At 39.3% G+C, this 72089-nt stretch overlaps 1 protein-coding gene and 1 non-coding gene across 2 annotated transcripts; both read left to right on the top strand.

The window, feature by feature from the left end:
- Nucleotides 1-12129: 12129 nt before the first annotated feature.
- LOC120307795 lies at nt 12130-12245 on the top strand. Its single transcript, XR_005556649.1, has one exon. It is a non-coding gene; the product is annotated as a U5 spliceosomal RNA (small nuclear RNA).
- Nucleotides 12246-43235: 30990 nt separating this feature from the next.
- On the top strand, nt 43236-65916 carry FADS6 (fatty acid desaturase 6). Its single transcript, XM_039342887.1, has 6 exons — nt 43236-44112; nt 48624-48790; nt 55622-55802; nt 57062-57249; nt 59010-59189; nt 62083-65916. Exons 1-6 carry the CDS (start codon nt 43572-43574, stop codon nt 62230-62232), a joined length of 1407 nt encoding a protein of 468 aa, XP_039198821.1. The 5' UTR covers nt 43236-43571; the 3' UTR covers nt 62233-65916.
- Nucleotides 65917-72089: the final 6173 nt, after the last annotated feature.

Genomic DNA, 72089 nt, shown 5'->3' with positions numbered 1-72089 from the left:
ATGCAACAAGGGTGGAGAAATAATTTGTCTTCACCACCCTTATTGCCCCAGAGTAGGTTTGAATTTGATCCTGTACTCATATCCAATCATACTTCCTTCTTGTCTTTTGCCACTGTCATTCCTGGTGTTTCTTCACCCACTGTGTTTCCTGGAACCTCTCATAGAACCACCCAGGATTAATGGGTGCAGAGAAGATATTGCATATTCTAGGTGATAATTAGGAGTACAGAATTGCCCTCTAGCTCACTGAGAAAATTATCAAGTCCTACCTGCAAAACACTGGATTTATCATATGCCTGCTGCAGGCCGTTTAAATTGGTCTATCTGCCCTTTGAAGGTTACTGGTGGTCCTGCTCAATGTGATGACCAGATTAGAAGAAACTGATTTGTCTATGAAATGGAATTGATGGAAATGCTCCCTATCGGAGTACTTTGTACTTGCTCCATGGGCAATGTTTGGCCAGCTCTGTAGACTGGAGTCATAGTGCTGGTGGCCACAAATTGTTGAGCCACTTCCAACCCTGAAGGGATGGTTAAAATCATCAAAGACTAACAACTTGAGTGAACACCCCTGCAATGAGATCAACTAGCTTGGAAGAGATATGCAATACAGCTGGGAGGAAAGTACAAGAGTAGTCACCCATAACCATGGGCCTCACCCTCACAAATACAAACTCATACCCAGCTACCTACAAAACTGCTCTCCTGGTAGCTTCCAGGATCTCTGGGGCTGTGACTGATGCACAATCCAAAAACTACATGGAAAGATCTCGTGAAAAATTATCTCTCCTTCTTGTCCAATCAGGTTTCGGTGATCCATGAGGTCTGCCTTCCCACCCTCTATTTCATGGAGGATGAGGTTGAATTTATAATAGACAAAATAGACAGAGCTGGCATTGAAAAGAGCTTACAAAGGTGTGGGAGTAGAGGACTGACACAGGATTTCCCATCTCGTTTTCCCTAGAAGCAGCCAATCCCACATCTCCAACATACTCCCCTTTCCCATCATGCATTTACCCCACCACCACCATCCTCATTTTTCCTCCTACAAGCCAATCGCAGATTTCAGCAATATCCCTGCATTTGAGAGTCATATTTATTTAATACCCAAATCCGAATCCAATCCAATCCAATCCTTCTCTCTCCCAACCTTCCTGCACCTGCATCCAATTTTCTCTCCCTCCTGCTCCCCAATGTACTATCACCTGGTCTAGGGACTGTGAGCATGGCAGAGAGAGTGCCACATTGAGACTGCCCAGTTGTTCTTTCAATTCAAGGAGGGAGCCCTCCTCTCCAGTTTTCTGTCTCTCATTCAGGGTAAAAGTTAATTACATCTTTATTTTCTTTGGCTGTTTACCCACTCTTTCAATGTTGTTCGTGGCTTCATAAATTTTACTCTGGACAATCTTGGATCAAGCTGGCATTCTTCATCCATTCACATTTGCAAAATACCTTCCATAAACTAGATGGCCAGCTAGTCCATCAGGGATACAGGGCCAGTTACTGCTCACCATCTTCCACTTTTGTTCATTCTAAGACATTACTATATTTTCTGTATTTTTCTTCCTCTTTTCGCACTGTTGGGGCCAGACCTGGTAATAGCTACTCTAGCTTTTGACATTCTTCTATGTTTTCTCCATAGTATTAGGTGTGCAAGGGGCAATGGCTTCTGAAGCTCTTACTCTTTCCCTTAAGTGTATTTCAACAACATCAGTCTTTGAGCCCACATTAGACTATGGGTCATGGTCCATACCTTTTTTTTTTTAAAGTAGGATCTTAGGGCACTGATTAAACAAACGTCACAATGTAAAACCTGACCCCTTTCGCTTCCTTTTTCTTCCAATGCTCTGAACAAGTTATTTTTCAAGCCCAACTTAACCTACTAACTTCTTTTCTTTTTCCTATCTTTCTCCTCTTTCTTCCAAATATTTTGTTGTTGTCGTTAGTTGCGAAGTCGTGTCTGACCCATCGCAACCCCATGGACAACGTTTCTCCAGGTCTTCCTGTCCTCTACCATCTTCTGGAGTCCATTTAAGCTTACTCCTACTGCTTCCATGATTCCATCCAGCCACCTCATTCTCTGTCGTCCCCTTCTTCTGTTGCCCTCAAGCTTTCCCAGCATTAGGCCCTTTTCCTTTGCTATAATTCCTATTATTCTACTAATTATTCATTCCCAGTTTCTCAGACCTCATCCTTCATTATTGTCTCTTGCAGTTAGGAAAACAACCAGGTGGAATGAAAAGAAGAAAAGCCAGAGCGACTCTTAACCATAGAAAGGTTACTCACTTTTACAGTAAAGCAAAAGAAAGCAAATTCAAACTTGATGTGCAATGAGTATATAGCAACTTCCCTCAGTCTGATCCCTTCTAGATGTGTTGGGTCTGGAATTCTAGAAGCTGTAGTCCAATATATATGGAACTGAGTAATTTTATGAAAATTGTCCATCCTCTTGGGCAATTATAGAATCAAACGAACCCCTTCTCAATATATAAATGAATTTTTCAATGGATTCTTTTTAGTTAAGGTAGCTTTGATGACAGCATTGTATGATTCTTTTTCTGTTTCATGTATAACTCACAATATTTTTGTAGAGATCTTGTATTTCAGGGAGATGTGGCAAGCCATGAAAAAGAAGGGAATTTTCTGTGCTATCCATCCTATCAAATTCCTGAAATCTCCATTACACCTACATGCACTTTCCAATTATCTGCATATTTCTCCCTTACAAAATATGGTCTAGTTGTATTATGGCAGAGATCAATTTATCCTAAAAGAAACACGAATATGTTTAATTTATTCCACTAGACCTTCTTTCCTTCCTTTCTTCTTTCCTTGTAAACAAACAAGACCATTTTAAGCCTCTTGAAAGAAGGAGTTGTCCAAAGCATTAGGACACAATAAGGCTAGACTATATATTAAATGCCTCTGATGCAACTTTATGGGCTTTAACCCACATAGTCAGAATGATGCTAAGAGAGAAGATCTGGGTCAAAACCTGTCCTTGCTATGCAGTTCTATGAGATCTAGAAGGATTTGTACATATCACTGGGTCAGGTCAAGCCCTAACCTATTTTAATTCAAGTCAGCCAGTATACAAAAGCAAACTTTGCTCTTTGAAATAGATTTATCAAATAAACTTGCCTTGAGCTAGAAAAGTTCAGGAGTGGATATATGTAGAGCAGTTAGATATGAGAAATACAGTGCAATTTAATACTAAACATCTAAAGATCTGTGCTGCAATTCATCAGTCCTGATCCCTTGGATATCCTTGTGTTATTTAATGAACATAAACAACAGAGTCTGTTGGCATTATGCATTTCTATCCAAATCCTACTGCATAAAAACTCAGTTGTTGCCATTAGGTGCAGACTTCAAAAGGCAATTTGGCTATTTTAGAGATGCAAATCTAAATCCAGAGGCAATCTGGATTTCTTTGATTGAGCAGACCAAATACTTGTTTGTGAAGGACAGGGTGATTCCAATCACTGACTTGTGTCTCTTCCTTGCTGGAGCATTTGCAATGCAAACTTGTCTTGGAAATATCTGTTTTCTCCAAATTCCAGTGTTTGAAGTAAAAGGAGTGCCAGCAAAGACATCAAACAATTCTGTGATCATACTTCTCTACTGTTGTTGCCATGCCTCAAATAGTCTAGGGCAGCATAGCTGGCTCAGGAATTCTGGGAGTTGAAGTCCACCAGTCATAAAAGAGCCAAGGTTGCCTACCCCTGGTTTAGGGGATGGTTTGGATTGTGGCAGGAGCCTTTTTTTTGTTGTTGTTAAAATACTGAAGCTTTGTCCTGATTAAGCTACTTATTCAATACCTAATTTGCAGTGCACCACATGTTGTACATAACAAACTACATAAATACACCGTGATCAAAATATTGAAAAGACTTCTCTATGGTATCTTTGGAGCTTGATAAAGTTGGCCTGGACACGAATAGTGGTGCCAAAACACCTGCTTAGTTTGATAAAGCAATCTTCAGAGTTTTACTGCACCAGGCTATAATTGTTTCCCTGTTCCAACAGGAGCAGTTAAACTCCATGCAGGCAGGTACATGTTGTAGTGGCGATTGTTAAATATTGTGAATATAAAAGCATAATCTAACCTTTCTAGTACATTACCATGCATTATGCATTTTTTTTCCTTACGGAAAAAAAATCAGTGGGTCATGTTGACATTTAATGTTCAAATGATCCTAAAAACTATCATAGCTATGAAAGCATAATACAACTATTATTAACAAAGCATTTTTAATCGCACATTTCACTTTTTTCTTTACCACTTCCTGAATTCAGTTTACATTTAAAGTTCAGATAAAAAAGTTCTTGCAAACCTACATATCACATTTTGCTGGAGCTGGTTTGCGTTCATGGCAGATTTTACAAAGAACCTGCTATCACACAATATATTTAACAGTCCTTTTCTCCCACTTGGAGTACAAGTAGTCAACAACTTACAACAATTCATTTAGTGACTGTTCGAAGTTACAACAGCGCTGAAAAAAGTATCTTCCAACCGTTTTTCAATGGTCCAGTGATCAAAATTCAGACACTTGGCAATTGACTCATATTTATGATGGTTGCCATGTCCCAGGGTCATGTGATCACTTTTTGTGAACTTCTGACAAGCAAACACAATGGGGAAGCCAGATTCATTTAACAACTGTGGCAAGAAAGCTCACCAAACTGGGCAAAATTCACCTAACAACTGTCTCACTTAGCAACGGAAATTTTGGGGTTGTAAGTCGAGGACTAACTATGTGGAAAGTGAAGGTTATGTTTGAACCTAAAATACACAACCATATTTTGGACATTTTCATCAACTTCTCTTCCAGGATCTCAGAGCCTCTCCATATACCCCTTGCTGGTCCTGGATCAGCACTGGATCTGCTTCTTCATATGATGACAGCTTGTTCTGATGAGTGAGTCAGTTTGACTCTGGCTTTGTACAGGTTTTTCTGAAACTAGAGCAAAGCTGGATCTTCTTTTTGCAATACTGGTGCTTTGGGGCATTTGGCTTTTGTGTTGGGTTTGCTCTTGCTCCACCATCCCTCCTGGGCCCTGGATGCCAGCAAACTCTTGCATGGTGATGTTTGCTGTGATTTAACTATGCAAGGGAAGAAAAGCAAGTGATTGCAGCAGCAAACTTCATTTTAATCACTGTGCTCAAATTTGAACCAGTTGCCACTCTGTGAAAAATGCCTGGCTGGATATTTTTATTTCTTCTTTTCTGCATCTGTAGTGAAACTGCACCAGCCTCTTAGTTTCTGCTTGTGAAATTCCAGAATTGAATTTGTGAGCCGTGATTCTGTCTCCACTCCTAGTCTCCTTATGCATTCAGAGGCATAGACTGTACTCTGCAACATGAAGCCAGCTACAGAATTTGAACTGTTTGCAAAAGTGTAGCCATGCTTTACTTGTGGATAGAAACAAAGTAAAAACAGTCATCTGGAAGCGTCTCCCTTCTTTTTTTTTTAAAAAAAGAAAAAAGTCATGAACAGAATATTATCAAACATTTGAATCAACCAAAAATCTCGTTTTGCTTAATCTATGATCTCATTCCTTAATTTGAGTGGTTAAAAACAGTCTACACCCCTGAGAAATTAGCAGCTTTGTGGGTCTTTGGGGAAGGTTGTGTTTTAGCCAGCTCATAGTTTGTGGAACAGCAATTAAGATTGTCCTTGGAGTCTTCAGACTTGATGTATGCTGTGTGTAACATAGTTGTAGCAGCCTTGTTGTTGTTCTATAAGAATTCAGGAAGTAAGACTAAAGGACCCATACTTTGCAGGATTTATGAGATATTTTAAAATAGTTTAAAAAATAGAACATAGGTGCAGATTGGGTGTGGTATTCACCAAACCTCATAAAGCCCCATGCTTTTTTTTTTCTTTCCCCCTTTTGGAATAAGGAAATTCTGGCCCATATGCTGGTACATCAAAGGAAGGACTCTGTAATGCAACAAGATTAAACAAGATAATAATTTATTAAATGCTCTTCCAGGGAATCCAGGCTTAGCTTTTCAAGATCAAGACTGGACAGCTTATCCCTTTATTTCTACATTGTTACCACAAGTTTTATTCATCTCATTAAGATACGATCTTAGAATAAACTTTTGGCTGTGGTTAGACTGAAGTGGAAAAAGACATCAAAGTGAAATGGTTTTCTGAAAATTGATTAACACCTTGCAGAAGCAAATGAAACAATGATGGAAGCAGAATTAATCACAATATCTGAACAGTTCATCATGGTCTGTGCTCTAGTGTAATGATTTCTTCAAGACTTTGAATGGACTCCAGTAACTGGTCATCAACTACATGTGGTCATGGTTTATTTCACAGAATAATAGGATACATCCAGGTTTTCTTTGTTCTACCAGTTAATGTTTCTGTTTCACCTGCTACTCCAGAACTAAACTTAGAGCAAATGTATTGAAATCAGTGCAGATCTGTTAACCTTTATTGATTTCAGTCTCTTTATCCTAAAAATGACTAACTCTGGATGCAAGCCATTATACAGTTAAACGGCTTGTGTTTTACATTATGATCTGATATTTTGTGTTTTATTATATGGTGGGTTATTTTAAGAGAGTAATTAATAAATGATTCAATCTATTTGTTTCGTCTATCATCTTTGTGTGTCATAAGATTCTTCCCATAGTCATTGCAAAAGTGGAACTTTAAGAAAAATTGACATTCCAATATATATAATTGATACAATGCAGATCAAGCATTTGCTACAGTTATGTCACAAGCCTGATATAAAAAACGGTGATGGAAAGAGTACCTTGAAGTAACATCTTGAAATGGTTGGTTCAGATGTTTTAAATTCTGTTTAAAAACAACGAGCAGGAAAGATAGAGAAATATGAAGTTGTAAAGGTTCAGATGAGCAAAGAAGGGAGAGACAGTGATAGCGATTGGAGAATAATATAACAATGCCTAGGAACTGACACTTTTGACTAGTTGCTAATAGATGTATGCAGCCATAAATACAATTTCTTTCAGTAACCTCTGCAACTATAAGAGGTATATACTTTCCATCCTTGAGTTGGAAAAATTCTGAGTAATATAAATCTAACTTTAGAGAACACAGCATACAATGCATACAATGTGTGCAAAATTCAGTTAACACAAGGGTTCCTAAGGCAAAATTCTTTTATAATCTGTTTATTTCATTTGTTTATGAAATTAATTAAATGCATGTGTGTGTGTGTGTGTGTGTGTGTGTGTGTGTGTGTGTGTGTAACAGGCATCCCTGTTATAGAATGAACCATCCTTTGCTCTTCAGTACAAAGATGGTGCATATCATTTAATAACTAGTCTACTAAATGAATAAGTTTTAATTTTTAAAAAAATATCTTTATGCATCTAATTTTTTTTGCCTCATCAAAAGTTTCCATGAACTCTTGAAACCAATCTGTAAGACTTCATTTGACCTAATGAATGTTTTCATTCAATATGGATTTCTTTTTCTTCCTATTTGGCTTTTTATGTGATTTAGGAATTATTTACTGTTTGAGGAGCAGCCATTGTGCAGAAATATGTTCTATTATTGATTTAATTAAAAAAAAACATTTCAATTAATCAAATGCAGCAAGATTGATCCTGGTTCTTATTAAAATTGTACAATTTTAGAAGCTATCCAGAAGGCATAGACAAGATTGCCATCAGCATGCTGAGAATTCAGTTGGATATTAGTTATGTGAAACAATATTTATATCTAGATATTTTTGTAGAATCAAATACATTAGTGGATTCTGGCACTGGCAGTTCTCATGAACCCGCCTCTCTCTCTCTCTCTCTCTCTCTCTCTCTCTCTCTCTCTCTCTCTCTCTCTCTCTCTCTCTCTCTCTCTCTCTCTCTGTGTGTGTGTGTGTGTGTGTGTGTGTGTGAAAACTTAGATAATATATTTGTGGATGTCTCCCTCTAATGGTGAGTCTCTTTTCAATAGATATACTGCCATGTTGACAGTTTTAAGTATGACAAAGTGTTTTTCTTACTACTACAGTAGCATATAACTTTCAGAAGAATTCTTCAGCTACTAAGTGCCTGAAGGCAGGACAAGAAGCAATCGATGGAAACTAATCAAAGAGAGAAGCAACCTAGAACTAAGGGGAAACTTCCTGATAGTTAGAACAATTAACCAGTGGAACAACCTGCCTCCAGAAGCGGTGAATGCTCCAACACTGGAAGTTTTTTAGAAGAGACTGGACAGCCATTTGTCTGAAATGATATAAGGTTTCCTGCCTGAGCAGGGGGTTGGACTAGATGACCTCCAAGGTCCCTTCCAACTTTGTTATTATTATTATGTATATGGGATATCCATGCATTAGAAGCAGTAATTTATTAAAAAAACAAATTACGTATAATACATACCCTAGAGCAAGTTCATAAGATGTGACTTGCAGTGAGTAGTTGCCTGTTAAATTGGATGTCTCATTAAATTTAAGTTAGTACATCACGTGAATTGGCAGGATGCGTGGCTATTGTAACATCACCAGGATTTTCCAAGATCACTGGGAAGTGGCTCATGCAGTTCTACGTCTAGTGGCAGAGTGGCTGAAAGACAGAGCAATATATCTGGAATTCCTCCATTCATCTCTTAACTTGTCTGTGAACTCTCACTAGAACAGTGGTTCTCAACCTGTGGGTCGGGACCCCATTTGGGGTCGAACGACCATTTCACGGGGGTCGCCAAACAATGCAGTCCGCCATTTTTTTCCCCCTTTTCCTTAGCTGTTCTACTCCCTTTTATTCTATTGGCTTTTGAAAGCCAATAGAATAGACTCTCTTGAATAGAGTCTAATTCTATTGGCTTTCAAAAGCCAATAGGAATTGTCCAGGCTGTCTCTGCCCTGCTGAGCCTGCCAAAAGTCCCATTCTGCAAACAGTGCTGCACCAGTTGAGTAGTCCTCGACTTACGACCGGTTGGGGGGTTGCGGCATTAAAAAGGTTGAGAACCACTGTACTAGAAGGTCTTTGACAAGAACAACAGCTGTCCTCATGGAGACTTTGTTAGATTGTTGCTGCCAGTCGACTTTGCTGGATCAATGGCAATTCAAAAAAGTTGCCCACCTTCCTTGAATCCATCCCATCTTCCCTTAGTCAAAGAAATATTTTGAAATGAAAAATCCTAGAAAACTGAAAAGACCATCTTATAACTTGGAAGGGGATTTTGGAGCTTCAGAATAGGATGATTTGATACAGATCAGCCCAGAGATCACATGTTCTAGTTTTACACACAAATCAGGAACAAAATGTAAAATCCAAATCAACCAAACACTAAACTTTATTTTTTGGCACCCTAGCATGGGGGGAATGCACATAGCTATAAATTTTCTTTTTTTAGCAGGATGGGATGACATTTGCAAGCAAGCCTGGCATTTTATAAGCTAAATGGGAGGAAGGATTTTCTGAATATGCTCCTTTTAAATGTAATGTTGTGGTTCCTGAAACCTGGATGTTTGAGAACAGACTACAATGGAATTTGCAGAGATAGTTCACTTTGTGATGGTTTCAAGAAAAATAATGGTTCATTAAAATGTCATAATTCTCTGAGTATGAGAATGTTGTTTGTCACAGGATGGGCAGAAATATAACAGATTAATTGATTGATCAAGTATCTTTTCCTGGTGCTAGAACCAGTGGTGGGATTCAGCCGTTTCGCACCACTTCGGCAGAACTGGTAGCTAATTTTTTGTTGCCCAGGCCCAGAATGGACTTCCAGAAGCAGCATCCACACAAGAACCGGTTGTTCACGTATTTGAATCCCACCACTGACTAGAACCAGATATATTTGCATGAGGAACTCATTGGACTTGATGCTTCCTTCCTTCCTTCCTTCCTTCCTTCCTTCCTTCCTTCCTTCCTTCCTTCCTTCCTTCCTTCCTTCCTTCCTTCCTTCCTTCCCTCCCTCCCTCCCTCCCTCCCTCCCTCTCTCTCTCTTTTCTGTCTTAACCTATTAATTTTTTCATCCTCATCTGAATGTTTCAAAGTTCATCTATTTTCAGGTATTCACGAATTATACACTCTTTTGACTATTCTATGAATCTGCCACTCAGCAACAAAATTATTTTTAACAAAGAGGTTGGATCCCATTTTGGGGAGATGACCTTTATGTAGCCTAAGCTTCTTCCATCTTCCAGTTTTGCAATCTGTTAGACCTAATTGGACTTTGGCATCCCATAGAGCAGGGCTTTTCAACCAGTGGTATGGGTAGCACCTGTGGTACATTGGCACCTGGCAGGTGGTACCCGACCATCCTAGAAAAGTAGTGGTGGGGGAGGGGAATGAGCTGAACCGGTGGCAGCACCGCACAAGCCTGAGTGACAGATGGCTGGAGCTGCAGGGCTATCAGGGCTCAGTGGAAGCGCCAGGATTCGTGCCATGCTCCAGCTGGAGCTCGGCACTGATCCTGGTACTTCTGCTGAGCCCTGAAGAAGCACCAATCAGCTGGAATGTTGCAGCATCTCCAGGGTCTTGTGATTTATGTTCAGATGCTTAGCAACTGATTCATATTTATGACGGTCACAGTGTCATGTGAAGTGACCAAAATCTGCTGCAACCACCCAGCAGATGGGGGGAATAAAAACCAAACACCCCACCCCACCCCTGCTGCCAATCCTCAACAGAAATGCTCACAACAATGAAAACCTCGGACAGGAGAAAGAGCGCCACTGAGTGGGCAGGCAGGTATCTTGCTCGGCTGTGGCTTGGGGGGCACTTTTTTCAGTGCCATTGTAACTTTGAACAGTCAGTAAACGAACTGTTGTAAGTTGAGGACTATTTGTACTTTATCACTTTTTTCCTTTTTGGGGGGGGGGTCCTCAAGTTTTTGACACCTTGCTAGGCAACTGGTGGTACTCAGATATTGCCATATCCTAAAAGTGGTACAATGGGTGAAAAGATTGAAAAGCCCTACCATAGAGCCCAATAAAATAATTTTAAAGCTTGAAATAAATGTTTACATGCTTTCTAGTAGAACAATCAGGCCAATAGAAGAGAGATCCTGTAATAGATTACATGTTTATCCAGACATAATTGTTTCCAGTTATTACAAAGAAATGACTGAATACTAGATAATCACATAATAATATCTCTATTACTACGAGCTCATTGTAGTAATATGAACTCATTTTGTTCTTCCTTTTCTTTTTTTCATTTTGAAGTAAATATACATATGACTTATTCGCATATGCCTCTTTATACCACCACAATAAGCATGAAGAAAACGAATAATACTTAATCACGTGCATTGTTAATTAGCTTTAGCAACTATTGGTGTTAATAACCTTTGTCCTAATTCTCTGGAACAAAATGTTTTGAGTGTGCAATCCAGCTGAATAAAAGCCAGAGGTAATTAAAAGCAGGAGAGTATGTACTCCCCATGTTTTGAACACGAAATGCATTCCACCAAACACATTAGGTTGGAATCAATTCTGTGACATGTAGCGGAGGACATTGTGAGCATAGTGAGCATCCTAATTCTACAGTGGGCAGTATATAAGCGTATATACCCTTAGTTCTTCATTCTTTCTTCTAGGCAGATTGGAAAAACCCAGCAAGAGATTGCTGTGAGATGTCCAGAGCAGCCCTTCTTACCTATCCTGTCATGACATTTAACTTGAGAACTGGGGAATGAAAACAACAAGAAATTTCTTATAATTTTTAATATGCTGTCTAATTGCTATCTTAGAAGGCAATGCATTTTGCAATTTAAACATTGCAAAACAATTTTTTTTTTGCAATTTATATTTTCATGTGGTTCCCTTTTCTTTATTCCACTAAAAAGATCTCATGCGTGATGGAATTCTTTGCCCAAGGGTAGGTGCTCCTACCCATATCATTTTGTCTTGTAAATCTTCCAAACCTCCATAAATGGCTTTTTTTCCCCCTTCAGAATTGAAAAAGCTTCTTGGATGAGAAGCAAAACTTTTTCAAGGGGAAAAAAACCCAAGAACATCCAGTTGCCTTTTGAAAAACATCTTTGGGACAATCATGACTTGGATGATTAAAAATCTCCATAGACTTTTTTTTTTTTACTCTTCTTAACTTGAAAAGTCATTTTAAATTGTAATGGAATCACAATATAATGTCAGAAATACAGGTTCAAAAGATTTCACCCCCCTATACTTTGGTTTCTCTTCAGATTGTATAAATCTTTCGCCTTTTACTAAAGATTTCCGTGGAGAGGAACATTTATGAGTTTTGTAAGCTTTTTGGATTAAGATTTGGTGGAACATTCAAAAGATTTTTAAAAGAAAGATAAAGTTCACACCACAACTATTTTTGTTGGGTGTTATTGTAGATTGTGATGCTAAAGAAACTATTTTGATGTTGAATTTTATAACAGCTGCAAGGTTATTAGTAGGGTAATATTGGAAGAAAGATTATTTGCCTACTATAGAAGATTGGACGCTTAAAGTGTCAAATTTAGAGAAATGGCAAAAATTTCTGCTTTCTTGAAGGATCACTCACAAGAAAGATATATTTCGGTTTGGAGAAGATGGATAGATTATATTCAGAATAAATATGGGATTAAAAAGTTTCATTTAGCCTATGAGTAAACTTTAGAGCAGCGGTTCTCAACCTATGGGTCGCGACCCCATTTGGGGTCGATCGACCATTTTACGGGGGTCGCCAAAGAAGGCGCTCCGCCATTTTCCCCCCTCAGGGGGTGCCGCGCATGGGGGCGACGCCGTGCATGGGTGCCGCGCATGGGGGCCGTTTGCGCAGTACGTTGAGCAAACAGGTGCTGTGCATGGGGGCCGCGCATGCGCAGTACATTTGTGTGACGGGGGGCGCCGTCACACAAACGTTGAGAACCACTGCTTTAGAGTATTATTAATAGTTTCTTTTTTAATTTTTATTAGTTTTAATATGGTTTAACAATATTGATTTGTTTATATTATTATGTTCATTTTTAAGTTCTTTATATTTATGTTATGAGGGAGTTAAACTGCTTTGTGGACTTGGTTACTTGTATAGTTGGGTAATTTTTTTTTAGAGTTTGATTGTTTATTTGTAACCCTGTAATCAGCTCTGGGAAGTGGGGTAGGGGGAGGGGTGGATGGGTCTTGTATATTGTATAAAACTTTTCAATAATAAAAAAAAAGATTTCACCCTGGCCCTTTGCAAGGATGACTGACACTCCTTTCTTCTTTTTGTTCTCCTCCTTTTGTTTCTTTGCCATTGTTGTTACGTTTTGTGCTGTTTTGTGTGTGTGTGTGGTTTTGTGGTATTGATTTTTGTTCTTAAATCTTTTTAAACTCGTAAACTCTCTAGAGTCACTGGGAGTCAGGCTGCATTAATATAATATGGTTGGTTGCACACTCATCCAGATGTTTTGACTGGATTCGGCATTTTTATCCATCTATTGAGTCCATCCTAAGGACCTGGCATAAGCAGATGTTGTTATTCATTGGTATTAAAGGTATCATTGCAGATTGTAAGCTGTTGCAAGTAAAGCTGCTTTTGCAATTGACTAAGGGTGCTTTTGTCAATGCCAATGATGTTCAAGTGGTGCTCCAGATGTTTTGGGAATATTATTATTATTTGGCAATCAACTGTTTTTAAGGGGATTTTGATGTAGGAAATGTTTATGGCATGGATTTGATGTCATTCCTACATCAGCAGTTACCCTTGTGCTCAGTGGTCCTCTTCAGACAGTAGAACTCATTTTTTTCCAGCTCTGCTGCAGCTCAGCAAAAAAAGAAAAGAAAAGGCAAAATTTCTGGCTTCTGATTTGAGACACTGAATGTCTGTAAAACTAAGAATTAAGTGTTTGTCAATACAATATTTATTCCATCAATGGCTAGCAAAATTTTTAAAAAGAGAACAAACAAAAATGGGATGAAGTAAATAAATACGATAAAATACTAACAACTAGCAAAATAAATAACAGAATATAATATCTACTCTTCTATTACCTTACTGTTATTTACCCAGGTGATAAATCTGATACATCAATAGGGATAAAATAAAAATTATACATCCCCTACAGTTAATAGTTAAGATGCAACAAACCATGTAGTATGTCTAGTCAGTTTCGCAACAGGCCCCAATATGTGCGAGTTGGAATAAATACCTCTAATACCATTTTCTTGAGCACAGGTTCTCCTCAGAGCTGTGTCTTAAGTTCGCTGCTGTTCACCCGGTTGACCCATGACTATTGTGCTAGGTTTGCCACCAACCATATTGTGAAGTTTGCAGATGATACAACAGTAGTGAGCCTTATTTAGGATGACAAGGTGGAAGCTTACCACAAGGAGGTTGAAGGGTTGGTGAACTGGGGAAAGAAAACAGCCTAGTTTTAAATACCGGAAAAACCAAAAAGATCATTGTTGATTTCAGAAAAGGCAGGCACAGCCACACTTCTCTGTGCATAAATGATTCACCTGTGGAGATGGTTACCAGCATCAAATTCCTGGGTGTGCAGCTAACAAATAGGCTAACTTGGTTGCTCAACAGTGAGAAACTGGTGAAGCGGGCACAGCAGCGCCTGCATTTTCTGCGCTGCATGAGAAAAGCACATCTTCCTTCCCCTGTCCTGACCATTTTCTACAGGGGGACAATTGAGAGCATCCTGTCATACAGCATCATAGTCTGGTTTGGAGGCATCACTGCTTCAGACAGGAAGGTGGTGCAGAGAGTGGTGAGAATGGCCGAAAAGATCATTCCCTCCCTCCCATCCAGGACATAGCATACAAGCACTGCTTGAGCAGGGTCCGTAAGATTATCTGGGACACTACACATCCTCTTCACGACCTGTTTTCCTTGTTACCTTCTGGGAGGAGGCTTCATGGTATCCGAAGCAGAACATCCAGATTCAGCCAGAGTTTCATTCCATACAGCATTAACCTTGTGAACTCTCAAGCTTCCTCCTTCTATTATATATTCAAGATGGACAATATTTAATACTTATTTGCTACGTATATGTAGGGATGTGGGTCTATACATATGTTGTTCATAGTATGTTTAGGTGTATGTCATGTATGTGTTTCACTTTGAGAGCGGGCAACTAAATTTCATTTTTGATGTGTGCCATTGTGCCCACAGTATAAAAATGACAATAAAGATTATCTTATCTTATCTTACCTTATCTTATCTTATCTTATCTTATCTTAATCTTATCATCTTATCTTATCTTATGGTCAGATGTCTCCCAGGTGCTACTGCCAGTAGGGACAAGAAGTGTATTTCTAAAATAATTAAGAATACCAGCAAGGACTGTGATGTAGAGGCTATTGTACATCTTGGCACTAACGATCTGTCCCAAAAAGATGTACTGTCTGTGCAGAATGATTTCCAGAGCTTGGGGCAGGAACATAGCAAAATAGGCTGTAGGCTAACTTTTTCAGAGGTTTTACCAGTGTATAAAGAGCAAAATGGAAAAGGCCAGCGTATAGCACAATTCAATATGTGGCTAAAGAAGTGGTGTAGAGGGGAAAGTTTTGGATATATTAGTCACGATGTCAGTAGTTGGTCCCATGAAAAAATGTACAAAAGAGATGTTTTGCACCCATCAAAGAAAGGGACTGAATTACTCGGCTATAAATTCACAGATTTTCTGGAGGAATATTTAAACTAAACAGCAGAGACAGTGAGTTAATCAATACAGAGCATCCCTGTCCCCGGCAATCTAAAAACAATAGGGCTATCAGTGCATGTAACATAGATATGTGTGTAGACAAAAATACCAACCTTGCTGTCAAGCAAAATCAAGCTTTTAATAATGAGTGCCACACAAAGTGCACTAACCAAATAGGTGGTAAGACAATAGGGGAACTCAGGCACCACACAGGTTATATAGAAAGTAAACACAGGGTTGGTCATAAAGGACTCAAATGTCTATACACCAATGCACAGAGTATGAACAGCAAACAGGGTGAACTATAAACTCAGATCAATGAGGGCAGATATGATATTGTTGCCATTAGAGAAACATGGTGGGATGAAACCCACAAATGAAACCCACAGCTAGAGAGATTTAAATTATTTAAAAGAAACAGACCAAATAAAAGAGGAGGTGGAGTTGCTCTCTATATAAAAAATAACTACATCTCCACAGAAATAGAGCACAACAATGATGAAAATTGTCTTGAATGCATTTGGGTCAATATAAATGGGAGAAAAAATGACATTGCCATAGGTGTATACTATAGGCCACCCAACCAAACAGAGGAAATAGATGAACTTTTTGCTAGTCAACTAACTAAGGTATGTAGGAAGCACATCACCATAGTAATGGGGGACTTTAATTACCCTGACATCAACTGGGAGACAAACTCTGCACCAAGTGGAAGATCAAACAGATTCCTGACAATTTTGTTTCCCAAAAAGTAGAGAAGGGAACTAGGGGATTAGCCATTTTGGATCTAATTATCATGAGCAGAAATGAAATGATAGAAGGTGTTGAAGACACAGGAACCTTGGGAGGTAGTGATCATGCAATATTGGAATTCAACATTATGGAAGCACAAGCAATTGAACATAGTCAAACTAGAGTCTTGGACTTCAAGAGAGCTAATTTCAATAAACTTAGAGAGGGCTTGGGAAGGATTCCATGAATGAGAATCCTCCATGGGAAAACAACGTAAGAAGTTTGGGAAATTTTGAAAAGCAAGATAATAGAAGCCCAGTCTAGCTCAATACCAACAAAGGGAAAAATAACAGCTCTCAAAAGAAACCAGCATGGCTGCATAAAGAACTCTCTGACAAATTGAAAGATAAAAAAGACAAGTATAGAAAGTGGAAAGAGGGGCACATAACTAAATCAGAATATCAACAAATAGCCCGAGCCTGCAAAGATGAAGTGAGGAAAGCCAAGGCTCAAAATGAACTAAGGCTTGCAACCAAAGTCAAAAATAACAACAAAAAAAGCTTCTTTCAACATGTAAAAAACAAGAAAAAAGTGAAGGAAATGATTGGTCCATTAGTGGGTGAAAGTGGTAAGAAGGTGACTAGCAATAGGGAGAAAGCAGAACTATTTAACTCATTTTTGCATCTGTCTTTACACAAAACATAAGTTAAGATAGGCAAGAAAATAATAAGTGAGCACCTGTCCAGCCTAGACGAGTTCAAATCACCAGGACCAGATGGATTACACCCCAAGGTTCTCAAGGAACTGGCAGATGTGATCTCAGAACCACTGAACTATATTTTTCAAAGCTCTTGGAACACTGGGGAACTACCAGAGGACTGGAAAAGAGCTGATGTAGTTCCCATCTTCAAAAAAGGAAAAAAAATGGATCTAGGAAATTACAGACCTATCAGCCTGACCTCAATACCTGGGAAGATCCTGGAAAAGATAATCAAACAACGAATCAGCAAACACCTAGAGGCAAACAAAGTCATTACTAAAAGCCAATATGGGTTTGTCAAAAACAGATCATGCCAGACAAACCTTATTGCATTTTTTGACCAAGTGAGAAAATTAGTGGATCAGAGGAATGCTGTGGATATAATTTACTTGGACTTCAGTAAGGCATTTGATAAAGTAGATCACAACCTACTACTATAAGATAGAAAAATGTGGGTTAGACAGCATCACTACCAGATGGATTCGTAGCTGGCTGACTGGCCGTACTCAGCGTGTGGTCCTCAATGGAACTGCATCTATATGGAGGGAAATGTGTAGTGGGGTGCCCCAGGGCTCTGTTCTAGGCCCAGTACTCTTCAACATCTTCATCAATGATTTGGATGAGGGGATAGATGGGGAACTCATCAAATTTGCAGATGACACCAAGCTGGCAGGAATAGCCAACACTCCAGAAGACAGGCTTAAGATACAAGAGGACCTGGATAGACTTGAACACTGGGCGCTATCTAACAAAATGAAATTCAGTGGTGAAAAAAGTAAGGTTCCACATTTAGGCAAGAAAAACCTAAAGGTACTACAGGTATAATATAGGGGGTACCTCTCTCAATAGTAGTAACTGTGAGAGGGATCTCGGAGTCCTATTGGACAATCACTTAAATATGAGCCAGCAGTGTGCTGCAGCTGCCAAAAAAGCCAACACAGTGCTGGGTTGCACTGAATCAAGATCTCATGAAGTATTAATACCACTTTACAATGCCTTGGTAAGACCACACTTGGAATACTGCATCCAGTTTTGGCCACCACGATGTAAAAACGATGCTGAGACTCTAGAAAGAGTACAGAGACGAGCAACAAAGATGATTAGGGGACTGGAGGCTAAAACATATAAGGAACGGTTGCTGGAATTGGGTATGTCTAGTTTAACGAAGAGAAGGATGAGGGGGGACATGATAGCAGTGTTCCAATATCTCAGGGGCTGCCACAAAGAAGAGGGAGTCAAGCTATTCTCCAAGTCGCCTGAAGGCAGGACAAGAAGCAACAGATGGAAACTGATCAAGGAGAGAAGCAACTTAGAACTAAGGAGAAACTTCCTGACAGTTAGAACAATTAACCAATGGAACAACCTGTCTCCAGAAGCGGTGAATGCTCCAACACTGGAAGTTTTTAAGAAGAGACAGCCATTTGTCTGAAATGGTGTAGGGTTCCTGCCTGAGCAGGGGGTTGGACTCGATGACCTCCAAGGTCCCTTCCAACTTTATTATTATTATCATTATTATTATTATTATATTATTATTTATTATCATCATCATCATCATCATCATCATCATCATCATCATTATGGATCATCGCACAGTCAGCCAGATGTTCAGACTGGATTTGGCATTTTGTCTACCTATCGAGTCCTTACCCAGGACCTGGGATAGGCAGATGTGGATGTTTGATGGTATTACAGATATCGTCGCAGGATGGAAGCAGTTCCTAGTAAGGCCGCCTTTTGCAATTGACTAATAGCGAATTTGTCAATGCCAATGGTGTTCAAGTGGTGCTCCAGTTGTTTTGGGATTGCACCCAAGGAGCCTATTACTATTGGTACTACCCTTGCTTGCTTTTGCCACAGTCTTTCTATTTCTATTTGTAGGTCTTTGTATTTTGTTATCTTCTCCAGTTCTTTCTCGTCTATTCTGCTGTCTCCAGGCACTGCCACGTCCACTATCCAGACTTTTTTGTCTTTCTTATCGACAATTGTTAAGTCTGGGGTGTTATGTTGCAGGTGCTTGTCTGTTTGAATTCTGAAGTCCCAGAGCAGTTTAATTTTATCATTTTCTATGACTTTCTCTATTTTATGATCCCACCAGTTTTTGCTTACAGGCAAATGATATTTTTTGTAGATCTTCCAATGCACCATTGTTGCTACTTTGTCATGCCGCTGCTTGTAGTCAGTCTGTGCAATCTTCTTGCAACAGCTTACCAGGTGGTCCACTGTTTCTTCAGCTTCTTTGCATAGGTGGCACTTACTGTCTGTTGCTGTCTTCTCAATTTTGACTTTATATGCATTTGTCCTTAAGGCTTGGTCTTGTGCAGCCAGACTTAGTCCCTCGGTCTCTTTCTTCAATTTTCCTGCTCTTAGCCATTGCCAGGTCTTGTTATTATCTGCTTTCCCAGCTATTTTTTTAATGTATTGGCCATGTAGTGCTTTGTCTTCCCATGCCTCTATTCTGTTCTTCATTTGGTCTTTCTTGTAGGCCAGTTTGGTCTCTCCAGTAGTCAGTAAGCCTTCCTGATATACTAATTTCAGTGCATCTTCATCATTGTTCTTCAGATATTCTTCCAAAGCCATTTTTTCTTCTTCAACCATCTGATGTACTTGTAGCATTCCATGCCCACCTATTTGCCTTGGTAGATAAAGTCTGTCAATGTCACTGCGTGGATGAAGGGCATGATTCATTGTCATTATTTTTCTGGTCTTCCTATCCATTGCTTTTAGTTCTGCTTGAGTCCAGTCCACTATTCCAGCTGTGTACCTAATGACTGGAATTGCCCAGGTGTTGATTGCCTTTATGGTATTTCCTCCATTGAGTTTGGACTTTAAGATCTTCTTACTCTCTTGATGTATTCACCTCTAATCTTTTTCTTGACTTCAGTGTGCTTGATGTTGTCAGCTTGAAGGATACCCAAGTATTTGTAGTACTCTTCCTCATCCAGACTCTTAATGTTATTTTCGTGGGGCATCTTGATTCCTTCAGTTTTCACTACTTTTCCTTGTTTGATAGTAAGTGTGGCACATTTGTCCAAGCCAAACTCCATAACAATATCTTGGCTATATATACGGACAGTGTCGAGCAGCGATTCTATTTCAGATGATGTTTTTCCATACAGCTTCAGATCATCCATGTAAAGGAGGTGGGATAGTCTGGCAGATGTTTTTTTTTATTAAAAGTTTTTTTTATTTTTTCCATGTAAACATTATAAAAAAAATACAATACAATTTTGAAATAAGATAAATTCATAACCATTGGTACGACCTGCCCACTCCCCCCAGGCTGCGTCCACCCTCTCTTAAAACATTCTCTACTTCCCTCCTCTTTCTCACCTCCCATCCTACTCTCTTCCCCTCCCCCTCTCCTCTCACTGCCCTACTTCCTCTCTACACTTTCTCACCTCTCATCCCTATCAAACCCATGAACGCAGCATAAGGGGAGTGCCCAGGCTGCACCCCTATAAGCAACCATTATCTATATTACACTTACCCCCCACATTTCCTCCCTCCCACCCCCAACCCCCCTCCCTTCACTTCCCAGAGCAGAATACAGGGTTAATAATAAGAAAATTTATAATAATAAGAAAAAAGAAAAGAAAAAGAAAAAAAGAAAAAAAGAAAATATCATACTTAACCTTTAACTCCAATAACCTATAAAACAATTCTCTATAATATTTACTATAATATTCATTCATAAAATAAATGAAACTTTTTAGTTCCATACTTTTTCTGAATATAATCTATCCATCTTCTCCATACAGTAATATATCTATCTTGTGTATGATCCTTTAAATAAGCAGAAATTTTTGCCATTTCTGCAAGACGATCTTGCCTTTAAGATAGAGTGATAAAAATCTCTTGCCTTCGAAACTGTAGTTAATCTGTGACGTATCCCCTCATATTCATTATTATTCCTCTTGGAATCTCCCATCTAAACTGAATTTGACAATGTTTTAACTCATCAGACAGAAAAGCAAAATCTTTTCTGCCTCTTAAAATTTTGGGAGGTATTTCTTTTAAAATTATCACATCTTGATCTGCAATTTGAAACTTTTGTTTATAAAAAGCCTGCATAATTTCATTACGAATAAATCTTCTGGAAAAATAGATGACCACGTCTCTTGGTAAGTTTCTCTGTCTAGCAACCCGTGAGTTGACTCTAAATTTTTTTCCTTTTCATTCCCAATTATTTCAGGCTTCCAGCTCAGATTAAGAGCAATATCTTTCACAATAAGCATCTTTAAGTCCTCCTGAAGATTTTCTCTCAACCCCCTGATATGCAATGCATATTCCATCTCTCTATATTGTGAAATAATTTGTTCATCTTGTGTAATTTCTATCTTATTCTCTACCTCCTCCATCCTAGATTCCATTCTTGTTGCATTTTCAGTAATCTCCTCGATTCTGTCGTCAATTCTCTCTATATGCAGAGCAAGGCCCTGGAAAGCAAAAAGTATGTGCTCCCTTACTTTCTTATTTTTTTTCTCCAATAGTTCTTCTGTGACAGCCCTCTCTGCAATTATAAGATCTTTTACTTCCTCCTTAATGTCCAAAGCATGCTTTTTTAAAGCTTCTTGTAAATCTTTAAGAGAAATTGCAGGAGGAGGAGAGGGTGGAGGTGATTTTGGTTTCTGAGAAACAGGCTGGGTCATTGGGGAAGAGATAGTGGCTTTAGGAGGAGGAGGCAAGCGTTTTGAAGCCATTTTCTTAAGTTCCAAGAAGAAAGATTCTTGTTTGAAAAAAAAAATCACAGTTCTTTTTCTTTAAAAAAAAATTACAGAGAAAAAAGAAAGGAAAAAGAATAAAAAGCCAAATTCTTGCTTCTATATTTAAAGCATTAATCTGTATCCAGATTTTAGCTTTATAATGCAAATCAAGCAAGAAAGACAATCGCCATTTTGCCTTTCACTTTCCCTTTCTTCAAAAGGGAAAGTGAACAGTAAAAAAGAAAGAAGAGGATACTTGCTGGAGTTAAAGACACCATCAAACTTAAGCACAATTTCTCCTGGTCTGCTCTGTCTGCTTTTAAGTACTCACAAGCGGCTAAAAGAAGCAGATGTGGAAACGGCAGCTTGCTTCATCCCAGAACTTCGGGACGAAGGCTCCCTGGAACGCGGAGATTGCTCAGGCTCCGAGGGAGCTCTACCCTCCGATCCCCAAAATTATAGGGATCCAGGGGAGCTCTTACCTCTTACCTCTACCTGAGAGCTCTCCTCCTCCCTTTTGCCCAGGGAGGAGATTCAAGCCGCGGGACAGCTGATTGTCAAAGTCCCACGGCTTTTACACGGACCAGAAACGGGCGGCTTTATAAAAAGCTGCCATCATCGTCGCTGAAACCACCGGACGTCAGTCTGGCAGATGTTTTTGATGTTTGATAGCAATGTCCTGAGTTATTCAGTATTGTCGATAGAGGAAACAGTGCAATAACAAATAGTAATGGTGACAATGAATCTCCTTGAAATATTCCTCTCTTGATATTAACCTCTCCCAGTCTCTCACCATTGATCTGCAACTGTGTCTTCCATTGTGCCATCGATCTTTGCACAAATTTTCTGATGTTTCTACTGACTCCTGTTATTTCTAGGCACTTGATTATCCAGTCATGTGGCAGAGAGTCAAATGCCTTTTTGTAGTCAATCCATGCCATATTCAGGTTGGTCTTCCTTCTCTTGCAGTTTTCCAAGATCATTTTGTCTATTAGGAGTTGATCTTTTGTTCCTCTGCTATTGGGGCAGTTTCCTTTCTGCTCAGGTGGAAAGAGATTGTTTTCAACTAGATGCTGTTGTACTGCATCAGCTACCACACCAGTTAGTAATTTGAAAGTTGTTGGTAAGCAGGTAATTGGCCTGTAGTTGCCTGGTGTTGCCCCTTTTGCTGGATTTTTCATTATTAGGTAGGTTTTCCCAGTTGTTAGCCACTTTTCAATTTCTTCTCCTTGTAGTATATTGTTGAACTGCTTGGCAATGAGTGGGTGTATAACAGTTAGATGTTTCAACCAAAACCCATGCAGTTCATCTTCACCTGGTGCTGACCAATTTTTGATTTTCTTTGCTCTTTTTTCTACCATTTTTGTTGTTATTACTAGTTCTTTCATTTCAACTTCTGTTTTATTTGCATCCACCTCTTTTAACCAAGCTGCATCCTTGTTGTATTTCTTTGGGTTATCCCATATCTGCTTCCAGTACTGACTGATTCATTGCAGTTTCTCCATTGATGGATTGGTAGAAACATTTCGGATTGGATTGAAATTGGAGGTTCTGCCTATAGTTTGCAATTCGAGCTTCATATCTACTGATTTTCCTGGCTATAGCTGTTATTTGTTGCTTTATTATTTCCAGTGCTTCCTTGATCTTCCTTGTTTCTAAGTGGTATTTCTTGATTAGGTATTCTTTGGTCTTCTTGTTCTTCAGCTTTTTTTCTTTCATCTGTTCTAGCTTGCTTGCATGTGATCTTAACTTGCTGATCTTATTTTCTAGTCTAACCTTCCATTTTTGTGGTGCACTGTTTGTTTGTTTTTCTTCTTTGTTGATTTTGCATCCCAGGTATTCAGTTATAACTGCAGCTGTGCTGTACATTAGTTGGTTTGTTTCTTGCAGTGAATTGGTGCTTATACTTGATATTGCAGTATTTGCATCTTTTAATGCTTGTGCTAGCTGTTTCTTTGGAAGAAGCTTCAATGCAGGCAGCCTTATTCTGTTGTTTTTGTGCTGTTCTAGATGCTCAGTTATTCTTTGTTTCAGTTCTTTTATTTCTTTAGTTAGGGGGTTTTGTTCTTCCTGAGGAAGAGGCGCCTGGTTTCCAAATGTGAACAGTTATATATCTCTGCTGGATTCTTTCACTGCCAACTCCCCCTGGTTTGCCTCTACATTCTGAATTACTTCTGGTAAGGCTTTGATTTCTTTGCCCTGGGTAAACCTTTGCAGTTCGTCCAATTCTGTTTCTGTGAATACTTTATTTCGTATTATAAATCGGCATTGATCTGCTAGTCTCTGTTCTGTTATTTCTGATTCTGGATGTTGTTCTTTCCAGAACTGGTACATTCATTTTAGATATCCTCTTCTTGTTGGACTTGATCTGTAGTAACAGATCATTATTTCTTTGTTTTCAATCACTGTGTATCTGTTGTTTATTATTATTACTATTACTATTATTATTATTATTATTATCTTATAAAACCTTGATTTCCCTATTTAGATAAGTAGCATGCATTGAACTTTGCCTCCTTCTTACTCCTGTTGTCTGGTCTCAAACAAGTGATCATTCTCTTTATTTTTCACATACGCATATAAAGGCTCTATTCAGAGACGGACATCTATGGCTATAACTACTGGGGATAAAACGAATACAAAACTATGGTGTGATGTCATCTTTACAACTTTCCACAGGATTTACATGCTGAAAATATTTGCAACCATCATTTTTCTCCTTGTACAAATAACTAAGATATTTTGGAAAACAGACTAATATGCTCAATTTGTACTGAAAATTGGGAAGTTGTGTGTGTGTGTTGTACTTTTTTCCCCCCTTTTTTTCTGTGCTATATGAGATAAAGGAATTGTTGGTTTTCCTAGAACAGTGATGGCGAACCTTTTAAAGACCGAGTGCCCAAACTGCAACCCAAAACCCACTTATGCATCGTTGAGTGCCGGGTGGGTGTGGCCCATTGGCTGGGTATGGCTAATTGGGTGGGCATGGCCAATTGGGTGGGCATCGCTGTAGTGGTAATGGCAGACTGGGTGGGACTAAAAAGTTCAATCAATCAATTCCAACTTTGCAAGAATCCCCCCCCCAGAAGTTGAAATTGACTGATTGAACCTTTTTTTTTTTTTTTGCGGCGGAGGCCTAAAGAGAAAAGGTTTTATAAAACCCAGCTGAAGGCCTAGGACTGGGGTGACGATGCATGTGCCCACAGAGAGGGTTCTGAGTGCCGCCTCTGGCACCCGTGCCATAGGTTCGCCACCACTGTCCTAGAAGCTGCCATTGCTCAAGGAAGAGCTGTGTGGGAGAGAAGATTTACATTCCCTTTTTGATTGCCTCACGGCGTTCCCTGTTTGTTCTCATTGTTCTGGGATTAGTGGGAATGAGGACAATTGCTGGGATGACTTCCAAACTGGAGAGCAGAAAGTTTACAATGTATGAATATCCCCAGTTTTTTTTTATAATCAAACTACTGATTATAACTATTCTTGAGGGAGATGGGTGGTCTAGAAACATGGAACATAAATAATATATTTATAATATATAAATATATATTATAATATATAAAATATATTTATAATATATAAAATAAAAAATGTTTTTATAGGGTGAAAAAAGGCTTACTGCTTAGTCTAAAATATGCTGCAGGATTTATTCTTTGACTGCCCTGCTCTATCTCCTTTGGAGATTTGACAAGCACTAGTAGCTTCTATGGGTCAGGCTGGGCCTTAATTTTATTATATACTAAAACAGGCAATCATAAGTTATTGTGTCTCCTCTTCATAGATGTCAGAAGGCACATGTTAATTTCTGTTTTAACACACCCCTGTAAATTCGTAATAGGTTTCATATTTAACAGAAAATGATTTACCATTTAATATTTTACAATCAACAATTAAACTGTGCAATTGTTTGGACCGATAAGGAAAATGTTGAAAACTTCTGTCTAACATGATGTGAATTGGCTAATAATAAACAAACCTATTTCAAAAAGTCAGTTTGACTTATGCAATAGTGATTACAATCATCTAGCAAATTGAAATGATTAAAATGTTTTTGAAAACCATACTGTCAAAATCATGACATAATCTATTTTATTATCTTTATATTGCTGGGTGAGGGGACGCTATCAATGCTAGAGCACCAAGCAAGATTAATGAAACATTAATAGATTCTAGAGCAGGGGTGACAAACTTGCAATGTCACGTGATGTGTTGTGATGTATTGCAACTTTTTTTACCATTGCCAACAGTGGGGTGGGCACGGTTTTGCTATGATGCATCTGGCCCGTGGGCCGGCAGTTTAACATCCCTATTCTAGAGGGACAATGGGCAACAATCTTCATCTTGCCCAAACCAATGATTTATGCAATGAGTTGATGTTTTGCTCCAAACTAAAACTCATCAAATTATATTTTCTCATTAAAATATTTATCTTGCCTACAGACAACATGGAGCAGATAAAGTAACAAGTAATCTAGTGGCAGCTGAAAAGGTTGTTGATTAAAACACATGGCACCACAGATCTAGATAAAAAAAACCTACATTAGCTCTGAGATGTATTAGATGATACAGTAGGTATGACTGATTGCTTTGCCTTTTGGAATTCAATGAGATGCAGACATCATGAACAATGTGACTTCCTCTGGTTTTCTGATTCAAGCGAACATACAAGGGACAAGCAAAGCATTCAGCTGGCTTGTTTGTTGTGCACCTCCATTATCAATGAGGAAGCATTTCCTTTTATAGATAATACTGAAAGAAGATCCTTCCCTGGAGATCCAGATAGAAGTTAAGTTTTCTTTGAGCTGAGCTCAACTCCTGAACTTCATGAATGCATTCATGTAATCTTCTTGGCAACAGTAGGAAAATGGTTTGCCACACCTACTTTCTAGAAGAATTGTGGTTGGTGGTACAGTCAACCAAATGTTTAGACTGATTTGGCATTTTAACCACCTTCCCAAGGATGTGGGATAGGCACATGTAGTTTGTTGGTGTTAGACCTACAGTCTAACCTACAACCCTGAGAATTTTTTGAATGCTTTTTCATTCAAGAACTACGGTAATCAGATCAAATTCTATTTAGCTTTTCAAGATGGGTGCAGGGCCAATGTGTAATAGAAATGGACACAAAATCAGTTCTGTTGTTTCCACATATTTTCCTGAGAATAATGGTCTTGAGGAGGATGGATTTTATCTTCCTTCTCCAAACAAAAATTTCTCAGCCTAGCCAACTTAACTAGAATAAACAATGCTGGTGGTTGGTGTTACTTTTATTTATTTTATTAGATTTATATGCAACACATCTCACTAATGAAACAACTCTGGACACTTACAAGATAAAAACAACAACCTATTGTTGGAAATTAGCAGCTTAGTAATGGCTGGCTTACACCAGAAACTGTATGTGAGGAAACATGCATGAACTCAACTATGGGAATAATTGCACATTGGAGTTTAAGCACAGAGTGATTTATTTTGAGGACACTGGAACATTAGTGAATGCTTTTACACTAGGCACAGATGTTTTGTCTGCTTTTGTTTATATATTTTGTTCATTTGAGAGTTTAAATCTTCAAGAAAGATTTGCATTGCAGGCTTACTGGAAGCAGTGGACCAAATTTAAAATGCAGAATGAAACATAATTTATGTAGAAGAATTAAGTAAATTTCACTGCAACAGTTGATGACTGGTGAAGCTATTGTTCCAGTACAAAATGTACTAGGAAACTAAGGATTACCGTAGTTTTCCATAAAATTAAGACTAATAACAATTACCTTGTGGAGTGATGAGTAAGTGAAGAGGATTTGTGTATATTTTACTTGTCCAGGCATTTTAAAATCTATTTTAGAGTTATTTCAGATCTGCTTGTTGCTTGTATTGCTGCAGGTAGCAATGGCTACAATTTAATGGGATGTCCATGCAGCCCTTGGCTCAGGTTTCAGAATTTAGTGGTGTATATCAACAATTCCATGAGTGTTTTAAGGCATCTAATATACTAATGCTGCACACTGTCTACTCATTGCCCATTCGTGGTTTTGTGGTGGCATAACACATCCGGTCAGGTTGTGGATCTTCAAGTGGAGAAGTAATGATGCACAACCATCTCACCACATTTTGACATGAGACATTCATTTACCGTGTACACAACCTCAATGTGGTGAATCGATCCCGAGTTTTAAATCTTATTTTAATCAATTAATTTTGTTGTCTGTATAAAGCTTTTCCCACCAAGGCAATCAAGGCAAAACAGAACTCCATATTATGTCATCTGCTGTGGCACAAATAAAAAGCAAATCTGGAAGGAAAAGAAATATAAGTAAATTTGGATACTGATTCTTACCTATATGTTAGAATGATCAGTTTTTACCGTAATTGAGAGAAACAATTCTGAAAGAAGAAAAAACAAATGTCTTTTTCAGATTTATTGTGGAATAACAAGCTGCAAAAGTACAGCTCCCTCTGAACAATAAAAGTAAAATGTTACCTTTAAAAGTATTAATTAATTATTAATACATTAATTATTATACTTTTCACAATATAGTTTATAATATAAATTATTTCATTATTAATTAAAAATATTATTATTTAGCAAGGGGTTCTTCGCTGACCCGGGGGTGGCTGCAATGTCACCACAGGGGGTCCACAAAGGCTTGAAGAAATATTATGATTTAAATCTTGAGTTAAGTCTTGGGGGTCTGTGGCCATGGTCTGTGGCCACAAAAGGTTTTAAAGGGAATCCATGGTGAAGAAAAAGTTGAGAACCACTGAATCAGCTCCTCATTAGAATTGTGTGAGCCAACATAGCTGACAATGACAATAAAAATAAAAGGTTATGTTTAACATAAAATTAATAATCAAACATATTATTCAAATATTAATTAAACCTTAATTATAATTAATTATTTTGTTGTTAGTTGCGAAGTCCTGTCCAACCCATCGCGACCCCATGGACAACGTTCCTCCAGGCCTTCCTGTCCTCTACCATCTTCTGGAGTCCATTTAAGCTCATGCCTACTGCTTCAGTGACTCCATCCAGCCACCTCATTTTCTGTTGTCCCCTTCTTCTATTGCTCTCAATCTTTCCCAGCATTAGGCCAGTGGTTCTCAACCTTTTTAATGCCGTGACCCCCAACTGGTTGTAAGTCTACTCAACCGGTCGTAAGTCGAGGACTACTCAACTGGTGCAGCACCGTTTGCAGAATGGGACTTTTGGCGGGCTCAGCAGCAGGCTCAGCAGGGCAGAGACAGCCTGGACAATTCCTATTGGCTTTTGAAAGCCAATAGAATTAGACTCAAGAGAGTCTATTCTATTGGCTTTCAAAAGCCAATAGAATAAAAGGGAGTAGCACAGCTAAGGAAAAGGGGAAAAAAATGGTGGACTGCATTGTTTGGCGACCCCCGTGAAATGGTCGTTCGACCCCAAATGGGGTCCCGACCCACAGGTTGAGAACCACTGCAGTAGGCTCTTCTTATAGCATTAGTTAATTAGAATATCAATTATAATAATTATTAATTGTCAAAACCAGAATGGCACCTGGAGTTACTCAAGAGTATTTCCCTTTTTTTTTTTCACCTATAGACAGAAACTTGCCAGACTTAAGCAACTGTTTGCATAACTACAGATATATTCTAGGAAAAACTGGGGAGGAGCTGTTTTGATCCTCTTTCTCCTGACCAAACTTTCCAAACTCAGTTGCTTCTTTGCCCGTGGAAAGCAGCCCTTCCCTCCTGGGAATCCAGACTGTATTCCACCAAATCAATTCAATCAATCAATTAAATTATTAATTAATTCAATCAATTAAATTAATTAATTAATTAACATTCTCCCTTTCTTGCTGAGCTGCATAAAAATAAAATATTTTCTTTAATATAGTATCCATAAAATGATTTAGCTAATGATTAATTTTGAAAATAAACGCCATTCATATGAAATATTTAAATACCGTAATTCTTTCAACAGAATTCCAGAGGCGAATTATAAACTTGTTTTCTAAAGAGAGAGAAAGATGGACCAAAAAGGTCTCAGAAGTTTTCTACTATGTGCCTAGAAAATTAGTTGTTGTTCCTAATAGCATGTCATTGAATTTTTCTTGATTAAATTTGAATTATGAGATTTTAAAGATTTATTTATACTTATAAGACATGGGGAAAAGAGGTCATTTTTTTTTTAGCGAAATTGACAAGATACTAAGTAAAGGAAAAATAGGAAATTGATGTACTTGCTTAAAGTTAATATATATAGTTATTTTTGGTACCTCTTAATGGACTTTTGCTGATTAATAATAAAAGATGAGGTTTATTAGATAAATATAAAAGATAAGATATGGGATGAAGACATTTTGGGCTGAAATATTAGAGGAGGTATTAAATTGCTGTAAATGTTTGTACTTAGTGAAGGGGAAAGTCATTTCTTTCTATATTCACCCTCCCTTTTATATACATTCCCCCCTTTTTATCACCTTCTTTTACCATTTTTTCTTTTTCCACTTTCTATTTTTTAATATTTTTCTTAGTTTGTATTAGTTTTTTATCTTTGTATTTTTAAACGTTAATAAAAAATATTATTAAAAAAAAAGAAAGAAAAATAGCTCCTGGAACTTGCAGGATCTTTACTTATGGTTTAATGATAAAAATGCCTGGAATTGTTAGCCCTGCATTTAAAAAAAATGGGAAAGAAACTAGTGAGCAAAACCTGAGTGAATATTGTAACTATTGACCCTGGAAACAGGCTGGCAGGGAGCTCTGTTTTTTCTAAGCTGTTGCTGAATTCAAGGAGCATTTTCAGCTCTTTGTTCCATCTCTCCATCTTCTTTGGAATCCTTTTAAAAAAAAGTCCCAGAAATTAACCAGAGGATTTTCTAGTGATTAGATAAGGTGGGAGGTGGACAAGCTTTGCTCTCCTGCCAAGAGAACTGGAGGAAAGCATGACAAATAGTTCATTGTCAGCTTCTTGTGAATTTCTGATAATTTTCTTTAAGCTCCTGCTCAGAAAAATTGGATGTGCCCCTTTTCTCTCCCCCCGCCCCTCCTTCTCTTGTGTATTTTGTGACTTTTTGTTTCGTGAAATAAAGTGCCTGGCACTTTAAAACCAGCTGAAAATTTTTGGGCCTTGCTCTCTTCCTCCTTTGCGGCCTTTAAAAATGTATCTCCTTCCATTAAGGTAACTGAGATACGGGTGGTCCTCAACTTACAACCATTGTTGAGTGCAAAATTTGTGTTGTTAAGTGAGACATTTGTTAAATGAGTTTTGCCCCTTCCTTGCCACAGTTGTTAAGTGAATCATTACAGTTGTTAAGTTAGAAACACAGTTATTAAGTGAATCTGGCTTCCCCTTTAGCTTTGCTTGTCAGAATATCCCATAAGGTGGATTACATGATTCCAGGACACGGCAACCATGATAAATATGAACCAGTTGCCAGGCATCCAAGCTTTGATCACGTGACCATGGAGGTGCTACAACGGTTGTAAGTGTGAAAAACGGTCATGAATCACTTTTTTCCAGTGCCATTGTAACTTTGAATGGTCACTAAATGAATGGTTGTAAGTCAAGGACTATCTGTATATCAGCATTGTTTGCAGCAGCAGATGGCTGGTTCTAACAACATTTCATCACCAATGGACTCACCCTATATTAACAGTGGAATTGCACTCTTTATCTGCAACATCCCTATTAATACCACTTTACAATGCCTTGGTAAGTCCACACTTGGAATACTTGCATCCAGTTTTGGTCACCAACTCACCATGATGTAAAAAAGATGTTGAGACTCTAGTAAGAGTACAAAGATGATTAGGGGACTGGAGGCTAAAACATATAAGGAACGGTTGCTGAAATTGGATGTATCTAGTTTAATGAAGAGAAGGACTAGGGGTGACATGATGGCAGTGTTCCAATATCTCAGGGGTTGCCCCAAAGAAGAGGGAGTCAAGCTATTCTCCAAAGCATCTGAAGGCAGGACAAGAAGCAATGAATGAAAACTAATCAAGGAGAGAAGCAACCTAGAACTAAGGAGAAACTTCCTGACAGTTAGAACAATTAATCAGTGGAACAACTTGCCTCCAGAATTGGTGAATGCTCCAACATTGGAGGTTTTTAAGAAGAGACTGGACAGCCATTTGTCTGAAATGGTATAGGGTTTCCTATCTGAGCAGGGGGCAGGATTAGAAGACCTCCAAAGTCCCTTCCAACTCTGTTAAATCCAGAGAAGAAATACATCCAGAAGTAGTATTAGCTTTGCTTTATCTTCTTGTGCATCCATGGAAATGCAGTGAAGTATACTTTGGAAGAATCTTCTCCCTGGATCAAACTCATAGAACTCTTACTTTCTACCTGCAGCCAAAAGGACTGTTCACAGTAATGATCAGGGGCCCTGATGACAAGGTGCTCCAACTATTCCTTGGACTGTTTATTATTATTATGGATCATCGCACAGTCAGCCAGATGTTCAGACTGGATTTGGCATTTTGTCTACCTATCGAGTCCTTACTCAGGACCTGGGATAGGCAGATGTGGATGTTTGATGGTATTACAGATATCGTCGCAAGATGGAAGCAGTTCCTAGTAAGACCGCCTTTTGCAATTGACTAATGGCAAATTTGTCGATGCAAATGGTGTTCAAGTTGTGCTCCAGTTTTTTGGGGATTGCACCCAAGGAGCCTATGACTATTGCTTGCTTTTGCCACAGTCTTTGCTTGCTTGCTTTTGCCACAGTCTTTCTATTGCTATTTGTAGGTCTTTGTATTTTGTTATCTTCTCCAGTTCTTTCTCGTCTATTCTGCTGTCTCCAGGCACTGCCACGTCCACTATCCAGACTTTGTTGTCTTTCTTATCAACAATTGTTAAGTCTGGGGTGTTATGTTGCAGGTGCTTGTCTGTTTGAATTCTGAAGTCCCAGAGCAGTTTAATTTTATCATTTTCTATGACTTTCTCTATTTTATGATCCACCAGTTTTTGCTTACAGGCAAATGATATTTTTTGCAGATCTTCCAATGCACCATTGTGCTACTTTGTCATGCCGCTGCTTGTAGTCAGTCTGTGCAATCTTCTTGCAACAGCTTACCAGGTGGTCCACTGTTTCTTCAGCTTCTTTGCATAGGCGGCACTTACTGTCTGTTGCTGTCTTCTCAATTTTGACTTTATATGCATTTGTCCTTAAGGCTTGGTCTTGTGCAGCCAGAATTAATCCCTCGGTCATTATTATTATTATTATTATTATTATTATTATTATTATTATTATTATTTCCTCCGTTCCTTTTTAAGGAAGAATTATTAGATTTAGGTCAGAACTGTTTGATCTAGGAGTCCAATTGGCAGGGCAAAAATGAAAACAGTTTGGGTTCAGTGTTCTACCTCTTCATCCTACGAGGGAGATGGGCAGTTAAAATGTTTGATATATAAATAAATAAAAAGCAGCGAGAAGGAACCCAGTTCCACCTGAGGGTGGAGGATGAGGGAGGGACCGGCAGAGAATGAGGAGGAGTCCTGAATACTTGATCCTGGCTGCTTTCTGCATCCTCTCATCATGCCAGCCAATGTGGGATCTGTAGGACTGAGATTTTCTGGATTTAGAAGGTATTGGGAGACAGGAGGGAGGATCTGTTGCTGTACAAGTAGTCCCTGATTTACAACCACAACTGAGCCCCACATTTCTGTTATTAAGTGAGACATTTGTTAAGTGAACTTTGCCTCATTTTACCACCTTTCTTGCCATGGTTGTTAAGTGAATCACTGCAGCTGTTTAGTTAATAATGCGGTTGTTAAGTGAAAATGGCACCCCATTGACTTGGCTTGTCAGAAGGTCACAAAAGTGGATCACATGACCCCGGGACACTGCAACCGTCATAAATATAAGTCAGCTGCCAAACACCTGAATTTTGATCACGTGACCATGGGGATGCTGCAGCGGTCGTAAGTGTGAAAAACGCTTATAAGTCACTTTTTTCAGCGCCATTGTAACTTCGGACGATCACTAAATGAACTCTTGCAAGTCGAGGACTTCATGTATTTTCTTCTATGAAATTAAGGGATATATTCAATGCATTAAGGGGGGAGCGGGGGATTATTGAAGACAATGAGAAAATCAGCCCCGGGGAATCAGAGAAACAGCAAAATGCAAGTGATTCTTTTTTTTTCTTTTGCATGGATTCCAATAGAATCACTATATCAGTGGTTCTCAACCTGGGGTCGGGAACCCATTTGGGGTCGAACGACCATTTCACGGGGGTCGCCAAACAACGCAGTCCGCCATTTTTTTCCCCTTTTCCTTAGCTGTGCTACTCCCTTTTATTCTATTGGCTTTTGAAAGCCAATAGAATAGACTCTCTTGAATAGAGTCTAATTCTATTGGCTTTCAAAAGCCAATAGGAATTGTCCAGGCTGTCTCTGCCCTGCTGAGCCCGCCAAAAGTCCCATTCTGCAAACGGTGCTGCACCAGTTGAGTAGTCCTTGACTTACGACTGGTTGAGTAGTCCTCGACTTACGACCGGTTGGGGGTCGCGGCATTAAAAAGGTTGAGAACCAGTGCACTATATAAATGAGTAGAAACTCATAAAACGATGGTGATTAACCGGAGCTTTCAAAGAGCCTACAAAGGAAGTTCTCACATTCAGGTGAGGTACATAAAATACCTGAAACTGTAAATCATGGCACCGTTTAATAATGTTATTAAGAAAGTGTTGGAGAAGGAATTTAAGTTCTGGATATATTATTTTATTATTATTATTATTTTTAAAAAAATACTTGTACCCACATCAGAAGAGAAAAATCTGTTTTCTATTTATTTTCATGCCCAGTCTTTCTTGCTCTCTCCAGGGAATTGTCTTCAAAGAAGTACTTAGTGATCTAAAGAGCAATGTTAGGGAACATCAGTGTTCAGTAATGATTCTGACATCTTGAATGTCCTTAACTTATCTGACACTCAAACACCTCATCTACTCTTTTCCTTCATAACATACCTTTGCCATGCTATGTTTGGTGATAACACTTTTTTATTTGGATGAAAGATGCTTGCAAAGATGCAAGGATTCTTTGTTTGTGATTATTCTATTGTTAATGACTCTAAGGTTTTTGATAAAATGGAAAGCATATATAAAAATTAATAAATATACTGTCCCAGGACTATTACCTACCAAAGCCTCAGTATTCTTTCTATAGAGAGTTATATCATAAAGAAACTCCATTTTAAGTTCTATTTTATAAAATAAACTGTATCCTAAGAAACAGAGGTATCACATGTATTGTAGACAAATCATAAACGGTTTATGGAAGAATCCTCTATTGTCTGCATAGTGTTAAGGTAATAATAGTCCCTATGTAATTAGTTGAACCACTGGAGACTTGGGTGAAATGTTACCCATTTACCAGCAGATGGTGATCTTCACTTGGAGACGATGGATACAGGCTGTGCTTCCTTAAAAAAACCCAAACACCATACACTGGGCATTTAACATTCTCTATAATTTGAAATAAAATAATTGTATAATATCTTATATATTTATAACACTATAAGAACTGGCATGTTGTCTGCATTGATACCCAGATATTGGTTACAACAAATAATGTGCAAAAAATGAAGAAGCATGTATCTCACAGGGATGAGAAAAACTCACACATGTGGAGAATCTTGCAATTCCACTAATTTTGAATCTTCGCTTGATAATCCAGGTCTCTGTGTCACCTGCTCTGATTTCATTTGATCACCTTGAGTGGTGCTCACTCTTTTTTTTAACCTGGATGAAAGATGCTTGCAAAGATGCAAGGATTCTTTGAAAACCAATGTTCGTGGTTATTCTTTTCTACATGACCCTGAGGTTTTTGATAAAATGGGAAGCATTATATAAAAATTAATAAACATAGTGTTCCAAGTAAATGAATTTTAGAAAAAGAGACATGTTAGTCCAGGATTAATCTAATTTTATAATTATTTTAAGGCCTAAGCTTTCATGAATCTCACAAAAGCTTAGGCCTTAAAATAATAACAGCCTTAAAATAATAACATTTTTTTTAAAAAAAACCACACAGGCTTAAAAGATGCTACCAGACTCTGATTTATAAATGCAATCAGTGTGATATAATTTTGGGACATTTGTATTCTTTAGATCTTGTCAACTTTTTATGGTAAGTGTATTCTTCCATCATAACTGTCCTTGTACATGATGTTTCTACGCATCTCTTTGTACCTTAGATTGAAGAAAGCAACGCATCTTTATGCAATTCATTTTTACCTTTTAAAATAATTCAGTTGTACTTCTTTTTTGACCAATTTCTGAATTCAATTTAATTCACCTGGTAATGCAAGGATACTTGGTATAGGATTAATGTTTGTTGGCTTCTTTATAGTCCTTTATTATTTCTTGTAATTTACACTGGTTAATCTTACGGGTGCAAATGAGAACAACCGCCCTCTCTTCAATCCAACCTGATCTCTCAAGGTTTAGCAAAGCATCTGGTTGGGATGCTTGTTCCACATCTGCTGGTGGTTGCTATTGCTACTTCTGAACAAGGGCATCAACCCCCACAGTTATGAACAATTAGTACAATTAGAACAATAGGTAGTAGCTATCATTGTCATCTCTCCTTCGTGGGAAAAATCTCTGCAGTTAATTCCTTTCTCACTGGGAATTGTTTTGAGTCAAAAGTATGTTAGAGGAAAACACCATGAGTGAAAGAGAAAACAATCCAGTGTGACTGCTTTTTTTTTTTTTTTTTTTTTTGACAATTAGTTTAATTGCCTCAGGTAAGCTGAAGCAAAGCTCCAAGGAAGAGTTATTGAGGAGATACCTGTATTTGGACTGTTTGCAAGCATACCAACGTCTGAGAAGAAAGCGCTGATTGGGACTGCCGCCCAAAAAAAAGCAATTGTAAAAAAGGCTTTTGCAACTGATTTGCTGCAAAGATGTTGTTTGCTATGTGTGTCATCTATGAACCAATTACTGCTTTCTGGAGTTTTGTTACTACAAATGCCTTAAAAGCCTGTTCCTAGACTCTGTGCCTGTGACTCAGAGCTAAGTTATAAGCTTAATTTTGTTCGGGGATAATGATATTTAATCTTGTCTCTTCTATTTCTGGAACATATTAAAAGTATTTGTTTGAATAAACAGGAAGAACTTGCTGGGCGAACTAGTAACATATTATTCTTGACTTAGTAATTATTTATGTAAGTTTGATCCCGAATTGCAGTTCCCAGCTCCAGAGTTGCTCTGTTGAAAACAGAATTAAGAATTTGACAACTGACTTGATTTACATTCTGCAGGTGTTTCGGGCAGGCCCAAAGAGAAACTACCTAAAACAAAGCAGTAAATATAGTTCTCTACCCAGTCAAGCCAAGATATAAAAGAAAAAAAATAGGCTTTTCCCCCTATATAAAATCATAATAATAAAGAAAATGTCTAACATTTTTTTGCCCTTTCATGAAATCTCTAAAGTCTTCCTGGCAGAGGATACCTCATTTTCTGCTTAAAGCTGAGGCCAAACCCAGCATATGGGATGCCTGCTTCCTTGTGTTTAGGGAGTAACTTCTGGAACATAGATGTTTGTGAAAGAAAGGGACAATTTACTAGGGGCACATTTTTATTCTTTAACCCTGGGTCTCTTCCTTAGTGAAAGGGCTGTTGTTGGCTACTTAATCAAAGTAGATAATAATGAAATGTGTATGGTGTTTGAAACTTCATCTAGATAGTGAAACAGTCTCATAAGATGGCCAGGTGGAAAACAGAGGAGAAGCTGGTTTGTTCCCACTGAATCACAACAAATTTTAGGCTTTTCTCAGAGGTGTGTTAAGATGACACAAGATAGAGAACTAAGAAGACTTAGATTTATATTATTACTATGATTGGTTATGCAGTCAGCCTGATGTTTAGATTGGATTTAGCATTTTTATCCACCTATTAAGTCCTTCCCACAGACCTGGAATAGCAGATGCTGTTCTTTAATGGTGTTAAAGGTAGCATTGCAAAATGTAAGCTGTTCCAGGTAAAGCCGCCTTTTGCAATTGACTGATGGTGAATTATTATTACAGTACAGGTAACCCTTGACCAGTCTTCAGACCATTGTCAAAATCCCACCACTGGTCTATGTTGTGTTTCCTGATGTCTTAACTACTACACCAAAGTGTATTGTGTGAGTAGGATACATAAGCCCATATAAACGACACACGGTCTTGTCTGCAAGTATAGAACTGGACCTGTGGATAATTGCTTAGAAACATTTCCAGTCTTCCCCAACCAGCTACTTCGAGAATTCCTAGCCAACTAATAGATAGTAAAAAGAATGCAGCTAGCAGATGGAACTGTTAGGAATAGGTAGTCTAATTTACTTCTAACAAATTGGGGGGATGGTGTGCATGCACACGCAGTCCTTGTGCAAGCAGCGGGCCGGTGCACATGTGTGCAGCTTAACTTGCATGAGCGATGGACTAGCGTACATGCACACAAGTGCCCACCAGCCCACTGTTCACGCAAGTTGAGTTACATGCACTCATGCTTTGGCCAGCCACTCACGTGACCCAATTCCAAATAGGTCACAGCCTGGGTGGTGGGTCACAACCTGGGGGTTGGGGACTTCTGTTATAGTTTTATCAACAGACCAGCTCTACCCTTTCTTTGATCTGTGTGCTATGGATGGATTGGGCGTGGGTGTGCTAGGAACAATTTGTGAATATTGCTGTTAGAAGGCATAGGAACTGCACAAACAGTTCTTTTCTTTCATTTTTTTTTAAAATGACCCTGTATATCAATAATCTCCTCTGCCTAACTGCATGATCCCGTGAAAGAATCTTATTTTAATTATGACTCTGTTGTTTGGTTTTAAAAAAATAAATAAATAGAAAACATGTTTAGTTCTAATTACAGGGCAAAAATACAAATGTGGTGAGATACCACATACACACTGCTACATTTTTGTTAACTATTTCTTCTTCTTCTTCTTCTTCTTCTTCTTCTTCTTCTTCTTCTTCTTCTTCTTCTTCTTCTTCTTCTTCTTCTTCTTCTTCTTCTTCTTCTTCTTCTTCTTCTTCTTCTTCTTCACATTTTTGTATGATTAAAAATACTTTTTTTTTTTTGGTCTGTTCATGGAGACTGCCTGGACAGACCCCTGCAGTTTCTTGGCAAGGTTTTTCAGAAGTGGTTTCCATTGCCTCCTTCCTAGAGCTCAGAGAAAGTGACTGGCTCCAAGGTCACCCAGCTAGCTTTAAGCCAAAGGGAGAACTAGATCTCACGGTGGTCCCAGATCCTAACCTGGTGCCTTAACCACTACACCAAGCCAGTTCTCATTTTAAATTAAATATGTATGTGCCTTTTAATTCTGTATCGAATCAAGGGTAGGCAATGCCAATCTTCCCAGTGTATCAAGACACAGAGTATAACCAGCTGAATTCCTTAAAAACTGCTAGGTTTCTTTTACTGCCCAGTGTTAACCTTGATTTGTTACATGCTAATAAACAGCCTGTGGTATACAGGAAAGTCCATGGATTACAACCATAATTGAGCCCAAAATTTATATTGCTAAGGGAAACATTTGTTCAAGTGAGTTTTGTCCCATTTTACGACCTTGGGAAAGAAACTAGTGAGCAAAACCTGAGTGAATATTGTAACTATTGACCCTGGAAACAGGCTGGCAGGGAGCTCTGTTTTTTCCAAGCTGTTGCTGAATTCAAGGAGCATTTTCAGCTCTTTGTTCCATCTCTCCATCTTCTTTGGAATCCTTTAAAAAAAAGTCCCAGAAATTAATCAGAGGATTTTCTAGTGATTAGATAAGGTAGGAAGTGGACAAGCTTTGCTCTTGTGCCAAGAGAACTGGAGGAAAGCATGACAAATAGTTCATTGTCAGCTTCTTGTGAATTTCTGATAATTTTCTTTAAGCTCCTGCTCAGAAAAATTGGATGTGCCCCTTTTCTCTTCCCCCCCCCCTTCTCTTGTGTATTTTGTGACTGATTGTTTCATGAAATAAAGTGCCTGGCACTTTAAAACCAACTGAAATTTTTGGGGCCTTGCTCTCTTCCTCCTTTGCTGCCTTTAAAAACGTTTCTCCTTCCATTGAGATAACTGAGATACGGGTGGTCCTCAACTTACGACCACTGTTGAGTGCAAAATTTGTGTTGCTAAGTGAGACATTTGTTAAGTGAATTTTGCCCCTTTCCTGCCACAGTTGTTAAGTGAACCATAGCAGCTGTTAAGTTAGAAACACAGTTGCTAAGTGAATCTGGCTTCTCCATTGGCTTTGCTTATCAGAAGTTTGCAAAAGCTGATCACCTGAGCCCGGGACAGGGCAACCGACAGAAATATGAACCAGTTATATGTTGTTAGCAGATCAAGCTGCAACTAACTTGTTGTTTATGAAACAAAATACATTTTGTAATGTCAATAAGCCAGGGAGATGGTTGGCTTATTAATTAAGAAAGAAACAGAGACAGAGAATAATAGAGAAAATAAATTATAAGGGTAAATTAGTTTCTCAGAAGGAATGGATTAAGAAATCTTTTTTGGATTATTATCAAAAGTTATATAAATCTACTAATGTGCAAATTTTAGATATAAATAGATATCTAAGTGAGGTTAATTTCCCTAGATTGACAGAGGACCAGAAATATGAAATTAATGGGATAATTACTAAGGAGGAAATTGCGTCTGCAATTCAACAACTGAAATCAGGGAAAGCACCGGGCACGGATGGGTTAACAGCTGTTTATTATAAAGCTTTAATGGAGGAGATGATTCAACCATTAGGTGATCTTTTTAATGGTATTCTACAGGGTTCAGAGATCCCTCCTTCATGGCGTAGTGCCTTTATATCACTGATTCCAAGGGAGGATCAAGATCTTACTTTACCAAAGAATTACAGGCCTATATCTCTTTTAAATGTGGATTATAAGATATTTGTTAAAATTTTGGTAAACAGATTGATGAGGGTTGTGCCTTACCTTGTGCATAAAGATCAATCTGGGTTTATAACTGGAAGGTATATGAAAAATAATGTTAGACAAATTATTAATGTATTAGAATATTTAGATAAGAACAACCAAGTCTCTGCAGGGCTGATATTTTTAGATGCCGAAAAAGCATTTGATCAATTGAATTGGCATTTTATGTTAAGAGTAATGGAAGAGATGAATTTTGGTGAAAAGATATTACAAGCTCTTACGGTAATCTATCAAAAACAAACGGCGCAACTTATTGTTAATGGAGGTTTGTCAGAGGTTTTTACAATAGAGAAAGGTACTAGGCAGGGATGTCCATTATCACCATTGTTGTTTGTTTTAACATTGGAAATATTGTTGATTAAAATTCGAGAGTCGCAGGAAATTAAAGGAATAGAAGTTAATAAAAAAGAATATAAGTTAAGAGCCTTTGCGGATGACTTGGTTGTTACTTTGTCGCAACCTGTTCATTCTGCAGTAAAGTTATTACAGTTGATTCATTATTATGGTCTGGTCTCGGGTTTTAAGATTAATGTTAATAAGACTAAAATTTTATCTAAAAATATGACTAGTCAGGAGAAGCAGACTTTGGCTAACTCGACGGGTTTTGAAATTGTTAATAAGGTAAAATATTTGGGGGTGATGTTATCTGTTTCTAATGCAAAACTATTTAAAAATAACTATGAAAGGTTGTGGGCTAGGGTACAGAATGACTTGAAGAATTGGGAGAAGTTGCAATTATCCCTTATGGGAAGAATTGCAGTGATAAAAATGAATATTCTACCCAAGTTTCTCTTTTTGTTTCAAATGTTACCGATTTTGAAGAATGAGATTAATTTAAGTGAATGGCAGAAAGGCCTTAATAAATTTATTTGGGCAGGGAAAAAGCCAAGGGTTAAGTTTAAAATTATGCAAGACTTCCGCGAGAGGGGTGGGCTCAAGGTACCGAATTTGAAACTATATTATGATGCGGTGGTTTTAACACTAATCAGTGACTGGGTAAATTTGACAAATCCTGAGATACTTTACCTCGAGGGATGGGATTTACTTTTTGGGTGGCATGCCTATTTAATATTTAACAAAAAGATGGATTGGGTTTTTAAATCTCATATTTTAAGAATTTCTTTACTTAGGACTTGGAGAAAATATTATAAAAGTGATTTTAAAGTACCATTATGGGCCATAACTTGGCATGCGATAGAAGGAATAAAAAGAGGTGCTAAAATGGACATGGTGTCTTATAGACATTTACTTAGGTGGGATGGACAAAACTGGCAGTCAAAATCACGTGAAGAGTTAGCACAAGAAAATATTATTTACTCTTGGTTTCAATATAGGCAATTAGCAGATAGATGGAAGGTGGATTGCAAGGTGGGCCTTCTTAGAGAAGATGAAAATTTCATTAAGCAAGTGAAGGATCAAAGACAAGCCCACACTAAGAGAATTTATGGGGTTTTAGTTGAATTGGACTCAGAAACGGAACTAATTAAAGATTGTATGATTAGATGGGCGCAGAATTTTGGTGAGCCAGTTCCATTGGACACCTGGGAAACTATTTGGGTGAGAAATGTCAAATTTACACAAGCACAGAATTTAAGGGAGAATTTCTATAAAATGTTTTATAGATGGCACCTTGATCCACAAAAAATGTCTTTTATGTACCCTGATCTACAACCTAAATGTTGGAGATGTGGGTGTATGGATGCTACTTATTATCATATTTGGTGGTCGTGTAGAGAGATAAAAGCATTTTGGATTAAGATATGGTGGAATATCCAGAGAATTTTTAAAAGGAGGGTAAAATTTACTCCGCAATTATTTCTGTTGGGTATAGTTACTGATTGTGATACAAAGGAGGTTATATTGATGTTAAATTTGATTACAGCCGCGAGGCTGTTAGTTGGACAATATTGGAAGAAGGAATCTTTGCCTACATTGCAGGAATGGTTTCTTAAAGTGTCTTATTTGGCGGAAATGGCAAAGATTTCGGCTTTCTTAAAGCAACAAACGCAAGAGAAATTTCTTGCTGTTTGGGATAAATGGATAAAATTTATACAGTTTAAAATGGATATTAAAAATATTATATAGCTTTTTCTTAATTTTTATTTTTATATATATACATATATATTTTAAAGTATAATTTTTTTGATTGTTTTTTAATTAAGCCTATATTCTGCTCTGGGAAGCTCGGGGGGGGAGAAGGGGGGGTGTTTGCGGGAGGTTGGGGAAGGGAGGGTTTGTTGTGTAATGTTTAGGTTTTTTTTTGTATATGTTTTTTGTCTTTGTATTGTTTTGTTTTTTTTCTTTTTCTTTTGTAAAATTTATAAAACTTTTAATAATAATAAAAAAAAAGAAATATGAACCAGTTGCCAGGCACCCAAATTGTGATCATGTGACCATGGCGATGCTGCAACGGTGGTAAGTGTGAAAAACGGTCAAAAGTCACTTTTCGTAAGTTTGAATGGTCACTAAACGAACCGTTGTAAGTCGAGGACTACTTGTATAAGAAGGTAATTCAGAATGTCTTCAAAATAGGGGGCCAGGAACAGTTAGGGAGCCAGAGAGCCCCGGGGGGGGGAGGCTTTAAGGCTGCGGACCTTCTGGACCTCCGTTTAGGCTGGCATTGAAGGCAAGCGGAGGCAGCAGGCGGAGCAGGCAGGGCTCATTCCGAACGTCTAGCCTGGGACCCGGGGCAGCTCCTTCGGACTAACAGACTGCCTGCTAGCTAAGCACTCGGAGCTGGCAGCCTGGCGAGCGAGTCTGACTGCTGCCAAAAAGGCCACCCCCATTTCTCCTCTGCCGCTTGCCCTTCCCGGGACGGTCCCGCGCGCTCTCTCGCTCGCCTCCTGCGGACGAGGCAGTGGCTTCCCGACTGAGGGAGATGGAGGAGCCCCGCTGGGCGGAGGCGCTGCCGAAGAAGCGGAACCCGGGCGACGGGGAGCGAGGGAAAGGCAAGCGGGCCGGGGAGGGAGCAGGTGCCGCGGGCATCGCGCCTCTAGCAGAAGGCGGCTCTGCTGCAAGCCGCCCGGCGGCGGAGAGAATGCGGGAGGAAGGTGAGGGCCAAGGGCGAGGAGGGGATTCCTCGAACGACGCCGTCCGGCCACAACGGCCCAACGGCTGCAGCATAGCAGCTGGACAGGAGGAGGAGGAAGGCTCCGCAGGACAAGGCGGGCGGCCCACCCGAGCTGGCTCGGCCCCAGGTGACAATGTCTGTCTCTCTGCTCCGGGGCAAGAGGTGGTCATGTTGAAAAGAAGCGGGGCGGAAGATCTGCAGCCCTCTGGAGAGCCGAGCGGCTCCGCCGAAGCCCTGATGGGGGAACTCTCCGAGATGGTACACAGGGCGGTGAAGAGCAGCAGCTGGTGGGAGAGGCACGGCGTGGATGACACCATTATCGCTCTAAACCTGCTTAGCCTACCGCTGGGTAAGGACAGGGTCCTCACCAGACGCCAATGGCCCGTGCTGGGTGGGCGGGAGAAAGCCCTACCATTCGCTCCACCTTGTTTCTACTCTGGCCCTCGGGAAATCCACTCTTGTCCTTAAGCTGCCTACAAACGCGGTGGGTCCTACTCCCGGTACGGAGCGGGGGGGGGGGCTGTCACCTTGCCAGAGAAGGCAAGGATCGAAGCGTCTCTGGTTGTCAGAGAGGCACGTTTAAGGCAGGCTTGCCTTGCAACAGCCCCTTAAGGTAAGGGTTGTAGTAGGCAAAAGACCGACTTGCTGAGTCGGTGCCTGTGTAGAATATGATGTAAGGGGGGGGGGAGCCACCGAGGAAAAATAACAAAGCACGTGGCGGCACCGTAAAGGGTAACACGTTCATTAATGTACTGCAGAACTTGGCACACAAAGGGACTGATTCATGTGTGTGTATGCAGGGGAAAAAAAGTGTTAGTCTTAAGATCTGACAGCATCCTTTGTTGCTTTTGTAGGAAAATAATGATAGCACAGCTACTCTTTTGGAAACTAGGAAAGTAATTAAAGCATGTAATTCTGATGACTGATTAGCATCTAGAAGTGAAATCTTGTCCTACTTAAAAGTTGTTTTGGGAATTTTCATGTAGCAACATGACTTACTAGTACCTGCTGTGCAATAGAAAAAAGGCTGTTTCTATACACCTATAAAAAAGGAGCCAGTATGAGCCCTGCTCCAGTGTTGCTATAATTGATAATGGAACAAAATAGATCCTTCAACCTTGTAAAACAGACTGGGTTGAGAATGATTAGCTGGGTAGAGAGTGCCCCACTTGCTGAGTGGAATTTGAACTTGCCTTAAACCTAGTGGTTTAAGAATTGTTCTGCATGACAACACTAAGGTGCTGTTTACTAGTATAAGACAGCAGGAAAGAATGCCAGTTTAAGGAAATTCTCACTGCATTTCCAACTCGTACTGTTGTCTTGGCAATGGAACAGACTAGGTGTTTTGATCACACCAGAAGTAGGGAGGAGTAGGGAACACCAGTAACTGGTTGTAGGGGAGTCTGCTGGGATCATTCCCTGGAATTGGAGAACTGGAAAAAAGGAAGCTTTTCTTCATTATTCTTTCCTTCTTCTCTTGCTGCCTGGTGGGGGAAAAGGGAAAAAGCAAATATTTTTAGTTTCCTCCTGCAGGGAAGAAAGTAGGAGGAAAGTGCCATGATAAAGTTACCCAAGGGTTCTGGCAGAAGAGCTCCAGGGACTGCTTTAATTTGGAAAACTTCACTCACCCACAGGTGTTCTGTGGGCTCCCTGCTGAAGCTGCCTTTGATTTTTTTTTCTATGAAGAAGTTATGACCACAATTCTATGTGAGTCATTTCACTGTGGTTTCATAATGAAGCAGCCCATGTTTTCCTTGAAGATCTGCTAGAAACAGTGTTTCTCAACCTTGACAATTTTAAGGCATGTGGACTTCAACTCCCAGAATTCCACAGCCAGCAATGCTGGCTGTGGAATTCTGGGAGTTGAAGTCCACATGCCTTAAAATTGTCAAGGTTGAGAAACACTGTGCTAGAAGATCTGACAGTTATGTGAGAAGGACTATTAGAACTGGCAGATCTGTGGAGAAGTCAGCACAGAACTTTTTTAGCCCTGTGGGGAAGCAGTGTTTTGTACATCTGTCAACACTCTGCGGGTGGACCCCTGGACATTTTTCAGCTTAATGTGAATCTGTGGTGTAAGGAGACCAGAGACAACAAGCATGGCCCTCATGTCTTCAGTGTGGATGTATCAAAGCTGTGGGGTTGGGACTAGATATCCCCCAGGTGCAAGAGCTGTTCTTGAAACATGTCATTGGTCTTTTGTTGACACATGCCGTATGTCCAAAAGTCTGCTGGCTCACTACTCGACTGATGTACTAAGAACTCCTGCTTTAGTGCCGGCTATACTGAGGTGGCAGGCAGTTGTACTGCTGGGAGAGCACCCAGCAGGAAACTTCTATGGAGGGAGGAGAATCAGATCTTTTTAATGCGAAGGATAGCTGGCCTCTCAAAGTCTCCTCTTTCTTTCCTGCACCCCATCAGTTAGGAAGAGAAGTGGGAGATATGGGTATTTGTCTCCCTGTCAGAAAGTAAATGACTCTGAAAACCAGAGGTCAGGGTGTGGGAGGGAGAATGGCCAATTCGAACAGAGTAGGTGCCTTTCTCTGAACTTTGTTTAGAATTATTGGCTAACCACTTGGCTCTGCTTGTGCCAGCAAAGTATGAAAATACTGGTTTTTTTTTACAGAGGAGCCTGTTGTTCGTCCATCGATTTTGATGAAGACCTTGACATCTTGTGGGTTATGGGCCATCAACGATGTGGCCTGGAGGAGGGAGGTTGGAGGACAATGCAATGCATTCCAGTTGAGAAATTGCACGTGGGCCATCCTCACACCAGAGCAAGCAGGGCGGATAAGCCCTAAGTATCAGTGTGCTGTGGGAGTAGTACAGTTGATCTAAGATGATAAGACAGGGATGATTAATCACTGAATATTTCAGAGTATTTTGCTGTGTAGTCCTAAACAGTGAAACTCTAAAATGTTTCTCTTTATGTCAGAAAGGTCTGCAACAGGAATGCAGGGAAGAAAAGCATGAAGGTATAACTTCCCCAGTGAGCTTTCCTAAGGGCAGTTTTGAAATGCTTTTCTTTTCTGAAGCACTCATGAAAACAGAATACCTAAAATGCATTTGACAGGAGCAAGCTGTCTCAGTGAGTCACCCAGTAACAATCCATCTGAATATTATGTACAGTATATGACAGCCTTCTCCAATCCGGTTTCAGGCAGATATATTGGTTTGTAGCATCTTTTGGCCATAGCCAACATAACTGATAGGAATGCTGATAGGAACGATATGTACCATGGCCCAATTCGTATGAGAAGATATGAGGGTTAGGGAAGGTGAAATACAGAACCCCAGACAATTATGTCTATGAAATTAGAACTATTCTTTTCAGACAGCCTCTGGAAACAAACTATTTTTCTTTATTTTCTGTGTCAAATTACTCAGATTTAGTAGGAGGGCCCCAGTTCTGATTCATGCTACCCTTTCATGTATCTCCATTGGAAACCTTGGGTTATCACAATCTTTTGGCCTTGCTTATTTATGTGGCATGTTCATTTTGAAGACAAAAGTAGGATAATGCAATAAGTTCCTTGAAGAAAGAGTAGGGCAGATATATGATATACATGCCAGATTCTCCTGTCTCTTGAAAAAAAAAGTGGCTATCATTTTCTCTGAAGGTATCTTATATGATTCATTTGATTTATGATGAAGAGATTGACAGCTAGGGAGAAGGGTGGCTGTTTAATAAAATGTTTTGCAGCTATAAATATAGCAACATTATGCTGTGCTATAAGATGAACCCTGGTCCTTCAATTATTCCTAGTCTGGACAAATATCCATTGAGACTATTAGTGGAACAAAGTGCCTGTGAATGGATCATTCCACTAACATTGGGCTAATCATATTGGATGCAAGTCATGCCCTGCAGATATACACTATTTTTGTATTGAAGGTATCAGGCTAATACTTTCAAAATATTAGATTAGAACCAGATGTGATAGCAGATCTGTAAGAGGCTGAAATATGAAATTATTTCTGTCATGTCATATTATCTGCTTTCATCCTAGAATGTGACAATGCCACCTTATCTCAGTGAATGGTTTTGCACAGACAGAGATAGTCATAGTGGATGTTCTCTAAATTGATAGATCAACCAGAATAAATACATCATAGTCCCTAAAGCAGGGGTCTTCAAACGTGGCCCTTTTATGACTTGTGGACTTCAACTCCCAGAATTCCTCAGCCAGCGTAATATTGTGAGTGCAATAGCACTTAGACTTATATACCGCTCCATAGTGCTTTTCAGCCCTCTCTAGGCAGTTTACAGAGTCAACCTATTGCTCTCAATAATCTGGGTCATCATTTTACCAACCTTGGAAGGATGGAAGGCTGAGTCAACCTTGAGTTGATCAGGATCAAACTACTGGCAGTTGGCAGGGTTAGTCTGCTACACTGCATTCTAACCACTGTGCCACCATGGCTCTTTGGTGCACACAAATACACAATCAAACCTTGGAATTCACTACTGGAAGATGTGGTGCTGGCTACCAGTTTGACTGGCTTCAAAAAAAGGTTGGACCAATTCATGGAAGTCATGGAGATCACCCATGATGGCAGTGTGGCTGTCTCTAAAGGCTTATAGTGGGCTTCTTTGCTTGGGCTTCCTTGCTTGGTTGGCCATTCTGAGAACAGACTGCTGGATGAGATGGGCAGAGGTCCCATCCAGTAGGACACTGCTTATGTTCTCATGTGCCAAGAAAATGTTCTGCCTCTCTCCTGTAGCTCTGAACTAAATCTAGTTATCAAATTATATTTGTAAAGACTACCATGGAAGATGATAAATGACATGAATCTGGACTGCATTGTTGCCTTTGCTTATATCTGGAAAGATTCTAAGTGCTTCTTTTCCATTTCCAGGATTCCTGCTTCTACGTTCCAGTAATCCTTTTGTGTTCCTGGTGGGCATTGCTGTCCTGGGTGTGGTCCATCATACCCTCGCTGTGAAGGCAAGCCACTTGGCTACCCACAATGCTCTGGTGGAATCCAAATCGTGGGGGAAATTATGGAGCATATTCTTCATTGAGGTTTGTTTTTAGCTAATCCCATTCTCTGAAAGCAGGACAAGACTTCTGTGGGTATGTGATATACATCCAAAATGAAAAATTGACACAACCTGCATAAATTACAATAGCTAAACCAAACAATCATATGCATTATTTACTGTATATACTCCTGAAATTATACAATTTATGATTGTTTATGATCATATTTAACAAGAAAGTGGAAATGGCCATTTTGAAACATGCCCATCCTGTTTTTCAAGTTTTAATATAGTTCACTATCAATGTTTCACTGCAAAATTATTTGGAAATGTTTGGGGATATTGCCAGATCCACACAACCCAAAGTGCAATGCTTTCCAGATTTGGTTTTTTCTTAGATACTGTGGGAGAGAACAACTAGCTTAATATTTCATTGGTTCATTGCTTGTGTGAATGCAGTAATGATAAAGTAATAATGCTAGCAATTAAATTAATTGTGGCTACTTAAAATCAAAGAGATGATGGCAGTTATCAAGTTGATTAAATCTGCAATCTAGGACTTTTAGCAAAAGGCATCTTATTTATATTGTGAAGAATATTAATAGTTGGCACCTGATGTTGATATTGTTGATATTCCATAAATACACGGTTGTTATTTGGACATAATGCCTTAGGAACATAGAAGTTCCTTTCATGTTAAATAATTAAATACGTCAATTATGGTATATCAGTAATCATAAATCTTATTTTGGGTCTAATAAAGTTTTCGTTCCCTCTTTATTGGATGGATAATTGCATTAATATATTTGAAAATCCCCTTTATGGATTACTGCCTTGACGTGGCGAAGGGGCTTGCGTAACTCAATGAAGCTATAAGATATGCCATGCAGGGCCACCCAAGACGGACAGGTCATAGCAGAGAGTTCTGACAAAATGTGATCCACTGGAGAAGGAAATGGCAAACCACTCCAGTATCTTTGCCATGAAAACCCCATGGACAGTACTAAAAGGCAAAAAGATATGACGCTGGAAGATGAGCCCCTCAGGTCAGAAGGTGTCCAATATGCTACTGGGGAAGAGCAGAGGGATAGTACTAGTAGCGCCAGAAAGAATGAAGCGACTGGGCCAAAGCCGAAAGGATGCTCAGCTGTGGATATATCTGGTGGTGAAAGGAAAGTCCGATGCTGTAAAGATTTTTTCTCCATAGGAACCTGGAATGTAAGATCCATGAATCAAGGGAAGCTAGACAGTCAAAAAAGAGATGACAAGACTGAACAGCGACATCTTAGGAATCAGCGAACTAAAATGGACAGGAATGGGTGAATTTAATTCAGATGACCATCAGGTATACTACTGTGGGCAAGAATCCCTCAGAAGAAATGGAGTAGCCTTCATAGTTAATAAAAGAATAGGAAAAGCAATACTGGGATACAATCCCCAAAATGACAGAATGATCTCAATTCGAATTCAAGGCAAACCATTCAATATCACAATAGTCCAAATCTATGCCCCAACCACTGGTGCTGAAGAGGATGAAATTGACCGGTTCTATGAAGCCCTACAGCACCTTATAGAATTAACACCAAAAAATGATGTCCTTATCATCATGGGGGATTGGAATGCTAAGGTAGGAAGCCAAAAGATAACTGGAATAACAGGCAAGTTTGGCCTTGGAGTACAAAATGAAGCAGGGCACAGGCTGATAGAATTTTGTCAAGAGAATTTGATGGTCATAACAAACACTCTTTTCCAACAACCCAAGAGACGGCTCTACACATGGACATCACCAGACGGTCAACATAGAAATCAGATTGATTATGTGCTCTGCAGCCAAAGATGGAGAAGCTCTATACAGTCAGTAAAAACAAGACCAGGAGCTGACTGTGGCTCAGATCATGAGCTTCTCGTTGCAAAATTTAGGCTTAAATTGAAAAAAGTAGGGAAAAGCACTAGGCCACTCAGGTATGAACTAAATCATATTCCTGATGAATATACAGTAGAGGTGACAAATAGATTTAAGGAATTAGATCTGATAGACAGAGTGCCTGAAGAACTATGGATGGAAGTTCGCAACATTGTACAAGAGGTAGCAACTAAAACCATCCCAAAGAAAAAGAAATGCAAGAAAGCAAAATGGCTGTCTGAGGAAGCTTTGCAAATAGCTGAGGAAAGAAGGGAAGCGAAAGGCAAAGGAGAAAGAGAAAGATACACCCAATTGAATGCAGAATTCCAGAGAGTAGCTAGAAGAGATAAGAATGCCTTCTTAAATGAACAGTGCAAAGAAATAGAAGAAAACAACAGAATAGGGAGGACCAGAGATCTCTTCAAGAAAATTGGAGATATGAAGGGAACGTTTCATGCAAAGATGGGCATGATAAAGGACCAAAATGGCAGGGACCTAACAGAGGCAGAAGAGATTAAGAAGAGATAGCAAAACTACACAGAAGAACTATACAAGAATGAGCTTAACGTCCCAGATAACCACAATGAGATGGTCACTGACCTCGAACCAGACATCCTAGAATGTGAAGTGAAATGGGCCTTAGAAAATCTGAGCAACAACAAAGCTAGTGGAGGTGACAGTATTCCAGCTGAGCTATTCAAAATCTTAAAAGATGATGCAGTAAAAGTGCTACACTCAATTTGCCAGCAAATTTGGAAAACTCAACAGTGGCCACAGGATTGGAAAAGGTCAGTTTACATTCCAATTCCAAAGAAAGGCAATGCCAAAGAATGTTCAAACTATCGCACCATTGCACTCATTTCACATGCTAGTAAAGTTATGCTTAAAATCCTACAAGCTAGACTCCAGCAGTATGTGGATCGAGAACTACCAGAAGTACAGGCAGGATTTCGAAAAGGCAGAGGAACTAGAGATCAAATTGCCAACATACGCTGGATCCTGGAGAAAGCTAGGGAGTTCCAGAAAAACATCTACTTCTGCTTCATTGACTATGCAAAAGCCTTTGATTGTGTGGATCACAACAAATTGTGGCAAGTTCTTAAAGAGATGGGAGTACCAGACCATCTCATTTGTCTCTTGAGAAACCTATATGCGGGTCAAGAAGCAACAGTGAGAACTGGACACGGAACCACTGATTGGTTCAAAATTGGAAAAGGAGTCCGGCAAGGCTGTATACTGTCGCCCTGCCTATTTAACTTATATGCAGAGCACATCATGAGAAAGGCAGGGCTAGATGAATCAAAAGTTGGAATTAAGATTGCTGGGAGAAATATCAACAACCTAAGATATGCAGATGATACCACTCTAATGGCAGAAAGTGAAGAGGAACTAAAGAGCTCTTGATGCGGGTGAAGAAGGAGAGTGCAAAAGTTGGCTTGAAACTCAACATTAAGAAAACCAAAATCATGGCATCCGGCCCTCTCAATTCCTGGCAAATAGATGGGGAAGAAATGGAGGTAGTGACAGATTTATTTTTCTGGGCTCCAAGATCACCTCAGATGGGGACTGCAGCCAAGAAATTAAAAGACGCTTGCTCCTGGGGAGGAAAGGTATGGCAAATCTAGACAGCATACTAAAAAGCAGAGACATCACCCTGCCAACAAAAGTGCGTATAGTCCAGGCCATGGTTTTCCAGTTGCAATGTATGGCTGTGAAAGTTGGACCATAAGAAAGGCTGAGCGACAAAGAATTGAGGCCTTTGGACTGCAAGGCATTCAAACTGGTCAGTCCTAGAAGAGATCAACCCCGACTGCTCTTTAGAAGGCCAGATCCTGAAGTTGAAACTCAAATACTTTGGCCATCTAATGAGAAGGAAGGACTCACTGGAGAAGGGCCTAATGCTGGGAAAGATTGAGGGCAATAGAAGAATGGGATGACAGAGAATGAGATGGCTGGATGGAGTCACTGAAGCAGTAGGTGTGAACTTAAATGGACTCCAGAAGATGGTAGAGGACAGGAAGACCTGGAGGAACGTTGTCCAGGGGGTTGCGATGGGTCGGACACGATTCGCAATTAACAGCAACAAATTTGAAAATCTTTTCTTCCTTTCTCTTGTTAGGTCATAGAAAGTAATGAAATTAGTACCACAATTGGCAAAAGCTAGTTTTGTTGTGTTTTTGCAAGCTAGTAGAATTGGGAATATTTAATAGTTTTAAATGTTATTTTTAATTATGTATAAGAAGCTGAATTGCACATCACAGTAAAATGGAACTAAAACTGGCATTGTGCTGATTAGGGGATTTCTGTACCACTGAAGGACAAACAGTTGGAACAGCTTGAACTAAAGCAATGTCTCCAGTCAACAATCAATAATCTATTTTCTTCTCAGCAGTATTCCAAGGAAGTCAAGAATAATTTTTTGCATGTAGATCATAGGGGATAATTACATTTTTATTCTTTGTCTAAAAAGAATGAGTGGGAAATAGCCAGCATACATACCCCAAGAAATGGCAATTCTTGAAGGAAAAAAAAAATGTATTGATCCAGTAATGCACTGCACTTTGAAATGAGTGTACTGAAAAGGACTGAATGGAGAGTATTTATACATGATCTCCTGATTCATTTTAGGAAGCTCTTTTATTGACAAGTGCTTTTGATTCTCTATCAAACAGAGAGGATATTTCTGGTCACAATTAGTATAACTCAGGAGTCTTCAAACTTGGCCCTTTTTTGACTTGTGGACTTCAACTCCCAGAATTCCTCAGCCAGCATGCCTGGCTGAGGAATTCTGGGAGTTGAAGTCCACAAGTAATAAAAGGGCCAAGTTTGAAGAACCCTGGTATAACTGAATGACCTTCAGAGAACTGAAAATACTTCAGTGCTTATTTTATATTTCCAAACTTCTTGTGTTTTGGAGTAATATGGGGGTATTAAATGCCTTCCTACACAAACATGTGAGATTCTGCAGTAGAAGAGAGCAACTTTGGGGAGCTTTAATTGGAAAAAAAACTTCTGAATCTGTTTCTGTGGCTCTCAGTTGATGCTTTTCTTGCACTGAGGCAGGTTTGTCAGAAATGGCTGACAAACCACAGGTAGTCCTTGATTTACAACAATTCGTTTAGCAACTGTTTGAACTTACAATAGCACTAAAAAAAAGCGACTCACAACCAGTCCTCACAGTTACAACCATCGCAGCATCCCCAGAAGCACATGATTAAAATTTGGGTGCTTGGCCACTGGCATGTAGTATTTACAACTGCAGCATCCTGGGGTCCTGCGATCACCCTTTGCGGCATTTCCAACCTGTTTCTGGCAAGCAAAGTCAACAGGGGAAAGTGGATTAGCAAACACGTGATTCGCTAAACAACACCATTCGCTTAAGTGATTAGTTAACTGTAACAAAACTCCAGTGATTAGTTAACTGGAACAAAAAGGTTGTGAAACCAGTGTGACTCACTTAATCTCTTTACTTAGCAGCAGAAATTCTGGTCCCAACTGTGGTTGTAAGTCAAGGATTATCTTATAGCATGGGTGTCAAACTCGCCATATCACATGACGTATCATGACTTTTTTTGCATTGCCGGAGCTGGGGTGGGTACGGCCTCCGTATGATGCAACTGACTCACAGGCCGGCAGTTTGACACCCCTGTCTTATAGCAGGGTAGGCATTCTGGTAGTGATTTTATGTGTGAATTTCATAGAATTGTAGAGTTGGGAGTGGCTGTTTTGATCCTCGGGTCCAATCTCCTACTTAATGTCGGAATCCAAATTAAACCATCCTGGACAAATGGCTCTGTATGTAGTCCCCACTTGAACAGATATAGTGAAGGCAGCCAACACCTTTCTACATGATTGGTTTCGTTTTTTATTTGCTCTTACTTCTTCTGTAACATTTAATCATAATCTGTACTGTAACTCCATTATTCTGTGCCTTCGAATCTGGAGTGAGAGAGAACAAGCCTTGACCTACTTTGATCGGACATACTTGTGGATATCTGAAAAGCATTATCTTGTGTTTGCCTTTTCTCAAGACTAAGCAACCACAGTGATATTTCTCTTCATAAAGCGACGTTTGAGTCCTCTCATTATCCACATATTCTCTAAACCTTCTTTGAATGCTTTTAAAGTGTGGTGCTCCGAACTGGATACAGAAATCCAGATGAGATCTGTCCAAACCAGAACAAGGTGGAACAATTACATCTCATGATTTCTAAGTTATACTTCTAATTATACTTCCCTTCAGATCCATCTAGCATGGCCAGTGGCATTAGTCTGTGGAAACTGTACCAGAATATCTAGAGAGTAACAAGTTGATCACTTCTGTGATGTATATATGTTTTATGTATAATTGGATGACATAAGCTGAGTAAATGTCTCCATTGGTACATTATGGACGCCTGAAGGTGGCTTATCCCATCATACACCTGTTTAAATCAAATGCCCTCTTTAAATCAAATTAAATGATTTGAAGATTTATACTGTTATCAACATTGCTTTAAAACCATCACACTCTAACAAACAGCAATCAAATTTAGGAGTGCAACTTTAAAGATCTTCATTTGTATGGTCTGCTACAGACTTCCTCAACTTGGTTCCTTCCAGCTACCATATTTTGGAATGCAACTCTGACTGCTAAGTGTTATGGAGGAATTCACCATTTTTTGGGTGAGGGGAGCTGTATTCTAACACAGGGGTTCCCAACTCCTGGTCTGTGGACTGGTACCGGGCCACAGCATGCCAGCAACCGGTCTGCACAAACAAGCAAAGCCCCATCCATGGGATGCAGGCAGCACACAAAATCACGCATTGTCCGGTCCGTGGAAAAACCTTTCTCTACGGAATCGGTCCCTGGTGCCCAAAAGGTTGGGAACCTCTGTTCTAACACATCTACTGAATATCATAGATATAAAGTACCATATACATATGGAGGTAATTGCAGTGTTCTTTATTTACCATTTCTTTCTGTCCCAGGTTTGCTCCGCTTTCACAGCAGAACGAGGGTCCTACAACCATGTAAAAATGCACCACGCTTATACAAACGTCATTGGCCTCGGGGATTCCAGTACCTGGAAGGTTCCTTTCCTGAACCGTTACGTTTATATGTTCATTGCACCTATTGCTGTACCTATCATAACTCCTTTAATAGCCATTGGTATGTTACTGTCCTCCGAATCCTCCTACTAATCAGCATACCCTTCTCTTCATTAGTTTTACAGTGTTAATGTTGAATGCAATTACATCTCTTCGTTAATATTGACTGTTGTTATAGCTCACTCTATGTGGAATTCTGCCTTTGAAAGAATCAGAGAAGTAGAATGAATAAAGATAATGCCAGCAGCCTAAACCTTCTTCCATGAGATAAAGCTATTGACCCAGCAGCTTGCAACACAGATTATATGATGTGTTATTGGATAAGTGCTTCCCCCAAATCCCTCTGCTCTGGTTTAATTTAAAAAAAATATACTAAAAAAAGGGTAGATTTTGAAATATTACAATCGGGCCTCTGGATTTATATATACATACATACATACACACAGAGAGAAAGAGAAAGAGAGAGAGAGAGAGAGAGAGAGAGAGAGAGAGAGAGAGAGAGAGAGAGGGAGGGAGGGAGGGAGGGGGAGAGAGAGAGTGGGAGAGAGGGAGAGAGAGAGAATTTCATCAGAGAATGAGCACTGGGGAAAGCGGCATCTGATCCTTTCTCCTGAAAAATTAAATTCTTCCCTCCCCCAAACTACAATGTGTGTCTTAGAAGGGAAATCCTTTATTTTTCTCTCTTGGGAGTTCCATCCATCAAAAAATAGCCTAAAGGACAATTCTAAACTCCTCCTTTCAAAGCACCTTTTCTTGAACATTTAAAACTTTGTAGCCCTGATCTAAATCTAAAAGAACGGAGGAAGTCCTCAACTTATGACCACAATTAAAGCCAGAATCTGCATTGTTAAGTAAAGCAGTTGTTAAGTGTATCCTGCTTGCTTTTACAACCCCTTTTTTTGCCACAGCTGTCAAGCTGTAGTTCATTGCAGTTAACTGAGTCACATGGTCATTAAACAAATCCAGCTTCCCCCACTGACTTTGCTTGTCAGAAGCTGGCTGGGAAAGTCGCGAATGGTGTTCACATGACCCTGGGACACTGCGACCATTGTAAATACATGCCAAGCATTCAAATTTCTTACTAGTGAGTTCTTTAGGTAAGGTCTCTGAATTTCCTTTTTCAAGGCTGTGTGCATGATGGGCTAACTATCCATTTCTTTGACGAGTTTGTAATGTCCTTTCCCATCTCCTGGTTGTTTGTCTCAATAAATACGCCTTTCCCTTTCTCAGCCTCAGAGCAATTTCTTGTACCATTTTTTCCCTACAAAAATAGCAAGAAGAAATAATAGCTTCCCTATTCACTTACTGTCGTTTCCATAGGTTTACTCACAGAGGTAGAACTGAAAACTGCCATTCGGACTCTGTGTTGTATATTCATTGGTCTGTATGCCCATTATTGGCTGCTGCTTAATATCTCAGGATTTCAATCTAGCTGGTCTGCACTTGGCTGTATGTTGATTACCCGTGCTCTCCTCGCCCATGCATACATCCATGTCAATATCTTCCAGGTAAGACTATCATCCCTGTGTTGCATGAAGAAAACTATTAGCTTAGCATCTCTTGGCATAAGAATCCTGCATTGTAAAACTGCCCATGTTTTCCCTTTGAGTATATTCTGGTTGCCCAGATTTGCCCTGTGTCTGGATGCTGCTTATAAATGAAGTATGCCTTGCTACAGTGCATGTAGCTATGTTTTGCCATTATCCCTCAAGGCATCCCCAGGAACCATAATTTATTTAATTTTTAAATACTACTACTACTTTGCTGATATTAATAGATATTTTTATTTTAGATACATTTAATATAAAAGAGTGTTTATCTTTTAATATACACTACATCCTGGATTTTAGATTTTATATGTCAAATGCTAGTGAGGTTATTTTAAAAATGTATTTTAACTCTGTACTAAATTTTATTTGTCAATTATCAGTACTGGTCTTCGATCGCGCTAAATTGAATTGAACAATTGGGTGGGAAATTAAAGAGGTTGAGAAAGAGGACTTTAGAGATTCTTAAAAGATAACTGGAACAACTATTTTCAATGTTTATACTATTTTTAGCTATGTGGATGTGCTAAAGATTACACTGGGGCTATGGTCTTGTGCATAGTCATGTAAAAATAAGGATGTTTCTAGCTGTAGGCTTCTTAGAAGTAACATAATATTGGGCAATCATTTCATAATTCATTCTGTAAGAGGTATTTTTTGATTAAAAAATAGTGGGAAAACATGGAAAGTTTCAGATTGTCCTACAGAAATGTAATGAGATATAGTCTTACATAAACTTGGCGGGATTTGCTTCCAAGTATTTGATTGTATTTTTTTTTAATTAAATGCTGTAATAGTAGTAAAGTTGGAAGGGACCTTGGAGGTCATCTAGTCCAACCCCCTGCTCAGGCAGGAAACCCTACACCATTTCGGACAAATGGCTGTCCAGTCTCTTCTTAAAAACTTCCAGTGTTGGAGCATTTACTGTTTCTGGAGGCAGGCTATTCCACTGATTAATTGTTCTCACTGTCAGGAAGTTTCTCCTTAGTTCTAGGTTGCTTCTCTCCTTGATTAGTTTCCACCCGCTGCTTCTTGTCCTGCCTTCAGGTGCTTTGGAAAATAGCTTGATTCCCTCTTCTTTATGGCAGCCCCTGAGATATTGGAATACTGCTATCATGTCCCCCCTTATCCTTCTCTTCGTTAAACTAGACATACCCAATTCTGTATACTGAGTATTTGTCAGAAAGAGTCTAATTTGCATTTGGGGAACTTGCATCTTCAAATATTGCTGAATTCCCAGCGTCTGTCTCTACTGGCTGTGCTGGCTGAGATCAGTAACATGTAGAGGGCTATAGGTTTTCCATCTCTTGTTCATACTTCTTTGCTTTATATATGAGTTTTTTTCCAAATATTTCAAAGAGTGGAATCTATAACACTGCAAAAAAAAAAAATTGAACAAATCACTCAGATGAAATGTGGTGTGTAGTGGTTAGAATGCAGTATTGTATAGTGGTTAGAATGCAGTATTCTGACTGGCTCAACCTTCAGCCTTCCAACCTTCTGAGGTTGGCAAAATGAGGATCCAGATTGTTGGGGGCAATACGCTCACATCTGTAAACCACTCAGAGTGTGCTGTAAAGCACTATGGCATGGTATATAAGTCTAAGTTTTATTGCTATTTCACAGATAAAAAAAATCCTTCTTGGCTGACAGCATCGCTATCCCAAGAGTTTTAATTTCCTAATGTCCTAATAAATTAACATTTGTGGTTTATCTTATAGCATATTGGCCTACCCATGTTTTCACCTGATAAGAAGCCAAAACGAATCCACATGATGAGCTGTGGCGTTCTCAATTTGCCTCGAAATCCTCTGCTGGACTGGGTTTTTGGACACTCGATCATTAGTTGTCATGTGGAACATCATCTTTTCCCAGCTTTTTCTGATAACATGTGCCTGAAGGTGCGAGGTTGAATGGCAGATGGAATGGGCATTTGGAAGGGTAGGGTGGGGCAAAATAAATACCTGCTGAATGTTTACTTGTAAAGAGAAGGGTATGTATTTAAAAGGTGATGAGTTTCATGTAGGCCAAAATCCTAGCCCTCAACAACAGGGAAAAAAAAGTATGTTCTTGATCAGAAATTAGTTTTTATATAGTTTAGGCTTCTTTGAGATTGAAAGGGGACACTGGGCCAAAACTATACATCCTATAGACCTGAAATCATATTTTCTAAAGAATAAGCTTCATTTCTGAATGATAAGAAATATGTTTTACATTGCACATTCTAATTCTTCCTTCTATGGATCATATATACAGATAATTTAATTTTGCTTTATAGTACTTGACATAACAAAATTGTTGGTTTGTCTTCAAGAATTCTTTAAGTTCTCTTAAGGGAGCTAAAATGGCAGGTATCTCAGAGGCTGCTAAAGCATTCTGTCTATACTGTTCAATTAATACTTATTTCAGTTGTATATATATATATTGGGAAGCACGCAATCTGGCAAGGAGGAGGTCTCAAATGCAGGGTTAGCCTGGAGTCACTACATAACCACAAAAAGGCTATGATCAATTACCCTCCAAACACTTTTGAGCCTATTTCTTCCCAGGAGAAAGTTGCCAGGCTGGGGAAATTCCTGTATTATAGGCAGAACATAATAAAGTGATTAGTCTTGTTATCACCTGACAAGATTTTTTGCCATTTTTAGTGATCAGCAGGGTTTTTTACATTTGGCTCTGGGCCTATCCTAATGAAAAATAAACATTAGTGACTTCTGGTTCCGGATCGCGGTATGTGCAGACGTGCAATAAGACTTCTCTCTTCGCCGGCTGTTTTCCTTCTGCCGGTAGACCCTTAATTGGGTCAAAAAGTTACCCTGGAGGGGCGACTACTGTTGAGGTCCTCATCGACTATGGAAGAGCGGCAGCTCCTTCAGCAGTCCGAGATTGCTCCTTGGGGCCGACGGAGAAAAGATTGGCCAGTAAAATGGCCGATCACTTTGCTGCTGTAACCAGAAGTCAGAAGAACATCTAAGCGCAAAGAACCACCATGGTTGATCTGGGCGAGACTTTTTTTTTCTCCTCTCTTAGCCCTTTTCTCTTTTTTGTTTCCTGTAAAAAGCATTTTTGGAATTATTTCCCTGCTTTAAGACAGCGGCATTTGTTAGTGCGGGAATAGAAGCTTTGAAATGGAATGAAAATTAATTTCAATTGACTATTTTTTATTTCTATTTACTTTGGGATCTTGAAAATTTTTCTATTATTGAATTTTATTACTGGATTTAGTTTTTATGTGAAGAATATTTTTTTTTTCTGATTTTGTCAACCTCATTTTTGGTGTCTGGGAACAGATTTTACAGTCTACTGGGGACACCTTGTGGAGAAATCTAAAATTGCAACTGTCTTTTTTCTCTGTCTGATGCTGAGATTGGCTTTGACCTTCAGATCATCATAAAAGGGAAAAGACAAAGAAATTTAACAGCTGTTAAATTTGTGGGGATGGACACTGGCTAAATGTTATTAAATACAGCCTCCACTAAAAGATAACAGGACTGTTTCTAGTTACTATTGAAATGGAGAAACCCTATTTACAACTCAACTGTAAACTTATATTGGAAAAAATTTATGAAGCCACTGAGCAAGTATGTCTGCAAATAAAAGAGAGTACCACAGAAATAAAAAACAGAAACTCTACTTCAAATTTACAAACTGACCTTCAGATCTCATCTGACTATTCTACAGACCAAAAAATAACAGAAGAGGAATTAATCAACATTAAAGAAGATTCTATCTCATTCTATGTACAACCTATTGATAACCAACTACTAACCACAAAACTGGACATAATTGAGTGTCTTATTCAGCAGATTCAAATGTCGAGATTTGAATTTTTAAAACAACAAGGGATTATCTACAAAGGAATCAGGTCTCTAAAACAGAGGAGGGGATGTTCTTCCTTGACTCAAATGATACCACAAGGAACAAAGAGAGACTTATTTGTTGATATAGAGGCTTTGTTATGCTTGGCACAAAAAGAAAGCTAAAATAAGATTTAAGAGTGTGACCTAAAACTGTACACAATTGGTTTAAAAGTCTTTTTAGACACAGATTGATTCAAGATTTAAGATTGCTAAATAAGACGGTAGAGATCCTGATTGAATAAGGATTAATTAAATATGTGAACTTAGTGAGATGTTTTTCTTTTTTTGTATTAATATGTTTGTAGAGGATATAACAATTATTTGGATCGGATTTAAATTTTACTGAGTGGGTTAAAAGAGTTTTACATAGATATTGATTGATTGATAGATTATAGATTTAAAATAGAGTAGAAATGTATTTTTTGGAGTAATATTCTTGTTTTAAGGAAGGATAGTTATTTTGTAATGAAAGGAGAATGAGAAGGATCTTTGATAAAAGAAGTAATGATATTAATAAATGAGTCACTGATTATGTTAAGGAAAAAGGGAAAGGAGAGACACCTGAAGTGTTAACAATATGTTTATCTAAATTAAATTGGAATATGGTAATTGTAAATAGTAAAGCTCAATACAGGATCTGGATTTATACAGATGAAATGTTATTGATGATTCTTTTGATTGATTGAACGTTATTGAAAAATACATTAATTTGAATATATTATATTATTTGAGGGAATAAAGAGGGAGTTTTTAATGATTTAATTTGAATTACATATGTATGATTTTGCTTTTGGATAATTGATTATCCTGCTACCACATTGTTTCTCAAGCACCTGGTTGTAAAAAGAAAAAAAATCAATAAAACTTGTTTAAAAAAAATAAAAATAAACAGTATTTACTATAATACTAACCTTATCTTTCCTTTATATTTCAGATAAAACCTGTGGTTTCTCAGTATTTGAAAAAGAAGAAATTACAATACAATGAGGATTCTTACTGGTCACGCTTGAAGCTATTCCTGGACAAATATGAAGAACTGATGGTCCATGCACCTCCTATTTCTGAACTTGTGGGGATTCAGTAATGGTACTTTTATGGCTAGAGCTAGGGCCTTAAGACAGCATGGTCTCTTTTTCCAAGATCAATGCATTTAAAGTCTAAGTTAAGTTAGACCTTTTAAGTTTAAGTTTTAGGAAAATCAGTATATTATCAGCAAAAGTTATCTTTAGATACCGGATGCAACTGCCCAGTAATGGGTCATAGGCAGGGGTCGGCAACCTTAAACACTCAAAGAGCCATTTGGACCTGTTTCCCACAGAAAACACCGGGAGCCACAAAACCCTGCTGCTTCCCCCCCAGCACTCCACTGCTCCACCGCTGCTGTTGCTTGCCCCCCCCGGTGAAGAGCGCCCTGCCACTTCTGCTTTCTCCCCCTACCTCACCCACCCTGCTGCCACTTTTCCTCCTACCTCCCCCACATGGAGCGCCCTGCCGCTGCTTTTTCCTACCTTCCTGTGCTGCTGTTGCTTTCTTGCCTGACCTCCGCTACGTGGAGCGCCCTGCCACCACTTTTCCCTATCTCCCCCACATGGAGCGCCCTGCCACTTTTTCCTTCTACTTCTCCTGCACAGAGGACCCTGCCACTGCTGCTTTCTCGCCCTACTTCCTCCATGCGGAGTGCCCTGCTGCCACTTTTCCCTACCTCCCCTGCACGGAGCGCCCTGCCATTGCTTTTCCCTACCTCCCCCGTGTGGAGCGCTGTGCTGCAGCTTTTCCCTGCTACCTCTCCCGTGCTGAGTGCCCTGCCGCCGCTTTTCCCTACCTTCCCTGTGTGGAGCGCCCTGCTGTCGTTTTTCCCTACCTCCCCCACGTGAAGCATTGTGCTGCCACTTTTCCTTACCTCCCCCGCGCGGAGCGCCCTGCTGCTGCTTTTCCCTCCTACCTCCCCCACGCCAAGCACCCTGCCACTGTGGCTTTCCCCAGCAGTGAAGGTGGAGTTTGGGAGGCAGCGGCAGGGTGTAGCCCAGGCATGGCCCAGCAGCAAAGCTTGTCCTCCCCACTCAAGGCGCAGCAGCAGGATTGCTTTCAATAAGGCGGGCACACATGAGCGAGCAGTGCACCTAGTTCTTATTGTTTGAGAGCAATCCTGCCGCTGCACTTCTGCTTTCTTCAACCATGATCCCCCCTCCCAGCCAGCCAGGTCTTCATGAATTTAACATTGGGATAAAAATGTTTCACCACCTTTATCAATATTACAAAGAAAAGTTTAAGAACTTTAATTGTGCTTGATCAGGTTCACTCATTTTCCTTCAGTCACTCTCTTTGCATCTCTTACCCACTTCATCACCCTCTGAAAGCCAAAGGACTCACAACGATCCACACTCATAGAGAGGATCCTGCAATCTAATTTGATCTGTCATAACCTTTCATTCCAGCATGATTATAGTAGGTTATTCTCTATCTCTCTTTGTCTCCGTCTCTCTCTGTCTCTCTCTCTCTCTCATTACAATGTTCTCTGTTTTTCAAATATTTTTATTAAGGATTATAAATGAAAAGAGTAAAAGCTGATGCAAACTATAAAACCTACAAATAGAAAAATAGAAAAGAAAAAAATTGCGGGGAAAAAAAAAAGGACAGGAGAAAGAGGGGAAAAAACCTTTTTTCCTTCATCCCGACAGGTAAAAACAATTTTAGTAGCTTATCTACCATCTTTAAATACAGCATAATTATACCTCATCTCTTAATTAAAAAAAAGATCAAAATATTTCATTAAACGTTCTTTACTAAAAGTCCAGTAAGGACAACCACATATATTCTCTCTCTCTTCCCCCCCTCTCTCCCTCTCCCTCCCTCTCTCTTTTTCTCTCTCTCCAATATATCATTTAGCTCTGATAAAATAAGCCACATTTATAAGTTTTCCCTGAATTTTTAAAGATAGTGATTAACTGCTTCAAAAAAACAAAAACAAAAAACTAGCTTGCTGTTCATCTGTTTCAAAACAAAAATCTTTCAAAATTTAAAAGAAAATATTTTGTAAATCCAATAATCCTTTATTTATCATTTCTCATGCAGTTTTTTTGCTCTCAATAAGGTGAGCAATCCCGCTGCTGCACCTCTGCTTTCTTCAACCATGATCACCCCTGCCCAGCCAGCCAGCCACCATCGCCGATCTTCTCCTCATGATCCCACCTCCCCAGCCAGCCAGCCACCATCGCTGACCTACTCCTCACCTGGCCAGCTGGCCTCACGCTCTCCTCCTCCTCATCCTCTGCACTCAATCGGTTGCTAGCGGCTTGGGTGGCTCTGCTCCGTCCAAGTTGAAGAAAGCGGAGGCATAACAGAAAGCAACTTTCCCAAAAAGAAAAGAAGTTTGTGGGCAGTCCCACAAACAAAAGAAGTGGGATTAAAAAAGTTCAATCAATCAATTCCAACTTCACGAGATCTTTTTTTTCCACAAGAAGTTGGAATTGACTGATTGAACTTTTTTAGTCCCATTTTTTTTTTGTGGGACTGCAAATGGTGGAGGAGGACTGGGAAACGCAGTAGAGGGATGAAAGAGCCGCATGCGGCTCCAGAGCTGTGGGTTGCCGACCCCTGGTCATAGGGGAAAATCAATAGTTCCAATTAATTCAATTGTACTATCTTTGATTTTCTTCTCTGCTGTAATAATCTTTGCACGCTGATACATTTAACAGATCATTTCAGATTCTGCTATTCTGCAACCTGAGGGAGGGAAATCTAAGGGCTATTTAATGTTCTTCCTCTTAAAATAACTTAAAAGTTAAAAGACATTTGTACAGTGCAAACTTTGACAAGTTCTATGCAGCAATTTCTTTTCCTCATCTTGGTTGTATGACAGCAAAGACATAGATCGCTGTTACTAACTGATCTGAAATCCACAGTGGAGAAAATATAAGCCACCTTTATAATATATATATATATATATATATATATATATACAACAGTCTTCCTCAACTAGTGCCTTCTAAATTTGCAGAGACTCCAATTAAAGAATGCCAGCTAGCATGGGAATTTAACGTCTGGAAAGAAACTTATTAGAGAAGCTTTTCCTAGAGGTTAGAAGAAACATGAAAAAACTGCATTGATTGTTGGACTGATATTCACATAGCTTTAATTACATGAGAATTTATATGGTAAAGAGATACTTCTTGCTAGATGCTTCACAGATTTTCATTTTTAGCGCACCCTCAGCAGGTAGCAATCCTCATCCTACTTTGACTGTTTTGAGAAGATAAGGAAGGTCAGGCCTAGCCTGTGCTTAGCAGACCTCCACAGAATATCAGGTTTGAAGGCCAAACTGGGAAGTCAAAAACCACTCTGGAAGATGGGAGCAACAAGCCACTTCTGTACTGATGCTAACTCCCCACTCCCTATACATGGAGCCATTATTCAGTTGCCAAGACTTGAGCTTGACCTGAAGAAGACTTTACTAAAATTTCTCCTCCTGCAAGAAGAAAAGAAAAGCTTATTCAAAATATGATGCTGAATGGTGGAAGGAAATATAATTGTCATTACCAGTGGACCTTTTATTAACAAAAATGATGCAAAGAAAGACTCTATAAAAGTTCCTGCTGATGAATATGGTGATATGTATGCAAAGAGAGAATAAATTATTATCCAATCCACTTGTGCGAAGGGAGTGTGGTTTAATAAAAGGAACAATGTAAAAGCAAGCAGATTAGGCAGGCAATAGCAGCAGGTAGATATATTTGAAAAAATATTTTGAAATAAACTCTGACTGACTTGATGAGCTGGCATGGCCATCATGTTCTTTAGCTGGATAAAACCAGCTCTTATCTGTTCTCAAGGTAAAAATGTTTATGTCTACACATTTATGATACAACATATCCAAACTATTTATTATTTACATGAAAATTAGCTAAACAATAATGTGCAATGGAAACCTCCATATTCTGCTCTTGTTTCTGTCTAAGGGCCCATTTTTCCCATTCTGGAGAAGTGTCCACTGTTTATTATTTCTGGAATGAAGGTGCATAGTATTGGCTTTCTCCAACTTGTTACAGTAGTAGTTTCACTTGAGATATATTCCTAACATTGCTGAAATATGTCTATCAGGAGAACATTCTTTTCAAATATGTGTTTCCATCGTTTACATAATTAATTTCTGAAAGCTTGTTTAGGAAAATCTGGAATATTACTAAGAATGGAAGGGTAATTGTGCAGCAAGAAGAATAACTTAAAGGTGAGCTATGGGGAACAAAGAGAGATCACTTGACTATTCTGAAAAAATGTATCTCTGAGTGGATACTTAGTATATGAACATATAGTATGTAACTGTACAAGAAAAATAAAAGTCTCCTTTAAGTTAAGTTTTAATTCCCAGATGGCTTTATGCAGATATCTCTCTAGCTTTGTTGGCAACGATACAGAAGTGATTTTCCAATACCTTTTTACTGAATGCTCTGATTTTTCAGCTTAGCTTACAGCCTCCCATATGCCGGAAGAATCCTACCCTAATGTTAAAAGGGCCTTACCCTACTTGATTGACTAGGACTGTAGATGTGTTTACTTTAACTCCCAGATGTCCCTCAGCCAGCTTGTTGGCTGGGGAATTCCTGAACTTGAATTCCATACGTCTTAACCTTGCTGAAGTTGAGAAATGGTGACTTAGGGTGTTAGATAAATTTAGTCAGCGTGTCGGGTGAATCAGGCAAGTTTAGCATAGGTGTGTTAACTTTAGACAATTATGGTTTATTGAACAAATATGCTTAACAAATCTGGTTTAAGTGTAAACTCAGCTGAGTGGATAGAAAATGAACATATATCATAATTGATGTGTCTAGTTCATGACAAATGAAACAACAGGCATTAAAAGTCCTCAAAGAAGAATCTATCTCTAAACATTCAGATACATTTCTGGAAACCAGTCTGACCTGTAAAAGCACATACTTTTTTTTTTATTGAAACCTTTGATTTGATAGGCACAGAGTGAAACTAAAGCTTTACAATTTCAGACTGGAAGTGAACACCACATAGGGAATAATCCTGAGTTGGCAGAGTGAGGTTGGTTGGTTTAATTTCCTGTCTATCTACATTTACTAATTTCATTATTAACATGATTATCAACATGAATGTTTTCTGTGATTTGCAAGGCTCTAGAGCCGTGGTGGCGAACGTATGGCACGGGTGCCAGAGGCGGCACTCAGAGCCCTCTCTGTGGGCACGCGCACCATCGCCCCAGTCCTAGGCCTTCATCTGGGTTTTATAAAACCTTTTCGCTTTAGGCCTCTGCTGCCGTGTGCAAAAAAAAAAAAGGTTCAATCAATTTCAACTTCTCGCGGGAAAAAAAAAGATCTAGCAAAGTTGGAATTGATTGGTTGAACTTTTTAGTCCCACCCAGTCTGCCGTTACCACCGCAGCCACGCTCACCCAATGGGCCACACCCACCCAATTGGCCACACCCACCCGGCACCCGATGATGCATAAGTGGGTTTTGGGTTGCAGTTTGGGCACTCGGTCTCTAAAAGGTTCGCCATCACTGCTCTAGAGGCTTCCCAGTCTAGCAGCACAAAGATTATAAAGGGGAATATTATTCAACCCAGCTTTACTCGGATTTTATTTGTGTGAAAAATTAATTCCACTGCCACATGCTGCTAACATAATTACAGTTCAGTTTGGAAACAGTAAGTTTGACCAGCTTTATCCTCTCTAGAATAAAGCATAAGTATGTGCATATTTATTTAATTTAGCTAGAAGCAAATACTTTTAGGACCAATGGGTTTATTCATAGCTAATTTATAGTATAATATAGTTATACCCTTAACAAATACTGAAGTGGAATAAAGTATACTCTGTGATTGGGTTCAGAAGTCATCCTAAGCTAAAATGGGGTTTACTTGAAGGGAGCTGAGCATTATTTAATAAATTATAGTAAAATAAATGGAATCTTAACTAAGACTACTATACAGAGCTGCAAAAATCTAGACTGCCACAAGATGGTAGCAAAGAGATGTAGAAAACTCTAATTCTTTCTGCCATTTAGTGGTTGCTTGTATTTTTGCAGTCCACATATGGTAGTCCTAGTTTAACATAAAAGATATATCCACTGACATAATACATATACATATACATATACATACATACATACATACATACATACATACATACATATATATATATGTAGGTCTTTGGTTGTTCGGGTTTTCTCCCGCGTAAAATTGGAAGTGTCTTGGCGACGTTTCGACGAAGTCCCATTCGTCATCTTCAGGCTGGTGTTTTCAGCTTCGTGCAGCAATTGCTGCTTGAAGCACGAAGCTGAAAACACCAGCCTGAAGATGACGAATGGGACTTCGTCGAAACGTCGCCAAGACACTTCCAATTTTACGCGGGAAAAAACCCGAACAACCAAAGACCTACATACAAACACTCGCGAAAACCTCAGAAAACATATATATATATATATATATATATATATATATAGTCAATTACCAATAAAATGTGAACACCAGGAATATAATAAACTACAAAAGTTTAATACCATCACCGATCACCAAGCTTTCGTCAGATACTTCTGACATCATCAGGGTTAATGCTGGTCTGTGGGAGAGTGCCTTTATAGGTGAGCCGTCATTTGCACACGGCTCCTAGATCTTGTCGTAGGTCCTAATTGATTTAACTGCTTTTTAATTATGGCTTCCATACTGATGACTCCTCTTTTCTTGCTTTTACTGCTTGTGGGTGTGTCATTATTCCCCTCTACCTCCCACTGTCTTGAATTAGGGAGGTTCTTTCCACCCCTTTTTTGGTCATTCGTATCTCTAAGTTGTTCCCTCTTCACACCTCCGTGTCTCCTACCTTCCTCCTTCTTCTGATCTTTACTTGCTTCCCAATTGTCATCCCTCATTCTATGAGTATGCAACAACTAGAGCACGAAGCGATGGCCCAATACCAACCTAAATTCTGGGCCCGCTACGTTGACGACACATTCGTGGTCATCAAAAGGGAGCATAAAGCTAACTTTGTGGGCATACTCAACTCGGTATACCCTGACATTCAGTTCACGGAGGAGGAGGAGAACCAGGGGAGACTGGCGTTCTTGGACGTAATGGTCCACCGCCAGCCAGATGGGACCCTGGGCATGAGGGTATACCGAAAACCTACGCATACAGATAGAATTCTGCATTATGCTAGTAACCATCCTATGACCCACAAAGTTAGCTGCATAAGAACGCTATTTAGACGAATAGACTCCCATTGCAGCACAGCCAAAGTTAAAAGGGAAGAAAGAAACCATCTCTTCCAAATATGCAGATGCAATGGTTACCCTACCAGGTTCATCAGACCCTGTAGTATACCACCCAAACCCCGGAGGAGCTTGGATATGGAGGAACCCCCGTCACAGATAACCCGTGTCACCCTTACATCAGCAATGTTTCAGAAGCAACAGCCAGGTTGTTAGCCCCCCCATAAAGTGAGGGTGGCTCACAGACCTGATCAAACTTTAAGATCCAAAGTGATGCGCCCAAAGGACCCGCTCCCCAACACTGAAAAATCGGCAATCATATATAAAATCAACTGCAAAGATTGCCCGTTAATTATGTTGGAGAGACTTCAAAAAGAATGAAGACTAGGGTCCATGAGCATAAATTAGCAGTAAAAAGGGAGGAACAGCACTCCCAAGTATGGGCGCACATGGCAGATTCTGGACATTGCTTTGACTTTGATAATGTATGCATCCTGTCCGGTGACAACACGAAAGAGGGCCGGTTACTAAAAGAGGCATGGCTCTCTGACAGGGACTCTGTCAACCGGCACATCAATTTGTGCCCGGCACATCTCACCTTAAGAGCCTAGAGCAGGAGAGACCGCCCACCCCTAAGGAGACACCCTGCGACAGTACCACGTAACCCTAGGGAAGAAGTTATGGAGGGGATGAATTTTTGCCCCCCACAACAGCAACGGCCCATGGACATTCAGGAGAATAATCAACGATTGAGGGACTTCTCCCCCCTTGCTCCAGGACCATGCACACGCTCCCAGACAGTGAGAGAACAGTTGCATGATGAGAAAGAGGCAATTAGCCAACGAACAATCATTCCCGACCCCCTGAAACCCAAAACAGCGATGATCCAGCAGCATCAAGAAAGAAGGAGGATGGGACCGGCTTGCCCTGTGACGACAGTCCATCAACGGAAACAACAGAGCGCCAATCGGAACGCCCGAGAGGATATAGAGATCGAGAGCAGTGTGAATGGGGGGGGGAAATGCAAATAAGGGTAGAACGTGATAGAAACTGTAAAAAAGATCACTGTGTTGATGGAGGGAGGGATACAAAGGAACCAGGCATACGTATTCAAAAAAAGGAGGGCACACAAGGGCTTGTATGAGGAGGAAGGAGATATTCAAGGGATTCAATCTGACATGGAGTCTGAGAACATTGATAATGGGGTGAAAGAGCAAGTAGATGTCAGACGGAATGGCAACGGCAGAAACGGAGTTTATGCAGCCAAAGAGAGGGAAATGGAAAGCAAGGGATGGGGAGAAAGGCTGAGAGTGCGCCTCCATAGAATGAGGGATGACAATTGGGGAGCAAGTAAAGATCAGAAGAAGGAGGAAGGTAGGAGACACGGAGGTGTGAAGAGGGAACAACTTAGAGATACGAATGACCAAAAAAGGGGAGGAAAGAACCTCCCTAATTCAAGACAGTGGGAGGTAGAGGGGAATAATGACACACCCACAAGCAGTAAAAGCAAGAAAAGAGGAGTCATCAGTATGGAAGCCGTAATTAAAAAGCAGTTAAATCAATTAGGACCTACGACAAGATCTAGGAGCCGTGTGCAAATGACGGCTCACCTATAAAGGCACTCTCCCACAGACCAGCATTAACCCTGACGATGTCAGAAGTATCTGACGAAAGCTTGGTGATTGGTGATGGTATTAAACTTTTATAGTTTATTATATTCCTGGTGTTCACGTTTTATTGGTAATTGACTATGGATTCACCCAGGAATCACATTTTTATTTTCACTATTCTTATTAATATATATATATATATATATATATATATATATATATATATATATATATATATATATATATATATTGTGTGTGTGTGTGTGTGTGTGTGTGCGACACTGTTCTGTGCTCTATGTAATCCTTCAGCAGCAGCATTATGCAGAGCACAAAAAGGAGTTGAAAAAGCTAAGCCAAAGAAATTAATAGCATGAGATAAAGGGGGGAGGAAATAGATAAAAGTATTTTACATCAGTACCTTTCAGTATATCTTTCCATATCGTTTGGACCTTGAAAATCATCTTTTTGTCTAAATCCCGTTTCACACATTGTTTTTTTTTCTATTTTTCTCAGATTCTCATTAATTTCCCTATGACATTTTCAATCTTCCCTTTCCTCTCAATCTTTCACTCTTCATAATAATTGTTGCACAGTGCCCTCCCTCTCTTCATGATCAAGCCACCTCAAAAAACTTATTTCGTGCTGATGATCTCTTACTTTGTATGTATTTCACTTTCATTCACATTGATTCAGCAAACATTTATCTTTTTTCTTTTGAGAAACCCAACTCTAATTTCCAACATAAAAACTGGCAGAAGCCTACTGTTATACACAGCCATTTTTGTTTTTATTTTTTCAGTAAACATTCCTTCTGCACAACAGGAACCTTACCAATTCCTTCTACCAGCATTTCCATGTCCTAAAATTTCTCCGTCCAGTTTCCTACTTTTACTAAATATATTGCCAAGGCATAAACATTTATCTACTTGCTCTTGTTTTGTTATGTCATTTATAGCAAAACATGGGAGGCGAGTGTCTTCACCACTAGGCCACCATGCTGCTCATAGATAACAATAAAAAAATTCTGATAAAATTTTATTATTACAAGCTAACACTCATTAAAATATTTTTTGCTGCAACAGACTAATACTGCTACTGCCTTGAAGA

The sequence above is a fragment of the Crotalus tigris genome, unplaced genomic scaffold, assembly GCF_016545835.1.
Source record: "Crotalus tigris isolate CLP2741 ecotype Arizona unplaced genomic scaffold, ASM1654583v1 scf7180000017814.3102382, whole genome shotgun sequence".
Classification (NCBI taxonomy): domain Eukaryota; kingdom Metazoa; phylum Chordata; class Lepidosauria; order Squamata; family Viperidae; genus Crotalus; species Crotalus tigris.
The sequence above is the reverse complement of the archived record's forward strand: the minus strand, read 5'-3'. Positions and strand labels throughout refer to the sequence as shown.

Bases quoted from the DNA above. Each gene is read 5' to 3' on its own strand.
- FADS6 (XM_039342887.1), top strand. From the start codon at position 43,572: ATGGAGGAGCCCCGCTGGGCGGAGGCGCTGCCGAAGAAGCGGAACCCG. The intron at 44,113-48,623 runs GTAAGGACAGGG...TTCCATTTCCAG, and splicing joins CCTGCTTAGCCTACCGCTGG to GATTCCTGCTTCTACGTTCC. The intron at 48,791-55,621 runs GTTTGTTTTTAG...TTTCTGTCCCAG, and splicing joins GGAGCATATTCTTCATTGAG to GTTTGCTCCGCTTTCACAGC.